Raw genomic sequence first — 72,089 nt, 5'->3', positions numbered from 1 at the left:
TAGCTGCCTCCGTCAACCACTACACATTTCATAACAAAACACCCCTGCAATGACAAGTCACCCACTCTCGAGCACACGCAGCTAAAACAACATGATTTCCTCCACAAAGGAGCAGAAAACAAGCTCCAGAGTGATAGCAGAACATAGCTTACCCCTTTTTGCTTTTCCTGTTGGCAGTACAAAGATGGTGATGTATACCGGTGTTTAGTAAAACATGGTTGGTAAAAAAACATTGGCAGGTTGTGGGTTGGGTCAGATTTGGGTGGTTGATTAATGCATATTTTTGCAGGTTGGGCGTTGCGGATTTGCTCTCACTGACCAGACTGACTGACTGGGAGTGAGAGATGCTTTGCTGAAACACAGTGCAAAACACAACATTAGAGATCTTTTATGTTATTATAAGAAGTGTAAGCGAGGTGAAGACATCACCTGCAATAGTCTTGTGCTGCTGAGCAACAGAATGTTGACTGCAGCTCACTGAACGGCCACCGGTGTCACTAATGAGAAGGAATTTCTGATTTTTACAAATAGAACCTTTAACTGTAAAGTCTGTTCTCAGTTTATGTGCACTGAAGATTTTCAAGTTTCCACATCACACTTGTGTAAGTTTCATACTGGACCACAAAACAGCCTTCTAGTGTCAAACTGCACATACATCATCAAAAATCCAAGTGAAGTAACAAGACAAAAACACATTTCTGAGTGGAGGGGAACATCAAAGTATTCATTGCAAAATACACAATCTAATGGTCTAATCTAACACACTCACAACACACCACCTGAGTCAAATCTCCAGAGTCCAAAAACTCTTACACCACTTAAGGATTACCTATATATCTATTACATTTCTTTGTCAGTATAATGAAGAAGCATTTTTAATGCACATAAATGTACAGTTGCTAAATGTATCAGCTAAATGTTTACTAACATTTATTTTATTACAATATCCACTCATGGTAGTTAAACCATGATTATTGTTATGTTTAGGCAGCTCACACCCAGTTAACGTTAGGAAAAGATCAGGTAAAGTATTGAGTATTAAGTCAATGGAAACACAGATCAGATGAATTTTTGCCTAATCTATTTAACTGAAATCAATCTATGGTAACTGTAGCCTAAATGTAAACCTTCACAGGGGACCGAGGACCCAAACTCAGGTCACATCATGTGTCCACTATACAAACCCAAGTACCTCAGACTATGACCTGTTTGTGGTAAAAATACATAACACCTCCAGGACCGGAAAAAATTACATTTCCTCATATTAGGCAAATGTAACAATTTAATAATGTAAATGTAAAAAATAGAGACTGAGTTCACACGCAGCAATCTACAGCAGCTTAAACAACACCAGGAAGTATGCATTTAAAAAGAAAAAGCACATTAAAAGACAGCTGAAATACACATTAAAATACACAAAATAAACATTGCAACAAATGTTTCAGAAAATATACAATATGAAATAAATGAACTCCTACCTCGCTGGACTGGAACACAGTAGAGGTGACTGGAATATAAATAATAAAGGACGCAGATTAAAATGTTTAATCATGCTTAAACATACCTTGTTTGTTGACTGGTGTGCATAAGCAAGTTCCAGCCCCTCACCACACATAAAATGCTAAAATGTTTTATGTAACATTGCATGTTTATACAAAATGTATTCAAATCATGGTATAAATTAAACGTATTTAAAGGAACCTACCAAATCAAACCATCATCAAAACAACAAGCTTCAGCTGCTCTCAGGTGTGTTTCAATGCAGGAAGAAAGGCCCAGGTGACTCTACAGACTCCGCCCCTTAAATGGGCCCTAGTGCTTCCTCTTCTTCTTCTTGCTCTTCTTCTTTTTCCTCCTCTTATTCTTCTTCTTCTTCCTATTCTTCTTCTTCTTCTTCTTCCTCCTCCTCCTCTTCTTCTTCTTCTTCCTATTCTTCTTCTTCTTCTTCTTCCTCTTCTTCTTCTTCCTATTCTTCTTCTTCTTCTTCTTCTTCTTCAATGTCCTGTTGTTCTATACTTGTTTTATTATATTATATATATATAGTCTTTTCCAGTTGCTCTCAAAAACTAAGCAGCTGTCTTATTCCCTCTTCACTACCTCCATACTCTAAAATACTTTCTAAACTGATCTCTGATCATCCTAATTTCTCTAATTAAATAACCATTTCCAAACTTTCTTCTGTCTATGTTACGTTTTAGCGATCTTGTTCCCTTATATGCAGGTCATCAATCAATCACACCATAGATACTAAATATACAAAACAACATGACTCTCATCTTTTCTCCTTGATGATACAGAAATTTACAAGAGAAAGATAAATTATGATGAATACAAAACAAACAATATTACAACCGACTTTTCAAGATATTCTTTACAAAGATCCTATATTCCATCTCAACCCATCGACGGGTAGAAAGGTTGAATCATTAGTGAATACAAAGAAGCAAATTCTGATTCTTCTCAAATTCTAATTTTTAAAACTACTTTTTTCTTTTGTGTGACAAACTTTAAAAAAACAAACACATCTGATGCATCAACATCTCCATCTAAAGTCTTTATATGTCTATATGTTCAATATGAAACTATCTTTGCTTGAAAACAGTGTTATAGAATTTAGCGTCCTCATGTAGATGTAGTCAAAGATGCTTCAGTTGCAAAATGACCTGAAGTTATTAACATGAGACTTGCACAGAGCCATTTCTTTCCGTCGGACCCCCTCGCAGGTTAAACCAGCCATGAGCAGCACTTTTTGACAGCTTTCTATTTGCAAGAAAACAAATCAGCGAGATGTTGAGAACAGCCACAGTAATTTGAGAGTCACACGGGAAATCTGAGGTGAGTATCGGTGGTTGGGTCCTAATGAGGGGCCCTGCTCTGCTCTGAACCCGCCTGATCTGCATAACCACCTGTAAAGTGACGTTGTTTGGGGAATGGTTTTTGTATGCCTTAGCCAAATGCTGCTGGATTTCCTGAACTCCATATTGATTTACGTCTGGGGTTAGGCAGGTTAATTAAATGTGAACAGCGTGGCAGAAACATTATATCGAACACTGGGTAAAGGCAAGCGGAGTGACTTTTTGAGTTGCTACAACAGCAATCAATGCAGAATAACGAGGGAGTATCTGTCATTGCGCCACAAATGGATGGGATGGAGTGTGATGTGCAGACGAATTGAGCAGCTGCTATAAGGCACTCAGGCTGCGTTTGAGGTTTAGTTGTGCATTAGTAATGAGTTAGTGGATTAACAGACGGAGGATTCTCTGACACTTTCAGGTTACCTGTGGAAAATGTCAAGACAGATCATGATGATTACAAGGAACAGCATGAAGGGAAAAAAAAGAATGTATGAGAGTGTGAAATACGAGAAAACAAAGGATCACACCTGTGCTTCTGTCTTCTTATTAATCTCGAAAAGTTCACAAAAAAAAAGAAAATGGCTTCCAAACCATTCTATCAAATTATATTCTGTATCTGCCTCCTGGACTGATTTTTATTACTGCGTCAACAGCTCACTGAGTTTCCTCAAATCTGCCTCTCAGTGGGTCGCAGACTGTGAAATCTGTGTTCTCGCATTTATGACAAATCATCTGACAGCACAAATGCAAAAAAGAATTAAAGGACTTGTATCAGAGACTCATCCTAACAACCAAAAATGTTTTTATTTATGGATGTGAAGCTGCAGTTCTTCATATGCAGATATTTAAGTGGGCTTGATTGGATTTTTCAGTTCTTTAAAAGCTGGTTTTTACACTTCAGGTTTGGTTTATTTTTCACACAGAGCACTATTGAGCCTGTGAAAACAACCGTGTGATGTTCTCTGTAAGGACCTTTCAAAAGTCTGTCAAAATAACTCAGATGATGTTATCATTTCAGTGTTTTGGTGCTTCGACCTATACTTGAAACTGAAACTCCAGATATCTTGAGCTCTGCTGCTTTGACTTGAAGATTCTTTTTAAACTCTGTCTTTGTGAAGGTGAAATGCTAAATTGCTAAATTGCCCCTTTAAAATCAGCACTGTAACAACAGTTTAGAGGTGCTTACATCAGGAGACCCTCAGTAACATCAACCTAATAGCATTCATTTATAATAACTAATTGTTAAAAAAAAGTGTGGAAACATCAGCACAGTATAGAAAACAGTAACACCAGTAACACACTAGACTCTAAAAATAAACATAGATGTAGCCACCCAGGGGTTTGTTGACTCCTGTTTTGAAGAAGTGATCATATTTGTCTGAGAGGGTGGAGCTGACTCTAATGCTAGCTGCTAGCTTGGTTAGCACGGTGCATTTACAGTCTATGGTTAACTGTGATAATTAAAACAAAATGTACTGGAAAATCTGGACAGCTGACTCCTTAGAGGGTCTTTTACTAGAACTGAACGCTGAACAAGACTTTTTTAGGGGGCCAAAGTATTACAAGTAACTTTGGTGAACTGAAAGCACTGAAATAGCGACAGCTGCGCCTCTACTATTCTAATCTGGGGTTATGATACGCAAACAACATTGTTGCTGTGACGCCAATTTGTCAAGGTAGCCAAGCCCTCAAGCATTCCCTGCTTTATTGTCTGTTTTACTCTAAACGGGACCATAATTTACAAAATGAACATCATGCTGTATTGAAGAACACTCACACATTGGCTTCACTATTCAGACCTGGAGCTTGCTACATGGTAACACATAAAGATGGACATAGTGAGGCATGACGTCACCCGTTAGCTTGCATCAGAGCCCGTTTGAAACCCTGCTGCTTATGGTTGGTGCCATCTTTTCCACTTGGAGCCAGGACCTTCCAGATAAGGAGTGTGGGATGAAACATGCCTGGAGCTAACCCTAGCTTACTGGGATATGGTGACTAAGTTTTCAACATTCATGACCAAGCTGTCCCAGTTTTCACCACAGTTAAAATAATCATAATATTATACTTGTTTTCACCATGCATCTGAATTCAACACTGATTTGTCTGTATGTGTGTCAATCAATCAATGTATCGTTGTCAAGGCTGTTGCTAGTTTATGAGGCTTGCGGCTCTTTCTGACAAAACCTGTCAGTATGCTAACGGTTAGCTTTTCCATAGAGCTCCAGGAGGCTTACTTCTTCTTTCGAAAAAGTACCCAGCAATGAAAATGCTGCTTTCTGCACACACTGCAAGAGTACAATTTTCGGGCACGCACTAAAAATAAGCAGTGGTTTCAGTTGAGAGCTCCTGAAAAGAAACTAAGAAGAAAGACTGCAACACGCAAAGTACCCAGAGATCTTCTTAAAGGTAACTTTCTTTAAAGGCTCGTCCTCGGTTTTTGTTATTAACGAGGTGCAATTGTGATTTATGTTTAGATGTTTTAATCTTTGTAAACTCGCAGCCAGCTCATGTCAAAGCGTTGTGAAGATGAAAATTTAAAGTTATTTTTATGTTATAGCCTGTAAAGTTATTTATAAGCCACAAAGAGATTTGTACCTTGTTTTACTTAAAAAAAAAAAAGAAAAAAAAAAAGCTGACAGAGAATGTGTCACTGTCAGCCATTTAGCCGACAGGCTGCACTTGTGCAGACTGACAAATACCTCGGTGGATTTTGGGAGACAAAACATCATTTTTCATCTGCTGAGGCGCCGTCCATGGTGTTGGAAGGTGTGCTCGGTAGGTGGGCTAAGCACTGAAATTATTTTCCCCCATCCAGATGAAAATGCCTATGGTGCGTGCATAAGTGCATACATGTGTGTGTGCATGAATGTGCAGTTCACTTGATGTTCCAGTTTGGGAGTTTGAAAATATGGTCACCCTATATTGGGAACACCAAGCACTGCACACTTGGGCTAGTGTTAGCTAGCTAAGTTGTGTTAACAGGGCAGTAAGCTGAGGAGCTGAGGAGAGCAGCAGGTGAGGCAACTGTCAATCACAGCTGTCAATCAACACCCACACAGCAGACATCAAAGCTACTATAAGTCTTCAATCTTATTAACGGAGCAATAATTTCCAAAATGACCACCAGCACACTTATTAGAGGGTCTGAATTTAGTGATTGAGACCATAATGACTTTTTGAAAAAAAGTGATTGACTTAGTATTTCTAGAGAGAAGTTGACGCCTTTTGAATGGGAATCAGTTGGAGCATCTGGTGGCCCTCAGTATTGCACTTTAAGCTACTTCTGCATTGGCTTCAGCCTCAAGTCATGGTAGTTGCTGCTGGGTACCTACCTCATATAGTAAAGGGGGTGAATCATGTGATCACCACTCAGCCAATCATATAGTACTCATGTTGCATTACTTTAAAATAAGGGTGTACTGTTATTCTAAATAACTTCATCAAAGATTATCAAATTAAACCTCTAACTGAGTTCAAATAATCAAATTAGTTGGATGAGAATAAACAGCATCATTTCGGCCTGATAATAAGACGTCAACCCGGATTAGTTCAGACATGTTTGAAGAACAGGTCCCTGATCAGTGGGTTCCCTGCTATGTTTACTGCCTGTGTTGATGCATTTCTGGAATTCATAGCAGCAGATAGAAGGAGAACTGGCACCTGCAAAAAGTTCCCACATGCCCTTTACTCACAAGAATGGGTTTTCCCACTTGCAAGTGTGTTTACTGTGAATCCAGCATCACATAAATGTAGCATAAAAGGACGGTGACGTTGCCAAGAGACAAGTCAGCTAATGTAACTCCTGTCTGACCTAGTACAGCTTCCTCGCTAGGTAGGAAGGAACCGGGGAGAGATAACACTGTCATGGCAGATTTTGTATTTTAAATCATCTTAGTAGCAGTGTGCACTCCAGTGCAAAGTCAGTGAGCAGAAACCTCAGGGTGATTTTTAACAGTGACTTGACTTTTGAAGAGCAAGTAAAGAGGCAGGAGTGGAGTTCCGCTTTCTGCAGCCGAGAAGCAAATCAAAAATCAGGTTGTTTGTTTTTTTTATTTATTTATTTTTTTGCTTCACTCTATCTGGCTCCTTTTTTTTTCTCATCTGCTATTTCAGCCTCAGTCAGCCACTTTAAAATGTCTGCCTCCTTCAGCAGCAGCAGATTTGAACTCATGCCTGCTGAACAGATCACATATCTGCAATTAATTCCACTTCCATTTCCACACTAGTTAGCAGATATTGATTTGAAGATTTTACTGTCCAGACTGAAAGGAAATGTCCCGTCTTTAGTCCTCTGCTGCTGTTATATATTATCAGTTTGTGATGTTCAGTTACTTCCAACCCAATCTCTAGAAATTGTATTTATATGCTGATCATAAATATGTGGTAATTCAATGCAGCCCAAAACTCTCACACTAAACAAATCTGCAAAATGTTCAATGGCAACATATTTAATTTGTTTTTACAACAAAGCAACAGAGTGTTGGCTTATATCAGCATGATTCACGTTATTATGCAAATGTTTATAGGCACTCACATCTTTTAGTTAAAGTTAGGAAATGATCATTGTCTTGATTTAACATGAGACAGAATGCATTTACTTTTACATTTACTTTTGCATTATTCCAACTTCAGAGGGATATATAAATGTAGCTTCATTCATTTGAAAAAAATTACCAGGTACCATAAACTTATTCTGAGAGGAAAACTATTTAGTAGTATGTGAATGTAATTTCCAGAGGACAGGTTTGCTTTAGCACACACGTACTGGGAAAAATGACTTGTGTCAAATGTAGTCAACAAAAACGTATAGGGCCCTATTTTAACGATCCAAAGCACATGGTCTGAAGCGCATTAAGGGTGTGTCTAAATTCACGGTTGCAGCGCCAGGCGCATGGTTCAAAGGGGTTTTGGGCGTAACATGCAATAAACCAATCAGAGTGTCATCTCCCATTCCTTTAAAAAGCCAGGTGCGCTTGTACCTTGGTAGATTGCTATTATAATGGTGTATTTGCCGAGTAGTAAGAAGGAAGCTCCTCTGCAGTAGAAACGGATCTGCTCGTTCGCAAAGTGAAAGCAAACGATCCATAACAAGCACACTGCTGCTCCTGGACCCTCCCGTGGCCCCAGACCACCAGTTTAAGGTCCTATTCATTAACTGTTGCATATTTCTTTTCATTTGTTTTATTAAAAGGTTTATTTTTTTTAATTACAGCTTTGGTTTCTTTAAAATCGTTTTGTTCAGTCATGGAGTAACAGGTCAAATCAGCAGGGTTTTAATTGCTGAAAGTATGAAAACCTGATCACTGTACTCTCAAAAATGTCAAAGAATATTTGTAAAATATTGTTCAAACATTAAATCATTAATTTTAGTCATGTAAAACATCATCACACGCAGTTGTCAGGACTTGATGAGCTCTCCAAGGTGCTGATCCTGCTGCTGGCAGCAGCCAGAAGCTGTCCAGATTTATTTCCTTCTTTAGTTTAATCATTGTTTTCACCTCATTTATTTCTCAATGTGTTCCTCATGTCATCATGTTCTGATGCAGCAGGAAAGTCGATCCGTGTCCGTTGTTGACAGACACCCTCAACCTGCGGGTCTGTTTAAATACCTCCGTGTTTTGCCACGATTTGGTCAAATAATTAGACAATTTAATCCGTCATTACTGTGATTAGTTCATTCTGATAAATATTACGACTAAGCATTATGACATGTATTTTTTAAAATATATTAATGTACACAATAATAATCTTTCACATTGTAATCCTTTTATTTGTCATCTCTTGCATGTTTGTGCGCTGCGGCTGCTGTTGTGTAACAAGCAAGTTACGCGTGCCTTAAAATAACAGTGAAACATGGCGCCATCGACTTCAGACTAGGTTTTTGTTGGTCAGTAGTGCAACCGCGCCTGACCACACCTCATTTTAAGACCAACACGCCCATGAGCGCTCTGATGGGCACAAGTGCATTTGACACAACTGTGTCGGTCTTAAACTAACAAAGACACTTGCGTCACACTTGGCGCTGCTTTCGCCGGGCGTAAAATAGGACCCTTAATATTTTAGTCTAGTCTACCTGTTCACAAAAATACTGTGCACTGTCTGAGTTATGGTTAGGGTGAAGAGAAGATCTAGTAATGTTTCATTGCTGACATTAACCCTAGAATTCACTAATTTCTTCTGACAGCAACAGGAAAGATGGCCGACAGTCGATCCACAGCTCTTGATGATGTTACATTAGTTTACCTTTTTATAAATGTTGAGCATGCTAGCTGTTTTGTGGCTGCTTCTTGTCTAATTCTCAATGGATTGTGGATGAATTTGGTCAATAAATCTGTTTCTTCCAAGAACCAGTAACATCAGATAACTTTACTGGCAGGTATAATGTTACTGATGCTTATTAACGGTAGTGCAACAGGTCAAACAGTTAAATCATCTTCTGAACAAGAGATATTTTGGGACAAAAGAGGATAATGTTTCACTAATCAGGAGCTAGACTACAGGCAGTCTTTCATTTAGTTCTAATTTGTTTTGTTTAGTTTTAGTCTGGTTTTCATGGTGACAAAAAAGGTTTATGTTTTTAGTTTTCAGTGATGAAATGAACACTGATTTGGTAAAACAAATTAAAAGTAAATATGTATCATTTCTAGGAGTCGGGGCCGCTACTTCAGTTAGTGATTATATGGTTCTTACAAACAAACTGCTACAATGTGCAATACTGGTGCAATATTATTTTCCTGGTTTTATAAGCTGTAGTGGTTTTTTATCAATGTCATTGGTCTTATTGTGGTGTCGCGTGTGTGTGTGTTTTGTTCTGTTTTTATATGAATGATGTAAGGTATGTATGTATTTATGTAAGATGTATGTTTGGGAGATAAATGTTTTGTGATGCAGTAACGCCAAGCCCAAGAAAAATTTCCCTCCAGGGACAATAAAGTATATCTTATCTTATCTTATCTTAAACCACAAATCCCAGAGAGAGGCCATGAACCTCTACTCATTCAAAACTGGATGTATGAACATAATTTATACATAAACATATATGTCCATATATATAACTACCAAGCTAGTTATAGAATAATGTAGTGTGTAATCAAGTGCAGTGTATGGAGAAACTGAACTTTCTACCCCTTGCTTGAAAGATATATCGCTGTATGACTGTTGGATCCCCTCGCTTTGATTCTGAGGTTTGATACTGAGGGACAAAACAACAAAACATGATGATTACTGCTGAAGTTTTTATACAGCTGAAAATGTTTCACCGCAGCTGCTGGAAATATCTCCATATGACACCATGCCATCTGTTTAGCCAGTTATCTGTGAGAATAAGAAAAATATAGCCCCATGCAACAACACAGACCCAGAAAATGCAAGGTGCATAGCCGCTAGGTGTTTTTAACAGTGCTTAAGTGTTAGAGTGGGATTTTTCCACACAGCTTGCTCTGGCCCCAAGCTGTACTGCAGATCTTTGTCCTCTCAATAAAGTCAAAGAAACTGGAGCAGTTTCTCTGGTTAAACTAAATGATAAGGGTTTGAGGCATGTTGAACATCATACCTGCCGCAGTATTATCATATTATTGTACAGACGTGGCTAAAAATATTGGTACTCTTCCACCTTTTTAAAAAAAACAAAACAAAAAAAACCCTAAATTTTCTCTGTATTAAGTTGAAACTGACAGAAGTATGTGGTATCCATCATTCTTTAATTCACACTGAATATAACTGAAACTTTGCTTTTGATTTACAACTTAACATATTTAATACAATAAAACAAATGAAAATATCATGGCCAAGAATATTGGTACCCTTAACTTAATATTTTGTCGCACAGCCTTTGGAGGCGATAACTGCAGTCAATCACTTTCTATAACTCTGAATAAGATTTCTTCTCTTCTCCACTGGTAACTGCTCCAGTTCTCTCAGGTTTGATGGGTGCCGTCTCCCAACTGCAGAGTTTCCACAGATGTTCAATGGGTTTCAGATCAGGACTCACAGCAGGCCATTTCAGAGCACTTTCCTCTCATCCGCTCTTGGGTGCTTTTTGATGTATGTTTGGGGTCATTATCCTGCTGGAAGACCCATGACCTGCGGCTAAGACACAGCTTTCTGACACTGGGATGTATATTTCGCTCCAACATGCCTTGATAGTCTTCTGATGTCATTGTGCCCTGCACAGATTCAAGTGGGCGGCAGCAAAGCAACCCCAAAACATCACTGAGCTTCCTCCATGTTTCACAGTAGGCATGGTGTTCTTTCCTTTGAAGGTTTCATTTCTTCTTCTGCAAACATCGGGTTGGTGCAATTTACTTTTGTTTCATCTGTCCAAAGCACATTCTCTCAGAAGGACTGTGGCTTGTCAACATGCATTTTGGCAAAGTCCAGTCCGGCTTTTTTGTTTCTCCCTCTTAGATGTAGGGTCTGCCTGGATCCTCTACCATGGAGCCATTTTCATTACGGATGGTGCGACTTGAAACTATTGTACCTTCAACTTGAAGATCAGCTTGGATCTGTATTGAAGTTTTCCTTGGTTCTTTCTCGACCATTCAAGCAATCCTTCTGTTCAGTTTCACGCCAGTTTTCCTCTTGAGACCACGTCCAGAGATGTTAGCTACAGTTCCCTGGACCTTAAACATCTTAATAATCTTGGCAACAGTGGTCACAGGAACATCAAGCTCTTTGGAGATGGTCTTGTAACCTTTACACTTGCTTGACTATTACCTTTTTTCTAATGTCTCTGGACCTTCTCTAGTTTTCTTTCTGTTTTACATGATGCACACAGTGGCAGTGACAGTCCTTTTCTCCTTTTAAACTGGCTGCATGAGTGATTACAAGATTGAAAACACCTGTAATACTAATTAAAACACAATAGTCTGCTTAAAGTATCACTACAAATCAATTATTCCTCACAACTTCTAAAGGGCACCAATAATTTTGTCCAGGCTATTTTAGAATGTCTTTGTAGTATAAAGCATGAATTCAGTTATTTGTTCCACTGCAAACCAAACATAGACGTGCACTGATAATAGAATATCTTTTAATTTCAACACTGTTCAGGGTGAATGGTGCATTATTTTAATGAAATGCAAGGGTACCACGCCTGTAAGTAGTATTAGTTGTCAGTGTGGTGCTTTCACTCAGATATTCAAGATTTAAGATTCAGCTGCAAAATTAAAGCTGCTGGAATCAATATTTTTATATTAACAATGGATCAAATGACTGTGTGTAATGTGAAAGGAGTCTGATAAATCCAGTGTGTGCTACCTGAAGATGGACACAGTTAATGACTAGCTGGTGAACATAGTGGTGCAATTAGTGGTAGATATTCTCCTCAGCTGTGCTCAGAAGACCAAAACATGACTCCAAATAAATGTTTATGTTACTATTTGTCCCAAGTTTCACATATCAACTTAAAAATGTGATAATATTGTATGTCAGTTTGTTTACAGCTTGTTTGCACTCCCTCCAAGTGACCAAAAAATGTCATTTAGAAAATTATAATGTGAACTTTTCTTCTTATCTGCATTGAGTTTCCCACCTGCACATCATTTATTTTTATATATAAAGAAAGTTACAAAGTGCTTCACATAAGCAAATTAAATTCAACTAAGAGAGATATCATAAGATAAAACAGATCAAACCAATTCCAGTTACGTAACATAAAAGAAATAAAATGAAAGTTTAAAAAATGGAGTAATTGAGATCAGGAAATGTATATTTTAAGAATTGATTTAAAAGATCAGCCGACTTGAGCGTTATAGGATCTTAACATCAATCTAAAGCATACTGGGAGTTATTATAAGGAGGCTAAATCAGGTATGATGTGGTCACAGCTCTTGGTTTAGGTTAAAAGCTGAGTTCCATACTGTCTGAACCAATAGATTTATGGTTAAGTAAAAAGTCTCTTGCAGTAATTAAGGCGTGGGAAATTATCAAAGCATGTGAAATGGTCTCTGTGTCTATAAAAGTCAGTGTAAGAGCCATTTACACACATATTTTTGATATTTGTGTCTGTTGTAATCACATATATACTTTATGTTCTAACATTATTTAGGTTCATGCAACAAATTATGTACAGTTTATGTACAGTTCAAGTACAGTATATTTTGGAGAGGATTATGGGTGGACTTTGCTATGGTTATGTAGATACTTGCTATTATTCCATTCTTGTTTTAATGTGCAAAGTGTGCGAAGATAACAGATTTATTTAAGCCGTCTGCAGGTGATGATGAGGACGGTGGTGAAGAGGCAGTGAGCAGGGAGCAGGTGCTTTGTCATGCTAACATACTATATGCTGTGAACTAGCTAAATGAACTAACTAGAGAACAAAATGGTTTTTGTTAACCTTGAGGTTTCAATATTAGAGTCCCACTGCAGGGTTTAACTAGTCAGACTCAGCACAAATGTTTAGAGAAGCTCACACTAAACTTCTCTAGTGTTTTAAAAAATGATGATCTACATCGACTGTAAACGGGTAAAATAAACATGTAAACTTGATGATATTCTTCTAGACTACTCATCAATTCTTTATTACATTATAGCCTATAAGGCATATAATATTTGATTTGTTAAATATTAAACAAACAGGTGAACATGGCTCTGAGCAAGGAAGGGAAAGAATGGAGGAGGAGGAGGGAGCAGGAACCAGCACTCATTCAAGTTATTTACTGTTGCATTACAAGAAATAGAATGAATGGCAAGTTGTATAATACACCACATATGTATTGCCTATGTCAAGGTAGTGAAGCTTAGATATGTTTTGCACTCTTATGTGGTCTTATTGATTGAATATCATTATATTAATTCAACTTTGAATATTTGCTTTCTATAAACATGAAGAGGAAAATCTTGGAAATTTAATTTCATTGTTTTACATATACGTTTTTTTCATTATTATTAATGATTTGAGTTGTGTCAGTTTGAATTTAGTGTATCAAATTGGTGCCGCTTGACAGCAGATATCCCAGGCTGCTTTTTGTTGCCGCTCTGCTAGACTTTGAATACATTTTCATTCAACATTTTCCCTGCCTCGTGTGGACTTGTGAGTACATTGGTTTCACAAGAAAAGTGAATTTAATTCAGTGGAACATGAGTGAAAACTAAGATTCTTTACAGAAGTGGCCTAGGAACTTGGAATGTGGTAAAATGGCCACTGGTCACAAATAAATCATATTTATGAAATATTTCTATGATAAAAACTTGATTGATTTGCTGCTCAAAAGATTTCTTGCAACAGGCTTTTTATGCTCCATTAGGGAACCAGCAGATGGCAGAATTTGTCCTACGATGTGCTGTGAACCAAAGACAAGACTCTGTGTTTACTGGGGTTGAGTTGAAGAACATTTTTTGGCATTCAGTTTTTGACATCACATCAGCGGTTGTTTAGTGGACTCAGCATGCCAGAGTCAGTGGGTCTAACAGGGAGGTACCATGGTACTAATGAGGTGTCCCAGGGGAATCATGTATAGGGAAAATAATGGGCCAACCCAATATCCCAAGCAATTACATCAATATTGGACAGTTTATGTCACATCCCATTGCAGAGAAAAAATTAAAGTCCCCTTCCGCTCAAAAAAGTGTTTTGATTATTGTTACTTCACTTAGATTTTTGAGCCTAATTGTTTTGAGTTTAAATCGTGCATCTACCAGCATGATTGACGAGTGTGATGACATCACAACAAGTTTGGAAGGCAATCATGGTCTAGTATGCAACTTACTAGAGGTGTGCCCAAATACAAATATGTTATTCGGCAAAGCACAAATAGTGGGTTTCTTTACGAATATTTATTTCACACAAATACTTTAAAATTGATTTGTTTTAAGTCAGATACCAGCGCACAGGTCAGTTACATCACTATCTCAGTGTCTCTCCTCTGCTCCCCTGTGACGTCTATCAGCAGGTCTCAACGAGGGGAGTCACATCCACCTGCTACATGACGCACATTTCCTTATTTGGACATCAGTCCTGGAGTTGGGGGTGTTCCCCAGAGATAAAGCTGAACTACTGACACATGCAAACTGCTCCCAAGGGACTCTCCATAACCTGTTGTTCCCCTTTCCACAATGTTAGATTGTAAAAAATAGGCAATAAATGAAAAGCAATAATCACCTTTGAAGTTCTTCTACACGTTACACGCTGTGCTGTCTGTGTGTTATGGGTGTATAAACAGGTAGAGGTCTGTCTGCAGTGAGGTGATGAGTAAAGTTTTATCTCAGTAGTCAGTGCAGTCGTCTATGATCTGGGAGACTCCAGTATGAGACCCGGTGTGGGGACCTCCTTCATAAGGTAGTTTATTCATGAAGACTTATTGTAAGACTTTAATTTTCTAAAATTAAAAGTGTCATAAAAACAAAAACAGGATTTTTAAGCCTCTTTCCATTTTCATTCCAATACAAATACAAATAATTTTGCTGTCTTGACAAATAGAGATACAAATACAAATACTTGGCCCTCTGCACATCCGTACAACTTACACAAGTGTGATGTTTAAACTTGATGCCTCTCATATACTGAGAACACAGTGACACAGGAGACATCTTGTGTCTAGCTGTTAAACTTTTGATATTAACATATTCATTTATTGGGGATTTTTTTAATGAGGAAGAAGTGCTGGATATAATTTTAAGAATTTTTAACCTGGTAATTGAACTTTTTGTGATTTTGACACATTACTATTCCAAGCAGATAAAACATGACTGGAGGGGATCTTAAATGGTTGCTTTTCTTTCTTTTAATCATAACCTCAAATTTTCTCTAATCTTTAACTCACATGTTTTAGTTGCCTTGACCATAGTTAATTATCTTAACCACAATCTTTCTCTAATCTTATCCAAACTATAGTTGCCATGTGCAAATATTGTGAAAAACTCGTTTGAAAAAAAGATTTGGCACTGGCATTTTGCAGAATTGTCCAAAATCAATATTCTGTCTGGCAATAGGGCTGCATAAACGCATTATGCAGGCTGTGACCTCTCTAATCAATCTACTCTCTTTTTAACTTCAACTCACAAAAAAATACAACATGATGTTCACTGTGAGGAGATAAAGCTGTTTTCCAGTTTCTGCAGGTTGATTGTCACTCTGTATTAAAATGAGTGAAAAATGAATACACTTTGAAAATCGGACCTAAAACATCCTGCTGTGGATAATATGGAGCAGTAGATGGACCACAACACCAGTATAATCACACCAAACACAACCGTGGTCCTTAACAGGCTCCATAATGTAATATAAGGATAATTTTAGTATTCCAAACTGCCAAATCAGTCAGCATATACAGTATACTGCATGTCACTGTGCTACTTTTTACGTTAATTCCTTTTGACAGGCCCATGTAAAATCATTTATATACAAGTGGTTTTTTATCATTAGTCTACATCTGTGACTTATTTCTTTGAGTTAAAATAAAAAAGAGCATCTGTGTGCAACCTTGTGTAAAATTCCATAATTTTTCTTCCTCAGTTTACACTCTGCAGAGGTTTTACACTGTAGACTTGTGAGGCTTAATTCTTTCTTAATTTATTTTTCCAGCAAGGAGGGAAATGAAATATGCTTGGAAAGATGGAAGAAGCTAATTTTTAGCTAATTTTTAACCCTCCTGTTGTGTTTGTTTCATGTTAATTAATTCTGTGCTCCCAGTCCAAAATGACCGCAATCCATAATAATACATATATTATCACCTAATGTTGTGTTCTTATGAACATTACATGTTTTGAACTTCTATTTGCTATTTATGGCCTGTAGGCCTCATTGACCTGAACTCGTTTTTGAGTAAAAAAAAAAAAAAGACAGTATGTAATATATGGATTATTTTGACTATAACAAATACTCAGATGAAAGATATTGTGCTATTTATCACAGACTACTTTGTGTCACAGTTTAGCAAGGACAATTGTTTTGAAAACCATTTCAAATTTTTAAATCATGGCACAAAATAACATCTGTTGTGTTCCTGGTCAAAACTGATTTTATTAGTAAAGAAAGAACATAGAACCAAAAAAACTGCACATGAAAACTTTACCATATTACAAAATTAATGTCTGAGCACATCAACAGTTATTAACAGTAACAATAACAGTATTACTTACAATAACAAAAACATTAAAATGTTCAGTTGTGGTTACATTTTGTGTGTTCTCATGCGAATGTGGGGGGGGAGAGTCTATTGGGGAAAGGTTCCCGTGTTGCCATGGAAGCCAAGGAGGGTAGTGAGGTGTGTGGTGTGTGTGTGTGTGTGCATGCTCAAACATACATGCATGTGGTGGTCTGGGAGAGGAAGTGTGTGATGAATGGGCTCAATTTTATACAAACACTACATTGTAGTCTCACCCATTCATTTCTAATGACCATGTCATTTTTGACCAGGAACACCACATGTACTAAAGTTAAATAAAATATAATGAAAATTATCAAAATTTATCTTGTGTGTTCAGATACCCTGTCTGGACAAAGTCATGGAACCTGATGACAATCAGATTAATTGAACTACATTTTTCAGAGAGAAAACTAAATCAGTCAAAGTAGACCAGAACACAACAAGAGGGTTAATACTAAAACTTACTGCTTTTACTGCTTAAGTCACTCCAGTACAATTACAATAACATTATTATTATTATTATTATTATTGTTGTTGTTGTTAATAATAATAATAATAATAATAATAATGATAGTAATAATAATGCTGTCATCATCATCATGGAAGCTGCTGTGCTCACAACATCCAAATATCTGCAGTGTATCAAGCTTGTGGGCTCTGACAGATCAATGGGAATCTGAGTCTGTGAAATTCAAGTGTAGTTTTACCATTGCCCTGAGCAGCCTGTGATAAAAGAGGGCAAGCCAGACAGTGATGGATATAGATTTTGAAAAGGATTTCTATCTCAGAGCCATTTTATGTCTCATTGCATATATGACATGCAAGAGACAAGTGGATGTTTCAATTGAAACCAGATGTGTCTGATCAGGGTAAATGTTGCTCGTAGAGGAAATCTTTAAGATGTTCCATGCTTCAGGTGAGACAAGTGCATGCTTCCTGCCAGGAAATATAGTTATATGTAATTCCAGGCAGACCTGGGAGGATTTTCTGATTCCTCTTTGCCAATTAAAATGCTCTTCTGTGTGTACTGCAGAGGCAGCATGGGTTAGTGTTTATAATTATCATAGAATGGGAGCAACATTATGGCATTAAAATTGAAAAAAGGGCCATATAATCTGTTTAGCATGCATATTGCAGCAACCACAACATACTTGAATTATCTTTACATTTAACCAAACAGTTAATCCACTAACAATTTAAATAATGAGAATGCGCCAAATAAAACACAGCGAGCGTCACAGCCCACTGGAAATGTCAAAGTTTGAGTGTGCTCTCTTCAATTGCTCCATTATATTCCCTTTTCATGAAGGTGCTCTTACTACAGAATGGACACACATGCTATTGGACCAAAAGGCCCACACACATACTTCTCAATCCACTCGCTGTTAAATTGCCTGTTTTCATTGTCAGTTTTACTTTTTTTAGAGTGCAACATTCAGGTCGTTTAGGTAGGAAGTCAGGGACTTTTTGGAGCCGGCATCTAGCGGCCATCAGCAGCACTTTAAGGTACTCCACACTGGCTTCAGCCTCAAGCTGTGGTAGTTGCCGCTTGCTCCAGCCCATGTGCTAACCTAACACATCCAATACCACTGAACACACCAAAAACGGTGACATTGACATCAACGCCCCATCTCATTCCTGGTAAGACGGCGTTTTCACTCAAAACAGCTGCTTGCTGAAGTTGGAAACGGGGGCGGGGAGAGCAGAATGTGGTGGCTGTGGACCTCCAGGCTAAAGGGCCCTGTGGAGCTGAGGAGGAACTGCAGATGTGTTGATAATCCACTGTGGGTTTGTGACTATGAGTGACCTCTTTTACATTACACATTGTTATTTGATTCATTGTTAGTATAAAATAAATAAATATCGTAGCAACAACTAAGTGTAGCTTAGCTGGAATGTAAATAGCCTAAAGACTGCAGGGTAATTATCTGTTACTGCTAAAACCATCACTTTATTCTGACATTGACTTACAATCAACAAAGGCAGTGAGAGCTTACAAAGCAATAAACAGGCTAACTAGCCTCCTCTCTATAGCTAATTAGCTAGCGGTGTGGAACAGTTTGTTACGGTATGGCCCATCAGGAACGACACACTGCTCTTCTATAAATCCCTGTGCTGAGGGTGTCGTTCTCCTTTTGAAAACCAAACCCGCCTGAAACCAACAATATGCAAATTATGATTTTACCCATTTCTGTTCTGAACTGTTCCAGACTTTGGGTTGGGATCTCTTGTTGTTCTTACTTTGAAAACTATGCAGAGAAAGTTCGAGCATCATCTCCAAAGAGTACCTCTGTTTCCCGGGTTCAGCTGCAAACCTTTCTCTGCCATACTTTTTTCATTCCACAGTGAATTTCTAGACTTTGGTAACACTCGCACAGCAGCTCAAAAAAACTGGGCTGACACTTTGACAGGCACACTCCAACCCTTTGTGGCATTGTGAGTGTTCAGATCCAGGGCAGTTACATAGTGCTCCCACTGGAATACAAAACCAATCCCCACATGGCAGCTTGACAAATCACCTATCAATACCCACCCATGTAATTTGCGCCAATGTGGAACATCAAACAGGGAGGGATCAGGACAAGTTTAAATATGGCCCCATGCTGTAGAGAGGGAGGTTGTCGCCTGCACCCCAGGCTGGCCTTTACTTCCAATGTCAGATGACCGAAAAGAGCAGTGGTTGTGTGTCCATCCCGTTCATCAGTGCCACAGATGCCCGTTCTGAGCAAAGTAATACATCCCATAGAGCTGCTGCTGCTGCTGCTGCTGCTGATTCATCGGAGAAGATTCACTGGGTGCTGGTATTGATCTGTGACCAAGGCTTGTGCCCAAGAATATCATTCCCTCCATCAGGCGACAGTTAGACGACACCAGGCTGAGCAGCACCGCAGACGGACTGGATCTTTTCACTACATGTAGGTATTAAAGTCAGGCTGTAGACCAGTGCATGCTGCACAGTTTATTTTTTGGATGTATTTTTCTAGCCGTTGGTTTACACTCATTTTGGTGTCATCAGTCAGCAGACTCTTGAAGGCTGATTGAGTTGTGGGATCCATCACATTGAGCATCAAACATGAATTTCATAAATTATAATTGTGTGGTAATAAAGTGCTTTTTCAAATCAGTGATTGATACCGCTCTCATATCTGTCAAATGAGTTAAATATTAAGCTGGAGCCTGGAGACGGTTAGCTTCCCTTAGCATAGCATAAAGACTTGAAGCAGGCAGAAACAGCTAGCCTGCCTGTCCAAATATTTTAAAAAATCTTATAAATAATATATAATTACATTATGTCATCATCATAGAGTGGGCAGGCAACCAGCAGAAACTTCAGGAAATAATCCAGCCATGAAAGGATCCAGCAAGTAACTCCCCATTAATCCGCAACTTGTTAAGTTTTTGTACGGATGTTAATCATGCATGTTAATTAGTGAGCTATAGTGGTGCTGTTGGTTAGCTGTTTCCTTCTTATTCCAGTTTTGTCCCAAGCTAAGCCAACAGTCTCTTGGCTTTAACCTCATAGCTTGTGAGAGTGGTATTGGCCTTCTCATCGAACCCCCATCAAGAAGGTGAATGAACAATTTTACCAAATTTTTGAGCTGTTTTCATACCTCACAGAACTGAACTGAAGTCAGTGGCTGCCAGTGATACATCACAAAATCTTGTTGTGAAATATAACTGTTTTGTAATAAATGAGTTAAAACATTCAGAAAAAATCATAATGGTTCAGAAAATTAAAACCAATTACCTCAAAACCGCATGACAACCAAAAGAGATAGCAGGCTGCTCAGTGCATGTGTAGTGGAGACAGACGTTAGCTGCGTCTACATGCTGTAAGAGAACATTTTGTAGACACCTGCCATCACTTGAGATGCTTTTGATTATATTCACTGTCAAATCATTAAAATCTGAATTTCCCACACATCGACATCAAGCTGGAGATAACAGAGAAAACTGTTTTTGTTGTTGTGATTGCACTGGCGAGCTGACAGATGAATTATTTTTGACTTTATTGGAGAGAGAGAGCACTTACAAACCAGTGAAAATGATGAGTGTGTCTCTCAGTGTGAGCAGATTTTTTTTTGTCTAAACTTCTCAAAGGAAATCCAGTATGTCTTCCTTCCACCAGAGACGTTCCATCTAAGGGACGGCTAATTGCAGGAATAAGCGGTGTCCGTTCACCAGGCGCCGCTGGCATCATAATTTCCTTGACATTTTCACGAATCTCTTTAAGAAAAACATAGATGAGCAAATACACTTTGCATCTGCTTCCCCTACAGTTGATATCTGATTGTATTCCCTTAGTTCTTGTGCAAGCAGCTGGCTTCAGCCTTAGAATATAAATACAAGGATCACAGAGCAATGAACGGCCAATCAGACACAGGATTCCTAACCTACATATATCTGCCCCCTTGCATGTGATTTTATTTTTATTCTTATACTCTCACAGTTGTTATTCTGCAAACACCTTTATGATTTGTTGAACTTAAACAACAAGTCGTCTCCACCCATATAAATAAGGGTGAAATTATAAGAAATTATTCTTTCATAATGCAAAATAATACATATTACACATATTGCTTCAGATAATGTGTTGTACACTACAGAAGGAGCAGTGCAGACTCTAAACAGGTCACTCTTAACCTATTCAACACTTCCTGAGAAGAAATATGATAAATATCTTTTATTTTTAAAGCTGCACTTATAAGTATGTTGCTCATAGTGACAATCCCACAGAAAAATATCCCCCAATGCAGCACTTCCCCTCAGATCTATGGAACATGTTAGTGTCTTTCAACTCATTGTTTTTTGCTCTTACAGTGCACAACCTTACTGTTTTAGTTCAAACAGGTAATTGAATAGACAAAGTTAGCAACTAGCCAGTGACTGAAGTGAAGCATTTGCTAAATATTTGCTGACTTTCATTTGTTAGGTGGGCAGAAACACAGCTACAAATGAATGATAATGTTGCTCTGTAACTGCTGGATGTGTAAATAAGAAACTGTATAAAAACTTTAAGGTGATAATACATTATGTCAGTGTTGTGTTTATAGCTTGTTGTAATAGATCTTTCTTTTACTTAAATATAAAATTCATTTAGTTTAGAATCAGACATAGTAAGCTCCATCTTTTGAAATAAAAGAGCAGATATAAAGTTGAAGAGAATTATCTGCCGATATCAGTTAATTAAAGGATCTCTAGTCTACAAGCCTTTGTTATTTTTCCATCACATTCAGGAATAGTAAAGTTGCAGAGCAGCAACAAGGGAGTCCGTTTCACAGTGCTGGCAGACATAAACTGAGATGAAAGTTTGTTCCCCTGTCTTCCTCCTTAATTTCTAACATCTAAGGCACTCAAAAGCCTCTTCAGAAGAGCATCAGATTGCCCTTCAGGATAAAACATGTAGCAGTTCATCAGTGCTGTCAGGATCTGCATGCTTTGAGCTCTGGCTTCACTACATGCAACAACACAACAACTCGCAGTTGTCACGGGGAGTTTGGGCTCCTTCATCTTATTCAGAGCAGAGATGTTTCACTGACAGCGCTCTGAACACTCACTGATGATACTCAAAATAAAACAAAGGTATGACAGCAGTTCTCTGCCAGCTTTCCTACATCTCTCAAATACCTGTTTAGCTGATTGAGAGCTTAAAGAAAGTTCAATGCATCAAGGTGCTGGTAAAAGCTGCGTCTGACTTCCACAAGAAAAGTTACTTCTTATGGATGATAATCAGCCTTTCTGCTATAAGACAGTTTATTTCACTTTCTCACCAACATATTTCAGCAGGAATACCTCCATCACTGTTCTGTCATGACTGCTTAGCACCAGGGTGCCTGAATATAAAAGCACAAATAGTGTTTTTTTTTACGAACATTTGTTTCATACAAATATTTTAAAATATTATTTGTTTTTGGGAAGAAAAAAAAAACACACAAAAAACCTACATTACAAACTAAGACATTTGTTATTACCTTCTAAAATGACTCTCATGAGGGTTTTATGATCTGACACCAGTATCAGAAGGACAATGTTGATTGTTAGTGCTTCCAAAACCATTATGAATGACACAAAGAGGATTAATATGAGTATTTCTGATCTATAGTTAAGGTTTGGTTACGCTTAGGTGACAAGTGTTGCCAGACTGGGTTTTTTTTGTTTGTTTGTTTGTTTTTTTGCAGGTTTGGGCAACTTTTTGTAGGGGAGCCTCTCCGATCAAAAGTTCAAGTATTTTTCAATGAATCAAACCCTCCTCTCCTCCAATTACGATTGACATTAAAAGGTCACTGAGTGTAGTCGTCCCAACACACAATGACTGATAACTGATGACTGACAAAACCAAGCGATATTTCAGTTCATCACAACTAAGCTGAAACTTTTTTTCCTGTTCAGACCATTATTTAGTCATGTCTCTGTTGTTAAACCTTGTAAAACAGAAGATCTTAGGACATGGTTGTTAAACTCATATCTCACTCGTTGATTCTCACAGGAAATGGAAGCACCCGGTTTTATATTGCACTCAACTACATAAAAGAACACTGAAACAAATTGATGAAAACCTGAACATGAAGATCAGCAATGATAAACTACCTCCACCTGAGTGAGAAAGAAAAACAATACATGGAAACATATCTCTTGGGAAATGAACTACTTTGTCATGGGCCAGCATAGTATAGTATAACATAGTATAGTATAGCATAGCATAGCATAGTATAGCATAGCATAGCATAGTATAGTATAGCATAGCATAGCATAGCATAGCATAGTACAGCATAGCATAGTATAGTATAGTATAGCATAGTATAGTATAGTATAATATAGTATAGCATAGCATAGCATGGCATAGCATAGCATAGTACAGTATAGCATAGCATAGTATAGTATAGCATAGTATAGCATAGTATAGTATAGCATAGTATAGCATAGCATAGTATAATATAGTATAGTATAGCATAGTATAGTATAGCACAGCATAGCATAGTATAGCATAGCATAGTATAGTATAGCATAGCATAGCACAGTATAGCATAGCATAGTATAGTATAGCGTAGTATAGCATAGCATAGCATAGTATAGCATAGCATAGCATAGCATAGTATAGCATAGCATAGTATAATATAGTATAGTATAGCATAGCATAGCATAGCATAGCATAGTATAGCATAGCATAGTATAGTATAGCATAGTATAGCATAGCATAGCATAGTATAGTATTGTACAGTATAGCATAACATAGCATAGCATAGTATAGCATAGCATAGTAAAGCATAGTATAGTATAGTATAGTATAGTATAGCATAGTATAGCATAGCAAAGCATAGTATAGCATAGCATAGTATAGTATTGTACAGTATAGCATAGCATAGCATAGTATAGTATAGTATAGTATAGTATGTACTACATGTAAATTACAGCGCAAACATGCCTGTGTGAGCCATTTTGAGTTCATATGTGTGAAAAGGAGCTAAGACAAATGTAAACAGAGGTCATTTTAAGTGTTTTTTTTTTTTTGTTTGTTTGCATTTTAAGTTGTATGTAAACACACATTGTTTTCCTGGTTTGTTAGCAGGCTAACCTGTGCATGACTTCAACCTGTGCAATGTTAACTTTTTACATACAGTAGCTCAGGTCTACTCAAGGTTTCCCACCTTCATGTATGTTGCAGACTTCAATCACATGTCTGTTATCTCTGAAACTTAAGAAAGACGGGCTCACAGAGCTACTCATGAGGCATGTACTATTCTTGCAACGTTTTTGATACTACAAAAACACAGGGTTCAACAACTACACTGTGTTGTTTTTCTTTTACAAGAAGTATTAAAGCTCATAAAAACACAAAAATAGGGCATGTCGATGTAAGGGCACACATCTAGCAGTACACAGTGGAATATGTTTTGAGTTTCATGCAGGCTGTGATCATTCTCAGCATCTTGCATTATTCAGCTCCATGAAGAGGTTTCTGCCTTCCTGATACCCTTTGAACAAGCAGCGTTTTGTTTACATCAGACTGAAGTAAATGTTTGAAGTGCCTTATAGTACTGTCAAACCAAGTTGCCTAATCTGTTATTCAGGTCTGTTTGGGCTCTAGTGGTTGAGGTCTTAATAAAAGGGAACAATCTTTGATGAGAGCAATACCATAATAGAGTCAGACTGTGTTTAAGTATGTATGCTGAACTGCTCATAATAAATCCTCCTCACAATACACCAACAAAATAGAATACATTTAAATGCAAATTGGAAGCTGGTGATGCCACGTTGCCAGCAGGTATTAGGAAATAAGCACATCTTAATGAAATACCTTCTGCTTGCTGGCCACAGTATTATATAAAGCTGCTCACTATTCAGCACAAAGAGGGTCAATGCTTGTGTTATTGCTTGCTCACCTTTGACAAATTTGTTTAAAGAAGCAGAGAAAGTCTGCTGTTTTTCCTGCAGCAGCAGGAAGGCAGAAAGGGCAGCAGCAGAGGCTCTGGCAGGATTTGATGTGATGCCAGCAGGGGCACAGAGGAAAGTTTAAACCACAGAAACAACAGCTGAGAACATGATACTCTGCAAACTTCAAAGATGCTGCCACTATGTTACTGCCCAGCCCTACTGTCTGCTAAGAATGACTATCATACTGTATACCTGCCTGGAGCTCTTTAACTTATTATACTTTATAATTACTTAGAATTGTATTTTATGTGCATTATTTGCTTCTTGCTTAGTTCTGTTTCTCTATTTTGTAACTTTTCTACTGCTTCCTCTGTGTGGGCATGATGGCTGCCCCACATATCCTCCATTCTTTTGGCACATAAGTCGTGTTGCATCCTCAGAAATTCACGCTACACGTGAGGCTCCTGAACAGAACATCAGCAGCAGACACTGAACAAAAACGCTGGTGGAAAGAAAAACTAATCAGCGGATGGTGATAATGCGTCTTTTTCTGTCATGATCTTGGAATTTCTAAAGAGAGATAATTCAATGTCAGTCAGGGATGATTCAGCCCTGATCTGCCTGTGGAAGATATATGATTCAAAACTAGCTATTACAGTAAAGTATACAGGACGCTCATGTCACAGCTGCTTGGCTATGCATACGTTTTAATGAAGAGTTTTTTTCTTATCTAAGGGTATCATTCAGAGTTAGAATGTTTTGCCGGCCAGATTATATTTTTCATCAACCTAATAAGAAAACATTTATTGAATGTTCCAAGACTAAAAGTTCATAGTGAACATATCTGCAAAACATTCACTGTCGATATATTTGATTTGTTTTCCAAAAAAAACATCCAATCCTGCCAAATGAAGTGTTATTAATGTTCTCACATGATTAACTAAACTCAAAGCATTTAGTCAAGTCCAGATTGTGGCCTTAGTTGAATATTGAATATTGCAAAATTCAAGAGTGACTGAAAGCACAACGTGAATAAAGCTGCAGTAATCCATATTTTTTTATGTCAACAATGGATTAAATGACTATATAAGGGGTTGGTTGTGGTGACAAAACTACAGAAAATTATCACCCAATTCTGCCAGTTCCCAACATCAATGACAGAAGGAGAAACTTAGAGACTAGCATGTGAACATAGTGGAGTATTTAGCAACTAAAGCACCAGATATTTCCCTCAGGAATTGGTGGAGACCAAAAACAGAGCAAAAAGGAGAGTGAATATCGGACTAACATCCAGAAACATGACTCCAAATAAATGATCATATTTCTCTGTGTCTGCTGGATGTGTTAACATTATAATATGTTTGAGTTGTGTTTTAGTTTGTTTTGCTGCCACCAAGTGGCCAAAATAAATGAATGAATGTTTAGCAGTCACCCACCCCGACCTCATCCTTGTGTCTAATATGCAGTATAAAGATGTCACTCTTCCTGGACAGGGAAAAATTATGCCAACGAATGTAATCCAGCAATTCCATATCCTCCTAAATATATTTGGCAGCAAGTTACTGTTATATAAAGATGTTACAGGGTTGGACAGCAGTATGATGCAATGCACACAGGAACAAAATCATCCTCCACTAACATAATTGATTCATGTCTTAGGCTAAATCTCCTCCCTCTTTTGAATGGTGCCTGCTAGTAAAAATGACTCACCTGTTACTAGACAGGAGGGAGCTGCAGCTCTGACAGTTTGGCTCTCAATTGAGTATATAGAGGAAAGCTCATCTGCAGGTTCCTCAATGCTGAAAGATAAGTGGTGACCATATGAAAGAAATATCAACCGGTGGCAGACAGGGTGCCAAATCCAACACATTTTTTGCTTATCAGGCCAATTAACCTATCTGGAGCTCTATATCACCAGCCATCTGCTGACGTGCTGTCTGTGCCATTGCTGTCTCCTCCACCTACGTCTCAGCAGACATGCCACCCATCAACCACAATCTGTTGCTCGCACCCTCTCTCTCTCTCTCTCTCTCTCTCTCATGATTAAGGCCTTCTGCATCATCACAGGGAAATTATTAATGAGGGGGACATGCGAAAGGATATATGGCCGGACGAAGAGAAGATGCTTATCGGCTGCTTTGTGCTGCATTCAGGATGGAAGGGAAAGATGGTAAATAGAAGTCTCCTGCATGAAAAGAACTGTCATGTCACCATGCAGCTGGTAAAATGTGCAAAAATGCCTTTCATCACAAGTCTCACATGGTAAATATGACTACCATATGCTACTCCTCTCTGCTTTTTCACATGGTAAACATTACATCAGCTTAAAGGTTAAAATTTAGGGTTTATGTTTTTTCTTTAAGCAACTCCCAGGTCAGCCAAACTTCTTGGTGATAGCTGAAACCACACACACATAACTCCAATGCAATCCTTTATTTAAGTTCTCATGATCTGCATTTCATGAGAACTTTAAACTTCTTCAGGATAAAATCCAACAATCACTTGACTTGACATTTATAGTATCTAGAACAGGTGTGTCAAATCAGAGCTCTCAGTGCAATCAACTTGAAGGAGATAAAAATAAGAACCAGTAAGCATAAACTAGAGTGCCAGTAAATGAGAGTGCTTACATTAAAGGGTAAGGTGGGCAATTTTCTATATTTTTCTACGACTCCGACGACTAATAACAACAATCATGTTTTCAGTCTCAGGAGAGTAGTTCCTTGTCCACTGAGCGTGTGCAGGAACGTGGTTTTGTTTACAGAGCTTCACTAGTTTGTTGTGCTGCATAACACAACCTCTTGACTTTGCACTACATTCTACATTGTAAATAACTTTAGTACAAAATAAAGAGATTGTTAGATGTAGGTTGCATTGTGGTCAATGTAGGCTCCAGGTTTTGACATCTACATCTGAGCTGTTGATGTTCAATATTCAGTAAAGTAGCAAGTAAAGAAAGAGCAAAACATCAAAGTAGAAAACCATTTGGGCACATGCAGAGACGATGTCCAGAAGCATATGCAATAATGCATCCCAGTCAATATCAAGTACATGGGTCCCACATGCAAAAATGTAGCATAGCATTAATTCAGGCAGAGCACAGATGTTGTACTTCATTGTGTGACTTAATTTATGCCTCACAATAACTGGCTCATTCACCAGCTGTGTGCTTATCTGCTGACTAGTAAAATCCAATCATGCAAGTGTACAGTATTGCCATCATAACCTGAAACTTATCACTATTGCTATGCTAATGCTAACGCTGTTTGTTGCAGCAGCTCCCTGAACAACCTCCTGCCTCCTCCTTATATCTCAAACGCCTAACATCAAATGTGTGGAGTCAAGTATATACTGTATTAATTCCCTATAAAACAATCTACATTATCTCAACTGAACTGCAAAGTGCTTGATCTTAACTGAATCATACACTCAAACCAAAAATGCTGCTTGATAATGCTACTCGGGGGTGACCAAGGCCTGCAAAACACCTCAGAAATGGTGTTTAGCCAATCATAGCTTCAAATAAACATGAACATGCGTACCCATATGACATAGATGCAACATATGTTACACTTATATGTCTAAGGACTAGTTTCTCATGCACAGATGGGGCTCTTTAAGGTGGATAGCATAAGAAGCCAATGTTCACTAATTAGATTTCAAGCTATTGCACACGTGCAAAGCCTCCACACCTCAAAGACTTAAAAACACCACCTGTAACTGGAAGTGTGATCTGAACCTTTGAAAAACTGTGTCATTTTTTCCTAAATAAGTTGAGGGTTTTGAAGCATGCAAACACCTAAGAACTGTCTTGGAAGCTCAGCTAGCACCCCACTGAGCTCAGCATGTAGTGTTTCTCTCCTTCCACCTTCCCAAACACATGCTGAGAAAGCTGGAGGCAGACACTCAGACGTACATGAATCCTTTGTCTGTACAGCATCTGTTTCTGCGTCATGTGACTCACCGGTCCTTACCTTCATATTTGCCTTTTTATTGCTGATAAACAGCGTGTCAGCTTGCTGGAATCACCCTCTCTGCACCGCCACTGTGGCTTTTCATGTATTACAGTCATGCTGAGGCAGGCTGCATTGTCCTTATGATGTCTCTAAACAAACAAACTATCAAACACCTCCCTCTTGTGTATCTGCACTTTGCATGTGGCAAGGGAAAGGTAACCGGTGGGCTTCACCGACAGAGACCAGTAAAAGTAGAGGAATGAACCATGAAATATTCATGACTGTGTATCCACAGCAAAGCCTTCAGCAGAGCCCCTCACAGCCTGTTATGCTCCTGTGTGAGAAGCATTCCCAGGTCTCTGGGAAACTCGTGACATATGCCGGAGGATCCAGACAACCCTGTAAACTAGCTTGTACCTCTGATTTTAAATGAGTCCATTGTCCCGCTGATTACATTAATCTGCAGGCCTCAGCGTGACGTGTGCAGAGATTCGTCCAGAGTATAGAGGTGCTGTGCAGTTTGGTGCAAGTGCTTCCTAAGATTCCTGGGGTTTATTTGAGTCCACAGATGCACTTCATGACAGATGGTAGTTATCAGACAGATTGTGAGTGCCCTCTCCACGAGGGTCAAGGTAAGAGCAAATAATGCTCATCCGAAAAAATCATGGAAAACATTTGCCAGCAGCTATTTCTCTGGGTTTCTGCAGATGCTCCACTGTGCTTCCACATTCTTACACTTAAGTAAATTTACATATACAAAAGGCATCAAACCCCTTCCAGCTCAGCAGCACAGGTGTTGTTATGAATGCGACTCTGACCTCTGACCTCAAGCAGAATTTTCTTTTATTCAAGGATATGTGTAATATCACAGGATTTATATTAGTAAGTGCCAAATACAGTCTACTAACATCAAAGTAGACTGAAAGTATGAACAAAGCTGTCATCCAAACATAACGTCGTCCCAACATGTCACTTACATTTTGTTGGATGTTTCAAGCATATATTATGTGTTAAAGTGTTTAAGTCCAGGAGCAAAATCATTGCAAACAAGTTATCAAAAGTATGAATTGGTTTTTATTTTTATTTTATGACCTGTAGATTCATAACTTTAAACAATAAAAAAGATGTTGTTGATGTTTAAAATGATGTTTAAAGATGTCCATTATGGATATTTTTTAATAGGAATTAAGAACAACAACATTTCCCAGAAATAACCTGGTGGAGTGAAACTAAACTAAGAATTCATTAAGCCTAAAAATTGCTTTAAACACTAATTTTCTCACTTAGAACTATAGAAATAGAAGAACGCCAGATAGCTTTTTGATTTCAGGTCAAATAATGGGTATTGTGTTTTTTTTAATAAAATATAATTTCTTAACTTATAACTAATAACTGTGCACATAATAATGATACAGCACGACAACTTTATTATATAAGAAATCTAAAGAAGAAATCTCATCTCCCCAGACCAGAGTCAAAAAACTCACATTCCTGGAGAACATTCGTTGAGTCGGTGCCACATCTGAATTTGTGTGAATGAAATGTTTAATCATTATCTAAATCATGTAATGTTGTTTGTCATAGAAATATATAAACAGTGGTATAACTCTGATAGCTGTGCGATGGTCTATTAAAAAGATATTAAGCTTTGATTTTATTACATTTTTATTATGTGACGATACTGTATTGATACATTTAGAACTTCATGTGGAATTCTTAAATATCATAATAAATGTTAATATGGTAACTTTGCATTTTAAAATCATCTAAGTGTTTAACTTTTGCTCTGATAACCGTAACAATCATATTAATAGTTAAATTAGGTAAGTAGTCAAACTGACAGAATGAAGTCACTGAAGGGATGAGATGTGATGATTGTTGAATTTATATTTTAAATTATACTTCTGAAAGTTTAATCTGGTCACATAATTGTTGCTTTAAACTTTTATTTCACTACTAGACGTGTTGATGAAGTTTGTTTAAACATCAGAAGAAGCGTTAATATGAATGTTAATGTTTGGTATGTTGATGGGAAGGATCGACTTGCTGAACTGTTTCTCTGGATGGTTTTACAGATTGGAAGGTTTTTTGGAAAGTATTCAGACAATAGTGACTCTGAAGTTTTACATTTAAAACTCAAAACTTAATTCCCCAGTGCAGGGATGTAGTTTCCCATCTCAAGCCACACCTTATAAGTCAAAGAAAACAAATATTAATCAGAACTTTGGTGTGAAAATGTTTAAAACACACCCAAACTTATAAAAACAATCTCAGAGAATCTTTGAGCCAAGACACAATTCTTCTATTAAGATGTATCTTTTCTTTGTTTCATGTATAGCTGGTCGACTTAAACTTCAAGTCTTGTGCTTCCACATATAGTAGATCACTTTTGCCAACCCGTGTGACGGTTCATCCAATTTCTGAATAAATATTTGAATGTTGTCAGATCAAACTTTATTCGGCATTAAGCTAAGATTACAAGAAGCCAGTGAAAGCCTGAATCCTCAACTCAAACTGGCACGTCGCTCCGAATCAGACACCAGCTTCCTTGCTGAGAGCAGTACGGCCAAACCGGGTGTTAAGCCGACAGAAACACCCTTTCACAGCCTAAACACGGCTTGACTCCTCTTCACTGGTGGGAAAACGCCGCTGCTTCCACAAAAAGACTCATAGCCCTGGATTTGGGCCGCGCACCAACTAAACCTTGCTGGTGGCTCGACGCTGCAGCTCAAATAACGCCAGAACTGCCGAAACAACATCTCTGCAGCGACAAATCCTCTAAACAGTAGGCATAAAATGTCTTCTGTAGTCAAGGGTTGATGTCGAATTTAAAAAGATCATTTCTTTAGAGAAGCTGAGTTAGCTTTCTCTTAGCATTCCCCCGTCGCAACACGTTAACCTCAAGTCACTTTGAGCCACTATTTCTAAACGATTTTGTAAAATTTCATTTCTATTATAATTTAAAGGCCTTTATTCTTTTGTTTATTATTTTCAAGATGTTCAGTTATATATAAATGTCTTCACTTATCCTAAGAAGTCATTGTTTCTTTTGACTGCTGTTTTATAGGTTTAGGTAAGTTTATGAGACTGCAGTTGATCCAGTTGAGAATTAAATGCAGCTTTATTGTTTCCTCTGGACATTAAAGGTTTATTTATAGGAGGTGGTGCCCATCAAATGAGGTTTTATATTAATTAAAGTATATTAATTATCCTACAGAATTGCACTTAAATTCATCAGGTTGCCAGAAACATGACTCCAAATGAATGCTAATGTCTCTTTGCTAATGTCTTCTGGGCTACTGTTTGCTAATGATGTCATATCAACTATAAGGTGATAATAAGTCAATGTGGTGCCCCCGAGTGGCAAAAAATCCATTAAGACAGCCTGAACAGATAACAACCCTTAAAATACTACATTTCTTTGACTGACAAAAGTCAAAAACTTTTGAAAAAAGTGAACTAATGTTAGCAACTGCTGCTGAACTGTATCGATTGAAAACAATGTCAGCTGGATGTATATGATCAGTAAAATAACCCCTCCCCTCCCAAACAGAAAACAGCTGACATCAATGTCAGGCTGAATAATTAAGGGACATGAAACGGCAAGTCAGATGGATTTCTTTCAAACTTGGTTTCCATTGTACAAAAGGTAGAGGTCGGGCTCCAGTATGGCACAAACATGTGAGCAGAAAGACACATTTTATACCTGCAAGAACCTTGAGATGGAATTTAAAAAGAAACTTTGTAATCATTAGTTTTACTGCAACATTTTAGCATCAAAGTATTGATTCTTCTTGATGCCACAGATTAGATAAGGTGTCCGGAGGGCCAGACTCTTAAAAAGTTGGAGAGGTCCTTTAAGTCTCTGGAGAAGTTGGTATGAAAGCATAAATAACAACTAATTCAGCTGCACTTTGATGGGCGCTTCCCTCTGCATCTGCCTGACATTCACCATGTCCGCACTGAAACACACACTCTTGTCCTTTCCCAGCTGTCACTGCTGCCCGCTCCCGAGGGGTAATTGCACCGCCAAATCATTACCGCTCTCTCTTATCAAATGGCCACCAAACTCTTGCAAGCCAACAGTTCAGAACCCTTTCACATAAAACAAAGTGAAATCCAATAAGAAACAGAACAACAAAGATGAATCTTCTCTCAGACTTGTCTGTTCAAAATGATTTCGGATATAAATTCTCTGTAAAGGGCCTCACTATTTTTCTTGTAAATTTCCAAAGGCAAGCTGCAAGTTACAAGGCCAGTATTTCTTAAATGGCCCTGTCTCAGTCAAGCCGGCAGAAATTAAAGTACCCATACACCCTGGTTGCCTCTGGGAGAAAAAATATTTAACATACATTTGCTTCTGGAGCTCCAGTAATAGAGAGCTGAATTCCCGGTGTTACCTTCAGGCTAGCTGCTCTTCTACTAGCTTCTATAGCTCAGTGCAGAGCATAGAGCATTTCTTTCACAAGTCAAATTGAAAAAAATAATATACGTGTTCCTGAGTTTTCCTATCCATATAAGACAAATAAACATCTACTATAGCCCCTTGCTAATACAAGGTGAAACCTGTGTGATTTTAGCAAAGTTAAACAGTGTTTAATTTGTTAGCATACAAATAAATTCCACTGAAAAGTTAATAGCATGGCAGCGTGCAAACTTATGTCATTGTAACTTTTTTCCATATCCATGCTCTCTAAAATGCCTAAATATTCTTTCATACTATGCTAAATTACCTAAATGAATATGACCTGGTTTACATATGGTAAAGGTGGTGATGTTAGCTCGTTAGCGAAGCTAACAGAGAACATTTATACCACATGAAACGGATTCAGTTTTACTATTCAAGAGAATATATTACATCAATACACACATTTTACTCTGTATTGATAACTGTAACATATCCTCTGGAATAAAACTTTTTTATTAATATCAGTATTTGATTTTAATGAATTGCACATGCAGACAGTCATATTTCCTTCAAAACCTTTACATAAAACACAAATAACACAAACAGTACAGTAACTTCCTAAACAGCACATTAGCTGAACAACATTCACTATTAGCATTAAAGGACGGGTTCACAATTTTTCAAGTGTGTCTTAGAACAACAGTCATGTGTCCATATAAACAGTGAAAGAGGTTTTCCTCGCTGTAATCATTCCTCCTGTTCATACTGACTATTAAAAGATCCTTCAAATGTGCTTTTGATGTAAGTGATGGGGACCAAAATCCACAGTGTGTCCACACGGTTATTTTATGCATTTAAAAGTCTGTGTGAAGCTTCTATTCAGCTTCAGCAGCCTGAGTTAGTCATATCAAGTGGATATCTGACACATTTACAGTCTTTTTAGCATCAAATTCCCTCTTTGTGTTTCCCTGTTGAGCTGCAGGTGGAAGTATAGTAACAAAAAGAGGGACTTTGGCACTAAAAAGACTGTAACGTTGAAAGATATCTACTTGAAGCTTCATATTAGCTTCAGATAAACGTTTAAATACATTTTTGCACAGAAGGAGGACTGTGGATTTTGTCCCCCATCACTTCCATTGTAAGGTCATTATGAAGGGATCTTCTAATGGTCAGTATGAACAGGAGTGACTGATGATGTTTTAAGACAGACTTGAAAATTTGTGAACATGTCCTTTAAGTGGGATCCTTCTCGATTTCTTTCACACCATGCTAATGTTAAAATGTTTGTTTTAAATGTCTGCATGAAACACTGAAGATAATGTATTATTTGCCAAGTAATACATTTCACTTTGTATGTGTCTTACTTACATGATGGATTTTTAATTCAATTACAGCATATTTTTTACACAGTTACAGGAATGTTATCTTCTCATTCTGTGAGCAAAAGGAGTTAAATCAACCATGAGAATGAGTCTGTTTGCTTTATTGTACTTTTGTAACAGAAAATGACTCTTAAGTTACTCATTTAGTTAAACTTAATTTCTTCAGATAATCTCACTGAGACCTCAAGGTCTCTTTTGTCGTTTAGCAATTTGCATTATAACAAACGTCAAAGTGATTTGATTGATTCAAGGTCAGATTCATTCAGTCTCTCTGTACTGAGGGCTGAGGTAATAAAATATCTGTTTTTTTCCATGTTGATATCTCCATGTTTTCCAGTGTCAAGAGGTTTTTTGAAACATCTATGCATGAACATAGACTGTATATAGCATCTAAGCAGCTTTCGTAGCTAATGAGTTTTCCCAGATCACCACTGAAGTTGCCCTCACCTCTTGTTCCTGCAGTTTTAGAGCTGAATTTCCTGACATTAAGAAAGCTAATTCTCAGACACTTCTGCCCTCAATTTCAAACTAGCCCAAATCCTCTTAATAGATTACGCGCCATCAATCAGCACACACAAAAGTGAGTGAGGGAGTAAACTCAATATCCATGACTAAGCTTATTTGCCCTAGTGGTGATCTGACAGCTACCACCGGAGAGGGGATGTTGAGATGCACTTTGCCACCACATTACATCTCATCCACAACAGCAGACAAGGCTAATGAAATAGGATATGGAGAGTTCCCCTCAAACAGCCCTGGCTCTGACAATTGCCATATGGGACCTTTAAAAAGCTGCATCTCAGATAGTCCAGAGGGGCTGTCATTTCACTTCAGTTTCATTTTCAGTGTCGCAGAGGCAACCCATAGCCAATTAGTCCAGCGGTCATCAGTGGAAGAGGAGAGGGGCTGCGGTCAGTGCTGGTCCTCAGATGGCTGACCTTGGGAGCAGCAGACCTTCCCTGCATGCATCTGGGTCTATAGAGGCGGTGGAGCTTAAAGGCATTCTCCCTGCTGCACCTCCTGCCTCAAATTAGATAGGAGGCCTTAGATTGCACAGAGTATGGATTATGGATCTCTTCTGCCCCCTACTGGCGACAAGAGAATATTCCAACGAACAGCAGGAGCATAAGGTGATGATCAAATGGTGCTCTCGTGGTACAAGACAGGACTCTGGAGAAGGCCGAGTCCCACAAAGGCCCGGCTCATAGCAGCGGTGTGACACGTCATGGCTATACGGAGGGCACAGGAAACCCTGAGAACAAGCGTTTAGTGTGATGTGAACTTTCCATTACATGAGGACAAACCCGAGTTCTTTCAAAGTCACTGCAAGAATCTGTAGAAGTTGGAAGAATAAACGCTTTTGAAACTGTTCTTGACTTTCAGAAGTAGGCCACTCCTGATCAGGAAATTGCACAAAGGACGCGCACAGCCTCTTTAATTCACACCCTCCGTAATGAGCTTATGAATTATGAGTTTTCCAGGGGAAATAATGGATTTGTATGCTGAAGGAGCAGCCAGAATGACAGCCGCTATAAATGAAAAAAACGACTTGCACAGTTACAGTCAGCCATTATGGAAATGTCAGGTCGTTTCTTTTGCCTCTGATGTAAGGGTTCTTAACTGCACTATGTTAAATGTAATCCATTTACCATGTGGACATACTGTAATTATAATCATAACAAAATAATCACGAAATTGAATTCCACCACAGACTGCCATTATTGTGTCTCACTTTGGCCATTATCCAGTCAGCTCGAGGAGAAATGTGGTGTGGGCCATGCTTTGAAAGGTCCGTGTCAATTGTCACAGTCCTCACCATGAAATCACGCATTATGCTTAAGTGCTGCAGAAGCTAAATGTACAAAACATTATGTATTAAAGTGGTATATATCTCACAAATTGAATTTGCACCAACCATTCACACAACATTTAAATGAGTGATTGTTTCATATCTGTATTTTTAAATTATACACAAGGTTGAATATTTCTCTTTCAAAGATGGTGATGTATGTTTCGCTGTGTCAGGCAGAGTGAACCCTGGCAGATGCGACTCTTTGGTTCATCTGCTCTCCATCACCATATAATGGAGCCTGGAAGGCAGTCAACACATCATATAACGCCATGTAATTGAACTCTAGCCAAAGGGTGAAGCATTTGTGATGCCACTATCATTATTTTTACCCAAACTGTTAGCATTATCATCAGGACCTCATTAAAAGCAACGCTTCTCCATATGTTTTAATCAGCCCATTCCAATTACCAGCACAAAGTCATCCCCCTGAGGTGCATCTAAGATAGATGGTCCAAGCGAGCTGACATTAGACAAATACAAATTGCTATGATATATGACTTGATGTGTGTCAAGGCTGGAACAATGAAAACATACAAACATAAATACAGTGACACCATTGAAATATTATCAATACCGTACTGATAGACAGGCATATTTCATGTCCAAATAATCTTCCCATAATGTAAACAACATCGTAGTGCAACATAATCATGCAGTTTTCCCCCATTAGCACATCTGATATATGGCTTTATGAACATACATTAAATAATGGACTATATATGCTTATATATATATATACAGTCATATTATGATCAAATATTGTTATTTTAACTATATGTGCTAATATGTAACAGAAATAGTGGTTTGTGTATATTTTGTAATATATTGCAATATGTATGTAATTTTGAATTTCCGTTCAAGGATCAAAAAAGTAATATCTATCTATCTATCTATCTATCTATCTATCTATCTATCTATCTATCTATCTATTTATCTATGTTTTTCTATATGTTGTTTAATACACACTGTAAAATATACCAACATATACAACTTTGAGTGTGCAGTTGTGCACAGTCAACCAACAGAAACACTGTACTATCAACCTGTTTAGTACAATATCACACTACAAGACTATAAACCACAGTATTAATTCATTACCTACACTGGGAAAGTCAGATCACATCCTGGATGAGCTCGGTGCAGGTTTGTTGAACTAGTGTGATTGTACCTTCAGGCTGGATGTTGGGTGATACGGCCTGGCTGGTAGTCGGTGTTCCAGAGGTCAGGGATCTGTGCAGGCCAGTCAAGCTGTTCCTTGCGTGGTGGCAGTGTCATGTGATACTTGTTTCCTTTAGAATAAGGCAAAGATAAGTGATGATGCAGTATGATAAAAAAGACTTTTTTTTAAAGGGCTCTGTACTTTGTATGACTTCTCCCTGCAAGGACATAATACATAGGTGAATAAGGCTACGTTACTATTAGTGTATTATGGTAGAAGCACAGTATTATCATTAGGTTTGCTTTGGGTTTCATAAGCAATCATAAGTTTTATGCTACTGCTGAAGAGATTTTTAAAAAACAAACAAACAAAAAAAAAAATTGCATTCAAGACAATTCAATTACTTTTAACCCCTGATATGTATCTACTGTAGTAGCTGTTGTAGTAGCAGTGTTGATAGTATTTTAATCATTACTCATTGTGTATTTGTTGTACCTTACTTACATTTAAGTACCCACTCACAACTTCTTTTGTTCTTGACTGAAGTAAACCATTAGACAAATATATAATAATAATATTAAAATAAATAAATATTTCACTGAATGTGTCGTGGAAAGGTTCACACTGCTACGGAGAATATTGAGTATTATCAAGATCTCTCTTACCAAGCAGAAAGAGTGGATTCAAACTGCGTGCAATCACAGTGTCGCTGACCGCAGTGATGAGAAAATAAGGACACAGATGGACAATCTATGTTTTTTCCAATCAACACAAAATAGAGTCATCTAAAAACTATTGAGCGGCCAATCTGCCACACTGAATCATATCTTCACCGTCGCAAAAGTGAGGATAATGTCAAGAGTTTAAAAAGTTGACTTAACCTTTACAAGAGGTGAAAAGTATTAAATATAATTTCAGCAGCCACTAGCTTTCAAGATGCTACAGACAGCCAAACACTTCCCAAATGATTATCTGTAATAGCGAAGATTCATCTCCCCGTAATGATGTATACGCTGGAAAAATGTAGTGTTTATTTTTTATACAAAGACAGACAGCAGGCAGACATCACTTTAGGATGTATGCTATATTTTGCAGTTTGATGTATCTTGAATAATAATTTTAGAGCATGACTAATACTAACACAGGTTATTCAATGACTGAACCATCTCCATGACAACTGAGAAAACTCTGTCTGCCCATGAAGACCATGAGATGCAGTTGCAGTAGTAATGGGGACTTGAGTCAAGATTATTTTGTCAAACTTGTTCTTTGAGATAAGTGCTAGCTGGACAGGCAGAAGGAAGTGCCGTTTTGTTTCACTTCTATTATTCAGTCTGACATTGTGCTCATGTAAGCCAAAAAGCCTTATCTCTTCAGGCCCCTCGGGGCCATGGAACAAGCTAGAAACAGAACAATGACACACTAAGTATAGAGTTGTTGTGTACCAACATCCAGCAGACACACAGCAACATTAGAGTTCTTGTTGTAGTAATGTTTCTGGCCCCCTCATGAATATTCATTCTTCTTTTTAGCTTCTTTTTAGTCCTCACGTCATTGGAAAACATATAGCACGTTAGCAGATTAGCTGGGCGCTAACTAGTTACTTATAGATGCTGGGCAGGGACGTATGTGTACAGTGGGTTTATAAGAGATGTGAGACTTCTCTGTGGGTTCATTACTACACCTTTCATATTACACATAGCCCTTGGATAAACTGTTCATATCAATATTATTGATGAAAGAGTTATTTCTATTATTCGACGTACAATAACCTGTACAGCTACTGTATATAGATCTTATCCCCTCTTGTAGGGGCCGTTCTCCTGACACTATTTTTCATGTATGTAGTAATTTTTCTGTGTTTGGCACAGGAAGATGATGATGTCATCCTTATTCCCATCTACAACGCTCTGATTAGTCGTTTGTTTTCTCGACCGGAGAAATATCTGAGCACAGGACCGGACATATTAGAATTGCTGTGCAGCGATTCAGACGTCTGGAACCAGGCTGCTAGGCTGGTGCTAATGCTGGTAATGTCATTTTTGGCCAGAAACAACTGTCTGTAGGCTCGATTAAACTTTGTAGTTGGTTAGATTTGATCATTCTCAGGCCATAAAACTTCCAAAAAGTTATAACTACTTCCAAAAGTCTTATTTTTTGGTCTGTAGGCTTGTCAGACTGGGAGACACATTTTAGACTAAAGCACACTGGTAGAGTGGCAGCAGCATAATAACGACATAATGAACCTAATCACACATACTTATGAGATATTGATAATCACGGTGCAACTTCCTGTATATGACCAGCATATTGATCAGTTATGCAATCAACATGTAATTAATCAAACTGCATCATAACCCCCATATGTTTACCTCTAGCTTGTGTTGTCGAATATATAATAAGACTGTTGTAAAGTGTGGATCCATTTTACACACTGGTTTAAAAAAACTCTTTACTTGGCATCTCTTATTCAGTTCTCATGGCCAAAAAACCCTGCTGTCTATGACAGCCTTAGTTTATAAATTAGATTTCAGTAGATTTCAATGTCCGTCTATGTTACCAAGCGGCAGGATGTGATCAAAGGTTGTTTCGGACCTTCTCTCAGAGAAGCCCCTTGAAGATGACGTGGATGAGTCACACAGAGTTAGTATTTAACAGCTCTCAAGAAATAGCATCAAGTGAGTTCCATCTGTGGGTCAAACAAAGGCAGGAGAGATGCTGGTGTCTGATCGATAGATAGCCATTCTCTCAGTCATAATCAGAGCGGACAATTAATTATCACGTCTAAAAGCCCAAACAAAGAAGATCAGGAGCCGAGTGATGTAGAATGAAACCTGCAACTTCTGAAGAACCCGTCCTGGATCTGAGGTTCATGTAAAGTACAGAACAGGATTGAAAGTGTGACTGAAAAAGGGTTATAGTAGTTTCAAAGGAAAATCAACTGACTAATATAATTAATCATTTCTATTCTATAAAAATCCTTAAAAAGTCGTAAAGTCTCACAGGTTCTGTCTTCAGAACTAAACAGAGATTCTGTCTTGGATCTCAAGTAAACACAAAGTATAAAAAAATGAGAGTTTAACTGAAAAAGTGATTATAAAACTATGTTAAGCTCATGTAATACATCATCATAACTGCCACAATGATCAATTATAAATATGTGTTATGACATAAAGTCTCATGTGCTGGTGATATAATTATCAGTGGGACATTATGTTAAAAACAGGGAACCTAAAATTCTTTTCCTGTTGTTTATCTGAGCTCCAAAAATAATTGCTGAAAAATACATTTTTTGACTCAAACATGTCAGTTATGTCACAGTTATGAGGTTTCATTCTGTCCAATTCATGGCCAGCTGTCACCTCCTCTTTGAATAACTAAATAAGGTACCAAAACATTTTTCCACAACCTGGCTTTACTACTGCTGGTAGATAATAATAAATAATAAATGACAAACAAACAAAAAAACATGATTTCAATTATCAATTATCAAATAAGCTTTTTTCTCAGATTGTCTTATGTTATTTACACGTTTATCTCAGGATAGTGGTTCAACTGTGATGGTTCAAGGAATAATGTGAATTGTTACAATAAAATAAAGAAGATAATAAATCATACTGGACATTTCATACATTCCAAATTTTGTAGGTAGCGAATTAAATCTCCTATGTGTGGGATTAAATTGTCATTGTTTTGGTTTTCTGACCCACAATTTTCACTTCCACATACCTCTTCAGCATATTTCCAGCAGCAGCTGTTGTCAGCAAAAAGCTCACTGGAACCAATCTTCCCAGCACCAATCAGTCCACAGACAAAATTAGCAACTAGCTGGTGACGACAGCAGAGAAATTAGCTGCTACAGATCTAAAAACAGAGTCGATATTGGACTTAGATTCATTGGAGTGACCAGAAACATGACACCAAATGAATGTTAATGTTGCTCTTTGTCTCCTGGATGTGTAAATAGGCATCTGCTTGCTAACATGTTCAACATAACAACTTTAAAAGGTGATAATATGTTTATGTCGTGTTTCCACCTTGTTGTATTTCCCCAAGTAATCATAACACATAAATTAATACTGCTTTAAATGGTAGAGAGCCTGTCATTTCAGACCAGAGGGTAACCTGAAGGTAACCGGCAGTATAAATGAATGCAGAGCTCAATACTGTTGACACAAGCATGTTCTTTACCCAGCTTCCCGCTGTCATCCATTATAGTTGTCGAGGAGCAATAATATTAGCAGCAGCATATGTTCTCAGGCTGTTGTGGCTCTGACCCTTCACCACCCCCTTCTGTTAGCTGCTTGAGCAGTAATCTTAGTAATAAGGCACACTGTATGATCGACACCTAATGACCAAAACTCAGGACTGTGAACCTGCTGTCACCCTAAAATTCTCAGCTATTATTGTTTTGTGATACTGGTAAAGGTCAGCAGTGTTTGTTATACACCTTTCAAACTGATCTCAGCTGATACAAGCACAAATATTACTGGTTGGGCCTTTAAAGGTGCATCAGGAAATCATCAGCCCACTAAATAAGAGTCCTTAGTGCAATTAAAATAAATCAAAAGATAAATAGCCTCCACAATGTGCTTTACATAATCAGTCACCGGGTCCAATTTAGAGGAAAATCTGCCAAATAGAATGTGGCAGCATGTTGTCCGAAAACCAGGCAGAAAATACTGTAATGTCTGTAGTTACGTATGTCTTTCTGCTTAACCCTGCATTAATTGATTGTTCTGATCATCTTATAGCTTGGTTATGACAAAAATGTTAACAAACAGATGCCTATTTACACAACCGGCAGAAATGGTGCAACGTTAGCATGTTTCTGGCTAGCTTTCAGCTCTGGTTTGGTTGCTAACATTGTCTGGCTGCTGTTTGATACGGGGCAGGTAGTACACAGTGGGTTTATCAGAGCTTTTTGCCTGCTGAGCTGAAAGTGGCAAAAACTATCTGTAGATTGAGATAATTTGTAAGTTCATCTCTACAAACAACCGCTTTTACATTACACAGAATCATTTGATCCATTTTTATTTTAAAAATATTGATTAGTGGAGCTTTAAAGCATCTTCACACTGTTTAATACAGTTTTTAATTACCTGTGTATGGTTCAAATTTGGCAAAAATGTGTCCATATCAGCTTGTAAGAGTTTTATAATACATTCTTGAATTCATTATTATAAGTAATATTTTCTCTTTTCATAGTTTGTCCTGTTATTTCTCTCTTTTTTCTGCCTCTCTATAATTATTTTTCTTATCTTTCCATCTGTTAATTGGCTTTTTGTATATTTCTGTCTGTAATTTTGGGTCTATGGTAATGTGATACATATATAATGATAAAGTCATTTAAGGTCATGTGCCATGCCAACTCCAAAAAACACACTGAAGTGTTTTGTTTATGAAGAATATAATAATGATATGCACTATGTAGAACATACTGTAAATGTCAATTATAATTGGCCCCCTGGTTCACAGCAGCTTTAAATGCCAGCGTTAAACCGCCAGATTATAAAGAAAACCTTTTGCTCCACTTATCACTTGCAATTTTGTGTGAGTGGGAGGCAGAGACTACATCGCCTTTGGGTCTCCACATAAAAAAAAAACACACAGCCTACCATCAAACCTGAAGCATCTGGATTCCGTGCTAGTGACATAATGACACAGCACACATGATGAGTCTAGTATCAGCATGCTGATACTGGAAGATCACTGGCCTTTAGCCAATCCTCTGGGCCATACAGAACAGCGCTGACATTATCTTGATGGTGTAAACTGAACTTTTATCGGTGAGGACATAAGCACCGGGGCTAGACATACTTCCACCCACTAGAAGAGGAAGACTTTTGTGAGTTCAGGATGAATTTTGTGGCTTATTTCAGCCTCCTCTCCTCCGCAGTTCACGCAGGCCTGCTGAGAAAAAGACAAACGTGCCCGCAGGTTTGTGATGCTGCTCAGTGTCCCGTCCTGCCTCAGACTTGTTACTACGGCCAGGTAAGGGACGGATGCGGCTGTTGCGTGGTGTGCGCGGCTGGGGAGGGTGAAGTGTGCGGGGAGCGGGGCGGCAGCGGCGGCGGCCTCTCCTGCGGGGACGGGCTGCGGTGCGACTCTGTCCCGGGGAAGCTCCGGAGACTCCAGGGCACGTGCATATGCGCCTCATCCGGTCCGGTTTGCGGCAGCGACGGCAGGACCTACCCCAGCATCTGCCGCCTGAGAGCCGAGAACATGAGGGCCGCGCTCGGAGAGACCGCCCGGGTCATTCTGATCCAGAGAGGTCGATGTGAGTCAGGTGAGTTTTGGAGGTTCTTCTGCAGATGACATGAGGTACATGGAAAGATTGTGGAATAGATACCTAATTGGTTAAAAAGAAGTATATTTATGGTTAGGTAGAAATCATTAGGACGGCTGCACAGGACACGTCTCACACCAACCTGAATCACCTGAACACCACCTGCTGCTGCTCAGAAGTAGTTATGAAGTAAGCAGAGAGATTGAAATAGTTTGCTAAAAGTACTGAATAAATGGGTGAAATATCCAGCTTCTGCAAACTTGACTGAAACTGACGAAACAAATGACCAAAGAGAAACTCCTGCACAAGACTCATCATCACCTGTACTCTTTAATTTGACTTGAGAAGCTAGTAGGACATTCTGGAGACTGTGTGAGACTGTTATATCGGATGAAAATGATATATATCTAGAATATGTATCTCTGCGGAAAGCTTGATATAGTGTGCCTCCAGTGCTCTGCATGTTCATACTCAGAAGAGCAACAAGACGAAATGCAGTCAGTGATGGTGTTTAATTCTCCTGAGGGAATTCCTGCACCACACTGCTGTGCAAATATATCTTCTTCATTTTTCTACCCTGTCCAATCCATTTTCATAATGTGCAGTTTCTTATCATAGTCACCCATAGAGGAGAAAGAATTCATCATGCGTTAGGCCTCCTACTGTCTTTCTTTATGAGCAGGTATGCAAAAACTTGCAGAGATGCTACAGAGTTGTTTTAATGAAGCCTGGTTACCAGTCATAGTAGTTACAGGAAAACAATGTGACTGTTGTGATGATGTAATTATGTAATAACTTTCCTTTCTCTTCGTTTTTAAATCATAAAATAGAGCCGAAAAAAAGTATAGCAACCCAGCTAATTAGATGTGCCCCGTTTGTTCATTTAAGGTTCTGGTGTCTCTGCTCACTGAGCGTTACATGATTTCTGTCAAGAACACTAGAGTTGGATTGCAAATGGAGACAGTAGTACAAATTGACTCTGCAGTAAGGTACCACTCCAATTACCCGAGCAGGACTGCTCCCTGCTGCAACTATATGACATATACGCAATGCATAGCCATGAAAATGAAAAATAATATGAGTGAGCGAGTGGTTAGGAAGACTGGTGTACTGTCTTGTTTTAATCATCTAGTTGCTGCTTAATAAAAGTTTTTTTTTCTACCACAACAAAGCAGAGTGGCTTGATGTTGTAGGAATCTCTTCAGCTTTTTTGGAAAAACTAAAGTATGCATTCAGAATCCCCAAATCCAAACCAGTAATTAGTAACTAGTAATTCTGATAAACCGACCTTTCAAACCAACACAATAGTTATCTTCAAATGAGAAAATGCAAACTTCTGTATCGCATGCTACCGATGCAGAGCAGGTAAAATCAGGACAATGTGGTCATGTGACTGGCAGAGAGCAGTGTGTATGTCTAGAGGCCTGTCAGTTCATTTCATCACCTTCTATTGCTGCTCAGTTACCAGGGTGATCAGGAAACAGACAAGCCAAAAAATAGTGACATATCTACAGCTTGTCTGTCTGCTTAATGCAAGATAAGTGTGTGTCTGAGTGTGTGAGAGAGAGAAAGAGCATCATTATCCTGCATTTACCATAATACTGAACAGAGACAGCTCGTACTTTGAACCGCTGATTGTGTTCTCTATTGGCTGTTTTGTTTATTTCTGTTAGTTGAGATATTGTCATTGCATAGAGGGTCATGTGTTCACTTTCAATCCTCTGAAAACCTCATAAACAGTATGTTTGATGTCTGCACTCACTATTTAATTATCTTGAAAGCCTCGACTGGTTTAACTGTTTTGTTAAAGCCTTGGGAAACAATATTTATGTTGCAATTCAGTATGTTCTAGTTTTATGTAGGTGCTCGTCCTCTTCATAGCTTCAAGTCTGGGGTCAAAGCAAAATAGCTCTTATATCTAAAATGCTTTTTGCAAAATGATTGAATTGGCGATGACTCTGATCTAACAAAAAGGTTTTGTAACAAAAAACTAAACCTTCTAACTAACTTTTCTGACTAAACTAACATTTTTCACTCTGTCTGGGGCTGCGATGAAACCATCATGTTTCCAGTCATTTTTTCTTCAATTGACCACACAGTTTTTTTTTTTTTTAAATGAGCATCAGTTTACAGTAAAAGTGTCCTTTCACTACTCTGCATACATTTTAAAAGATGAACGTATTCAAAAACCAGCTCAGCTTTTTGGGCAGTTGATCCTCATCTTGCTGTAACTCTGCACAGCTTTGCGTATTTAAACACAAGAGTATTTCTTATACACTTCAATGTGTGAGTGGGGGCAGAGCAGTATCACCATGGAGTTACCTGATGAGTCACTGCATCTTCATTGAAAACTTCTACAAAATATGCCAAATAATCATACTGATATAATTCAACAAGTTTATCATCAACACTACTTTATAATGAGCAGGCTGTCATAGCAGGCTGTAAACAACACTCGTTAGCTTCACTATGTGAACAAACTGAACAAGTTGCACAAATGACAATGATGATATCTTGGTTTCCATCTCCTGAATCATCACTTTCAGCTCCTGCCTTCAGGGAGACGGTGTCCCTGTGCAAAGAAAAATGTCTATAAAAAATCATTCATCCCACATATCGTACATCAGTTAAACACAGTAATTAATGGACATGCCAGTATTGTTTTGAATGCCATGTACCCGGCACTTTACTTCTTAAATTGGTCTTAAATTATTTCTAGCAATTTATTCCTTCTGTCCTTCTTTTTTACAAAGTTGCATCTAATATAGTTTAAAATGTTTTTGTAACATACAACGTGAATGATGTGATGTTGATATTGATTGCCATACGAACCGCCATGAAGTTGATTTTGATTGATAAATGCTATCGCTATCATGGCAATGTGCTCACAGTGACAACGCAAACTTGCCGATGTTTAGCAGGTCACGATCTTAATTTAGAGCATTAGCATGCTAACATTTGAGACAAACCTGTCTCCTAGAAATTACATTGATAAACTATTAATTTGCAACACAACATACATAGAAAACATAATGCTGCCCAGATAACGCTGAACATAATTACATTATAACATCAAAACACCAATCTAGTGCTATAGAAAAACAATTTCACAATTTCCAGGAGACAAGGTTTGATGGGAATTAGTTATGCAGGTTTTTAAAAATTTTTTTTGACCATTTCCTGCATTGAAAATGGAAAGCTGAGGGATCCCCAGAGTTAATAGAATTCACCTTGAGGAGGACATGTGCGTACCAAATTTTATGGCAGTCCATCTAATATTTGACAGAACATTTCACCACAAATGTAACACCGCTTGTGGCACTAACGGAAAAGTCAGGGGATCACCAAAGTAATCAAGATTCATCCTCTGGGCACCATAAATGTCTGTACAACATTTAATGGCAATCCAACAGATGTTAATATGAGATATTTCAGTCTGGAGCAAAGTCACGTTTTAAATCTTCTGGCATTAAACAGATATGATTAGTCCACCATAAATGGTGACCATATTCACCACTAGTTGGTAGAGATGGCTTAACTGTGTTGAAGATCAGTAAAAGGTCAAAACATGGTACCCTTTTTTTAAAATAATGCACATCTGTAATGGAAACCAATGTGAATCTAGTGTGGGATTTGTGTGGCACTCTATAAGGAGATTTACATTTGTTTTACAATTTGAAGACTCAATAACAGATTAGATGACATGGCGAGTATAAGTGGTATTCATCTGATGGGTTATACACAATTGTACAAGCTGGCATGGCTATACAGTGTAATTGAGATAATAGAGAAAGCTACACGATCTCCTGCCAATGGAGAGCATATTGTTGATTTGTTAGTGGAGCTCTCTGACAGGCAAAAATAGTTGGTGTTCTGCCAAAGTAGTTCTTGGCAATAGGCACCATGTCATTTGCATTTAAGGCTGTTTCTGCAGAGACAAGTTTATTCATGCAATTTTGTAAACACAACATCAGTCAGTGAATGCAGGGGCTTCAGGACAGAGATTACACAAGATATTATTGGGGAGGAGATTGTACTGCCCCGAGGTGGCACAACGCAGGTGTCTACAGCAGGTTGCAGTTTAAATGAAACCCTACCTGTACAATCCAACTGTTGAGAATTGATCCTCCAGTTCCTCTTTAAGACAAACAGCTAGTATAGAAATAGTGTGTTGGCAGGGCAACAGAGACAAATATGTGGCTTTAACATGTATTGTTCTATAATCTGATCTGTGTGTTTATGAGGAGGTGTGTTTGTGCTTGCAAATTAGTCCATGATTTCAGTGTAATTATCACCCACTAAAGCGCAGAAGAAGAGCAATGAAGTGCCACTACTTGCCTGAGAGGTAAGACATAGTGTAATCTACACTGAGAAAGCATGAAGTATTTACTCATATGATAAGAAGTTAATGGAAAATTATCTGTCTCACCTCTCACTATTTTCTATTGCATCACTGCCAAATGCACATCTCACTAATATGTTTTAGATTTTATGTGGACAAGGCAGGAACGATATATTAAAAAAGTTTATCCACACTGAGTTAATTGAGTTAATCAGTCTAAAAGCCAAGCTAGCTACTCTGTAAGCGCAAAAGCTCGGTCTTGCAGGTAATGGACTGCAATGACTCAAAGACAGGCAGGTTAAATTAAAGCAAAGTTAGCTGTATTTGTAGTTTGTCAGGTAAGAAAAAAAAAAACCGCCATAACAAGCAGGCAGAAACAAGTGACAAGAAGGCCAGAAGAATACATAATAGACATTTGTGGGAGCTGAGGGTTTATATGCTGGGGAGCTGATTAGGGGACTGGTGATATGTGCTCAGGTGGGAGTCAGGTAACGGCTGAAGGTGGGAGAGACTGAGGACTACTGTAGGGCAGGGAGGGAATAGCAGGCTGTGAAATGAGTTAATGACAAACAGCAAACTGACAAATAAAAATGTTGCAAGTAATGTTAGGAACTGGTTGTAGCTTAAGCCAGCTGAGCTTTAAAATAAATGCTCTGATCCAAAAATGTTAACCTCAAGGTGACACTAGATTAAAAGTCAGGAGATCCCCAAAGTCATGAAGATACATCATCTGGGAACCATTGATGTCTGTACCAAATTTCATGCCAATTCATCCAACTATATTCTAAATAAATGAATGAAGGAAGTTTTTATGATTGTGTCATGCGTGCAATTAAAACCAGCTCACATGGGCTTACATGATACCACAAAATCATCCAGAATGCTGCATTCTTCATGTCCCCCTCAGGATAAATTGCAACGACTTTAGTGAACCCATAACTTTTTATCTAGCCCGTCAAAATGTCAGTTTGTCTTATAGTTTCGTTTATGACCAAATACCTGCAAAATTAATGACATTCTCTTCAGCCTCAGCTGTGCTTTGTGTTTACTGCCATTTAGCAAATGTTAGCATGATACATGCTAAACTAAGATGGTGAACATGGTGAACATTACACCTGCTGTTAGCATTATCTTTGTGAACATGTTAGCATGTTGGTGTTAGCATGTTACCATCTCTCAGGTTGTAGACTCAGTCTTCCTAAAAGGCCAAAGTTGTAGATATTTTACTCAAAACCAAAAATGTCAATCTCCTGGTGGTACTATGAGGAAAATAAACAAAGTCACTAGCATTCATCCACAGGGCACAATTAATATCTTTACAAAATTTCATAGTGATCCATTATAGATGTTTGGACCAACAGTCCATCAACACTGTCATCCCTACAGTCACACTGCTAGTGTGACCAATAATAGTTCTTCTTTTAATTTTTGTCTTTATTTGTCTTCATGTGTCCTCAAAGGAATGCAACATCCAGAGAGCATGCGTTACAAATTCAACTTCATTGCAGATGTGGTGGACAAGATTGTTCCAGCTGTGGTTCATCTTGAGCTTTTCCAAAGGTAAAAACTAAGTGAAGCAAGAAGAAGACAGAAAATTAAAAGTGTGGCCCTCAGTGTGTCTTTGATAATATAAAACAATCTTTTCATTTTGCGATTCTCTTGCCAGACTGCCGTATTCCAGCGAGGAAGTCTCTGTGTCGAGCGGCTCTGGGTTTGTTGTGTCAGAAGACGGCTGGATCGTAACCAATGCGCATGTACTCACCAACAAGCAGCGGATAAAAGTAGAGCTGAAAAGTGGTTTTCAGTACGACGCTACAGTCAAGGACGTGGACCAGAAGATGGACATCGCACTCATCAAAATCGAGACAGATGTGAGTGCCCAGTGTTTTCACTCACCTCCCCAGGGGCCTTAGTCTAAATTCTGCCTTGTGTTTTCCTCTGGCCTGGCAGCTTGTCATCAGCGGCTAACATCAAAGTCTCATAATCCTGCACAGAAAGTGGGGCAGATATTCCATGGAGAAAGTCATCAAGGGCCACCAGAATTAGACTATTCCTTAGCATGGTCAATCTGTCATCTGAAAGTCCCGGGGGGGGGTATTTGGTCATGTCTAGTAAATTCAAAGCTTCAGCTATTTTTTGTGTATTTGCAAGAGCCCCTCTGAATAAAACATGTCACTGCTCAGACATGCTCTTACACAACCAACTGCTTTGTATGGTAGAATGGGCCCTACTCCTGACCACTTCAGTCAGACTTCACTCAGCATGAAGCAGATGATTAGCATTTTTAGTACTGATCTGAATACAAGAATATGTCACGATCACAAGGCACAAACCAGAGTCACTGTCTTTGACTGCTATAAAGGTGAGGGAATGTATCTTACCTGGGAGTGGTGACAGCTGCACAATGTTATAGCTCTGTTACATTCCTAGTAGAGGGTCTTTTTAAGCTTGCCTAAAAGGCAAATTTGTCTTGACATAAGGCTCCATGCCCCAGGAGATGTGGCCATAAATTTAGCTGAGCATTACTGTATAATCCACCCCACAGATAAACGGCTTCAGCCTAGTATACGAGGAGAGAGGCAGAGACAAGCAAAGGCTTAGTTTAGTTTGGTTTATTGAACAAATCCCATGATAAAATCATATAGATTGGAGCTTATAAAAGAAACAAACACTCATTTCCAATGCAGAGCACCTGTTTTGTACCAGGAGAATACACTGGGCTTGAGAAGGAAATTGTTGAAATTGTTACTAACCAGAGATTGTTTTATTTTTACACCAAATGTTTAGTAGGTATACCTGTCCTGATGACTCGTTAGAAAATGATATAATATTCAGGATAATATTGGGTAGGGTTACAAGTTAGCTTCACTTCTTGTTCTAATTTGAGTGTCACAATCATTTCTAGAGCTGCCAACAGAAATGTCACTGATGGAAGTAAACCTTTTTAATGGACGGGGCAAAATATACATAGTCATAAAACCTTAAAGTACTTACTAAAGATTCTTGAAGACATTTCTGCAGAGGCTGTCGAAACCTCTTCAACAATCGTCTTTGAATCATACTTTTAGATAAACCATGATCTGGATGAAAAGTATTCACTAAAGGTTACATAAAGAATCTGCTTCATACAAAAACATAAAGTATTTTACAAAAAGAGTCCACATACCTACTTATGTCTCAGCCAGGTTGTTTTTCACCTCCATACAAAACGATCCATACTGAATAATTTACAAAAACAATTGTAAGAGACGTTTTCAGATCTTCAGGCAAAACTGTTTGATAAAGGTTGAGAAGCTGACCTCCTTCCTAAAGATATCAATGCAATGTGATACAACTTCCTGTCTTAGAGGGGACAGTCATTATTCTTCAGTCTACATTTCTATTAACATTAAATGTATTTATTCTCTTGCATATCTTGTATTATGAGTCTCCGTAGTGCATGTTTTAAGGATGTCCTGAATGATGTATTTATTAATATTAATATGTTCATCTTATTATTTGTTCTGCATGTTTATAAATGATCTCAGTAACTTTGTAGGGAGACTCTGTAACATCTGTCCAGGGACTACAGATGAAAAATAGCCTCTTGGCTAATTCTGGCGCATTTACAGCAATGTTTATTAATGTGCACTGTTCCTGTTAAATAAACAAACAAACAAACAAATAAATAAATAAATTGGTACCACAAGAGATTGCTTGTCAGGTAAACATAGGTATTTTGACAAAACAATCCCAAGTCAAGGTCGCTGCATTGCTTTCAACTGGATCACATGGTCAGTTTGCTCAGTTGTCATGGCGATGAATCTGCAAGCTCAGTAGCTGTCGTGGTTTCAGAGCATTTCAAGGACCTGTCGTGTATGCTGGTTTAAAAGAATCACTCTTGACCTTGATATTTGCAGTTTGAAAAAAAAAAAAACAAACCCAACTCAGAGACAAATAACTTACTTTTCCAGATCTTACAGCCTTATCACATGGCCTTCATCATCAAAATGAAAACAAGTCGTTTTAAGCATTTTAACAATCAACCAACGTGACTTTTGTTTTAAATGTTGGCTTTCTCACTAAGCAGAGGCTCAGCCGTATGTAGCCTTGCTGACCTTGTATGACATCTATCAAGGTGAGCTAGTTAACCTTCAATCATCCCACAATGAAACACTTGATGTCCTCATGTCTTCTGGCTGCAGAGTCCCCTGCCTGTGCTACGTCTTGGCCAGTCCTCAGACCTGCGTCCCGGTGAGTTTGTGGTCGCTGTGGGAAGCCCCTTCTCTCTGCAGAACACAGTCACCACCGGCATTATCAGCACCACCCAGCGCAACAGCCTGGAGCTCGGCTTCAAGGACTCTGACATGGACTACATCCAAACTGACGCCATCATCAATGTCAGTGAGACCAATGATAATTTCCTTCTCTCAGTTCTGCATGTCATGTGATCTATCTGGATAGTTTCTGTTTTTATTAAACAATTCTTCTGTTGCTCTGTTGATTCACAGTATGGCAACTCTGGTGGTCCGCTTGTCAATTTGGTAAGAGGATTTATTGTGTTATATCTTGTGTAAAAGGTTAACAATAATACAATAATATATTTCATTTGTACCACACTTTAATTATCATTCATAGTGCTGCAGTATTAATAACATAGAACACACAACAAAGAAGACAATAGCAATAAGAGTTAAGATGAATAGAAAAGTTCTCAGGCCTTGTTATAACAGAGTCTGGGGTCTGTGCTGCTCTCAGATGGTTAGGAAGGTTGTTCCACAAGAGTGCTGCAGCAGAGCTTGTCATTTGCATATTTGCTATGCTCTCTGCTACGTAGGTGATCGTTCTTGTTTTATTTATGACAGTGAGGACTAAGGTCATGATTTTGTTTTATTTAATACCCACAGCCTCCAGTCTGCTCCCTCAGGTTGAAGATTAAGCCTCCCTCGCAGTATTTTAGCACAAGACCTGATTATGGAGGTCTTTGCATTGTTACTGCAGAATAGAATCATACAGATGGTACATTCATTTATCAAGGTTGCTGCCTCCAGCTTCCGCTCCCTAAAAATGCAGTTCTTTCATAAGGAGAACAGTTGCCATACCGACGGTACATTTTATAAACTGTGCTTCACTGTTAAAACACAGATAGGTTACTACAATAACCAAGACTGATGTTTTTTGGTGGGTGAAAATAACACTTAATAGACTAAGAGTGGTGTTATGTGCACTGGAAGAAAAAGAGGGAAATTACTTTCACTGCTCTTTCCTTTCTCCATGTAGCAAAGCTATGAAGTCTATGAAACACTTGAGACCACAATCTCACGGCTCTCCTTCCACTCCCTGTTTAACAGGATGGAGATGTAATCGGCATAAATACTCTGAAAGTGGCAGCTGGGATTTCTTTTGCGATTCCTGCAGACAGAATACGGCAGTTCCTCGCTGAATCCTACAACAGACAAATCAACGGTGAGGAGGATATCATGTTTAATCACTGCTTCTGATTTTATCACAGGAGCTAGATATATGATGATCTTATTCATTCATGTGGTCATTTGTTTTTAGGAAATTCAGGGCAAAAGAAGAAATACATAGGCGTCCGGATGCTGCAGCTTTCATCACTGTAAGTAAATAACAGAAGAGCTCAATTTAATTTTAGCGAGACATACATACATTTTACTTTTACAACTATAAGAAAATTACATTTAAATTAAAGCAATAGTTCAACATTTTGGGAAATTCGCTTCATCGCTGTCAGGATGTAGCAGGGATGAGTGGACCCAAATGAAACGCTTTAATTTGACGCGAGCATACAAACAAAAGCTGACGGGACAGGCGTACCTCCAACAGAAACATCTGAAAACCAGACCTTAAATACAAAATAAACTAATCAGGGGATAATGGGGAACAGGTGACTAGACACAAGGGTAGGCTGGGAGTGATTGGCTGAGGGAAACACGGGGAGCAGGGCGGGAAAACCAAACCAGGAAACCAAAAAACACAATACTCGAAGCCACCGGAAAACCCAAAAGAACCAAACAAAGTCAGGTTAGATGAGAGGATCAATACCACAGTAGACCAGCAGAGTGGTATCCATCTTCTCGTAAAACTCTTGGAAAGAAAGCAAAGACAGCATATTTCCTAAAATGTTTAACCATTGCTTTAATATTGTCAGTCATAATTACAGACTTCAACAGCGATATTTCAACCTTGAATTGATTATTTTCCATCATTCAAACTTGCTAAACATTTCATTATTTGCTTTCAAGTAGTTGTTTTAATTGGCAGATATGTATTTTACATGGTGAGTTATGGTGAGTAAGATGAGTTCAAATATGAAGTTGTCCTCTCTGGGATTCACAGTTTCTACATGTCTGTAATCTGTTTTCCTTCATGTGTGTCCAGTTTGATCAGAGATCTGAGAGAGCGACAGAGTGAATTTCCAGATGTGAGCTCAGGCGTTTATATCTATGAGGTCATACCTGGAACAGCTGCATCCAGGTAAGAGTCAAGCTACAATCTCTACTACACTATGTTACTGATATATACTTCCACCTCTCATATGATGGAGTGAAGAACCTTAACTGATTGTAATAACATTTAAAGCCCCACCGATCAATATTTTTTATATATTACCAGCAGATCAAATGACTACATGTAATGTGAAAGGAGTCAAGAATAATTGAAACTTTACTGTTTAGGTTCACTCTCACTGCTTTCATGAACCTCATTTGCAATAGTAGCGAGCAGCTGTTCACCACAAATGTGGCTGCAGCACCACTCGTAGCGCCCCTGTCGACTCTGTACAGGACATAAGTTTAATTTCATTGTTAGATATTTTGTTAGTGAGCCGAGTTTCTAATAAAGTAATAACATCGGGTTCATACTGATCAAGCCACGCTCGAAAGAAATCAGGCTCCTGATATTCAAATTAATTATGTTCAGTCCTGTAACACCATCCAGTTTGACACTAAAAGTTTAAAAGGATTCTCTCACTGATCAAACATCGCAAAGCAGCAGCACCGCAGTCATGACACGCGTCAAGTGCTGCGTGTCAAGTGTCGACCCAACAGGAAGTGTCGTGCTGCAAAGCGTCAGTATATTAGTTACCTGGATTTAACTCCAGTTGTGAGCACAGCGCAGGACAACGAAATGCCAGGGGTGAGATGCCTATTGTAGTTGTCTATTTTTGATTAATAACTTGAAAAAATAATAATCTGAGATCCAATCAAGCAACAATTAATTTATTTTTGCCTTGTTGACACAGTTGAAACTACAGTGAAAAGCACGTAACAAACTAGTGAATAACAGCTGTATTGAAGAACAAAACAGCTTCTTATCTGGAAAATGCTGGAAATAGGACAGTGGCGTGAAGTATCGCAGCGTGGCACGTCAACGCGAGGCGCCTCGCTGCTGTACATAGAGAATAATAATAGGGGCGTGTGCTGTTCAGCGGCAGTGTGTTTTAACCTTTACTCAGTTTGACCCAGTGTTGGCAGTAAGAGGACGGTCAGCTGACATCTGTGGAGGACAGAAACTGCCAAAATCAAAAAAAAAATTCAAAAAGAAATAAATCAGTAATTAAACTAATATGTCATTAAATTCACCAAAAATAATATTAAAAATAAAATAAAATGTGACATAAATTGATATTTCCTTTTTAATTTACTTCTATTTATTTACATTTGTATTAATGTCCCTATTTATTTACTTTTTATTTATTTATTTATTATTTAATTTTCCATTTATTTATTTATTAAATGTATTTATTTATGTATTTATTTCTGTATGTTTCTTTGTATTTTCATCCCATTTATTTACCCAAAGTATTTATTTCTGTATTTTCTTTTATATTTCATTTTGCATTTCTGCTTCATCATGTAATGTCTATAACCGTGTCAAAGTGACGGATTTACACGGATCTTTTTCCTGTCAGCTGACCTCGGGGGGGGTGGGCTCCAGACCTTGTTGTTAAATGTGCCTCACAAATAAACCTGCCTTGTCTTGCGTCGCCTTCAGGGAGAAGGAACCTGACGCAGGAGAGGACTCGTCTAAAGCTTGATGATCTTTTCCTCAAGGTGTGAGATGTACCCAGCAGGGTTGGGACTGTTTAATTAAGACTTTATGTGGTGTTTTCTCCGCAGCGCCGGCATGATCGACCACGACATAATCATCGGCATCAACGGGCGGCCCGTCCACACCATGCAGGAAGTGAGCGAGGCCGTCCAGAGCGGCGCCACGCTCTCTGTGGTGGTGAGACGAAAGGATAGCGACATAACGCTAACTGTCATTCCTGAAGAGGCAAACTAAACCTACAGGCTGTAAATCTCACCCATTAAAGGAAAAATGTACTTTGATATATTGTACCACCTGTAGAAGCAGCTGTTGGTGATGTTTCCATCGTTACTCGATGTTGTGTGGTGCACTTTTACTGGATCTTTGGATACATGCCCAAACATCATACCAGGATACGATGAGTACACCTGGCACCAGAAAACCTGTCAGTGATCTAAAACGTCAAAAACATTTTCTCAGTTCCTCTGAAAAACATAAAGAAATAATTAGAACTGCTACGATTAGTCGATTAATCAGTTAGTCAGAATGAATCGCCAACTATCCAGTCTATTCTATTATCTGGTCTCTTCAGTCTTTATGATAATAAACTGAATATCTTCGGACTGTCGGGACAAAACGAGACATTTAAGTGATTTTTCAGAAATTTTATAGACCAAACAACTAATTAATCAATCAAGAAGATAATCAACAAATGAATCAATAAGGAAAATAATCTTTAGTTGCAGCCATAGAAATAATGAAAGGTGTAACGGGATCATATTTCCTACGAGCAGGCGGCTGTTGATTATTTACTCAGGTGAAGCTACAGATGCTACACGCTAGCAATGTCGTCGTCTAGCTTGGTGAACTATGTGTTGACTCCAGTTATAGAAGACGGCGACATTTACTAGACAATTAAATCAGAAAAGCAAACGCAATTCAACAACAGCTCAGCTTGTCTACTTACCTAATATGTCTCTAAACAAACCTTTGACTTGAAAAAAACAAGTTAATTTAAATTTAACATTAATTTTGAATGAACATATATACCTGCCCTGGTTAAGTTGTGAGAATATACAATATATCCCTGAGACATAGGCCTACTTCTTATTTTCTAATCTATTTCTGGCAAGCAACATATTTGGTTTTCTGTAAACTCTCACAAATGCTTAATACAAAATAATATACAAATAACTGTGCATAATATATTTTTACATATTTGTGACATAAAACGGCTGTTGTACCGGCGCAGTTGCTCTCAGGTTGCATTCAGTTACCAGATGACAGAACTTTACTCTGCAGTTTACTCCAAATGTTACATAAACACTCTCTTGACATTCTAAATATGTTTATTACGACCACTGTAACAGTGTAAAATACTGACAACATACATACATATACTGAGAAACAGACAAGAGAGTTAAATACCACCATAAAATGGGTACTTAAAATCTCACAAGCTGATTGGTCGATAGTATAATGAGCTTACAGTTCTATTTTTAATTATCACTCCGCAGCAACCGTTAAAACCATAAGCTATTCCTAAAAATGTAACTTTATATGTCATAAAATAGATGAATTAACATCAGCTTTGATCTTTGTGGACTGTGGAGCAGCGGATGCAGCAGTTCTTGGGTTGTGGAAGAAGGGACTTGACAAAACTGTTCACCACGCCTCTATTAGTGAAACCAACTTTAACACTACTAAAGCAGCCCTGGATCCCAACACAGGCAGACTGGTGAAGAAAGTGTGATTTGATGTACAACTGCACTTTGGGTGTTGGAGAAACAAGGGGAATTGGCAGCTGAAACCAAGCTCATCCGTCATCAAAACCGATGAAAACAGCTTGAAGCAGGATGGGAACTACAGCAGAGCCGGAGAGGGGGGGGGGGGGGGTTGAAAACATGATTAGTCAAATATTGGAATATTGGGGGGTCTCTAAAATATTGACAATATGGTGTTTTTGCTTTGCATTTCTATTTTTTCTGTATCTTCATCATCATGGATCATGTGTAAAACTGGGCTATTATTGATGTATGATTCATGCATGAGGGTGATTCATCACTCATTCACTTTAATAAAGATACCAGCATACATGGCGGCACAGTAAACTTAACTCACTTTAACTCAAAGATGAGAAAAAAACAAACTTTCCTGGTCCCGCTCAGTCTGAGCGTTACTCCGCATTTCTCCAAATCACCATTACTTACGTCTGTAGTCAGTGTACAGATGTGTCAAAAAGAAAACTTACTTGCAAATTTCCCCTCTTCTAAAAGCCATGGCAGTTTGTTGTTTAACGAGCACACAGAAATATCACAGTGACGTACGGCAAAGACGTCAAGAAAGCTGCAGAGGGTTCATGTATGGACAGCAAATTAAAAATTAATGTGAATAAATGAACCTCGTTTGGATCGCAGACTAGCTTGAACATTATTTTGGTAGTTTACTAATGTTGCATAGCAACCGCAGGCAGCCTGGAACTTCTTTCTTGTAAATAATTCTTGTTCTGTAATTGTTATTTAATAAATAAATAAATGTTATTGGATTGTGTCTATAAGTTCTATATAATATATATATATTATATATATATATTATATATATTATTATACAATTTGGTAGTTAGAGTAGGTAGAGTAGTTAGCAGATCACTGATAATAGTGTAATAGCATGGCTACACAAAACAAGAAATAATTAAATGAACAATTTCATTTTTGTGACTTAATGAGGCTCCTTTTTACATTTGAACCCTTTAAACATTTTGTGAATTTTTACTGTTTTGAAACACATTATTATTATTATTTGTTTTAACAAATCTGTATGAAATGTTACTCATGAATGTATGATGTTTTTAACTTTATTACAGACAATGAATTTACAATATTTTAAAACCTGTAACCTGTAATGAAATGTATTATCTGTCTGTCGATATTTTCTGACTTCCTCTTCCACATCTGTGAAGGTTCAGTCATTTCTTAACAGCTGGAAACAAACATTACTACAAAATGACGTATGGGAGTAAATAGTGTATTTGTTTTCAGAGGTGGATCGGTGCTCTATGGGATATATCTGCATTATAAAAAACATATAACATGTCTCCAGTCCTTCAAGTGTATTTCTCAATGTTTTTCTGTTCACCTCTATTGTACTGAGGAAGTCCAGAATGTATATCTCAAACACTGCATCTGTAAAACGATCAACATGGCGAAATACTAATATATGTCAGTGAAATGATGATTTGTAATTTGGGTCAAACAATCATTTAAGTAAACTGTGTAGTTAAGTGTGTGTGTGTGTGTGTGTGTCTGTGTGTGTGTGTGTTTGTGGTTAAATGCTGCAAAACTTTCATATGTTGAAATCTGTTTTTTACAATCATTTGAAATGTTCACGGTGAGTTGAAATGCAGTGTGGAGCCAGTCTGAAGCTCTGGTTGCTCTTATGTAACTGCAGGCTACATGAAAGCTGGTCGTGTTCAGACATATTCACTATTACATTAAAAAAAAAGTATATAGAAAATGTATTCAGTATATAGAAGACATGTTTAACCAGCAGTACTGTGATCCAGATGCAAAAAGTTCATGCAAGTTGTGCAAACAAGTTCAAACACTCTGTAAATACAGTAAACTCTAATAAAAAAATGACTTATTGCCAGTAAACATAACAATCCTCTGTGTATATAATGATATGGATGACACATACTTTGATATTGGTGCATGCCAAGTGTGTAAATAAACATAATAAATGTGAGATAAATATAGATGGGTTACAAATTAAAGGATAAAATAAACACATCTCTCTCTGTCTCTCTTATTATTCATATTATTATTAATAATAATAAAATAAAAGATAAATCAAGTGCTTTATAAATGGTGTATCGTTTCTGACCATGAAAAACTATTTACATTTTTTTTCACATTGGTGCCACCGGGTGCTTGTCCAACACCATATATGGATCATCTAGCCCAGGGAAGAACATATACATATATATATATATATATATATATATATATATATATATATATATATATATCAGGCTTTACACACAAAATTGTTGGTTTTGTAACATTTCATCTGGCCACAGCTGCCATCGTAGTACGTTATAGTTGTTTAGTCTGTTGGACACATAAGCCATCTGATTGTTTTCATAGTTTGTGTTATTTTCAGTTAGTCATGCCAGAGAGTCATGCTGTGATGAGAGACTCATCACAGCAGGAAAAGCACAGGTGTCACTAATAACATTAAAAATGGCTCAGTTCCATCAAGTGTCCCAGGAAGATACATGTGAGCCATAATGCACAATGAAACTGCTTCACCTTAATGAGATGCAGTCATTATTAATGTCATTAGTAACATCTGTGCTTTTACTGTGATAAATCGTATGTATCATGCAGTGTGGAGGCGTCTGCTTTAGTTGTATTTTTCCACTCAGTCTGCCTGATTTCCACCGGTGTTCAAATATCTGGTCATACGGAGGAACTGAAGTGAAGTTGCTCAATAAATCCAATAACTTGAGTCGAGATCCTGAAGTACCGAGAAAAGACAACAAGCTCTTTCATTAAGATTCTACTGAGCACAAACCAGAACCCGGGCGATCTAATCAGAGAATTAAGAGAACACGCCGTTCCAGATACTTTTTATTGACTCATGATGATGGTGAACAGTGATAAATACAACACAAGACACCTTGGATTGGGAGTTTTTGCAGGAGCACATATGCAGCTTTAAAAGAGCCCAGAAAGATCGACAGTAGAACAATCTGGAATAAACACTTTTATACATTTTTAATTTTTTAATTAACAGCATTCATTGACAGATTGCTAATCATTGTCCAATCAACATAAAACTCAAGGAAGTGTACGACAACACATTCACAGACGAGGCAAATAAATAAATAGTACAGTTAAAGAATATAAAAGCTTCAGTATTATATACAGTATCTTACAAAGCCAAGAGACTCCAGAAGATTCTCAAAACAAGTATTAACACAGTACGTCTTTCTACTTATACTCTGGGGCAATTCTGCACAACTGGATTCAGATTTAAGTGTGAAATGAAGATGTACATTCAGATTTAAGGTGTGTAAGACAGCAAATGAACCACCATATTGTGAATTAAGTGGACTATGTAAAGCAGTGTTTTAATGCTTCCCTCTACAAAAGATGTTTAGCCAGCTGAAAATATACTGCCTCCTGAAAGCATACTGCTGCTGCTGCTGCTGGATGAGAACAGTCGACACGTTCACGATCGTGTCTTCTTCAACTTTTTATGACGACACCTAAAAAGGGTTTTATGGATCCTTAGGTAATGAAAGCTGCTCCGTCTATGGAGGAGTACATAAACCTTCCGTTCTGATAAAGACCAGAAATTTAACAAAGTGGAAGATGGTGGATTTGAATGTTTAATGTGAGACCTGAGTCGCGCAGGAAAAAAAGTCAATGAAGATCAAAATTTGTTTTAGTTTGAGACATTTGAACACCTGAGTGCAAAGGCGGGAAATGTTCCCACACAGCACAGACGCATCTCTTGAGCCCTGTTTTAAAACCTTCCTCAACAGAAAAAAAAACACTAAATCATCACCGAACCAGTGTGATCTGTGTGAACTCTATCCGTCTTCAGTTGTGTTCATACATGCCTGAGGCTGTAATGTTAATCAATCTAAGTACTGTTGAAAGCCATTAAAGAAGCAGATAAAATACAGGATTCAGACCACCTCCAGAGGAAGAGGACAGCGGAGGGTCAAAGCTGAGGTTTTAAGTAATCTGAAGAGGCAAAGCTCTGATAATAACTCGGTGTAGGATGTTGCCCGCAGGACACGGCCATACAGTTCTACTATCACTGCTCGGTTTTCTACTGGAACGAAGGATTCTTGGTCAGCATGCAATATCATGTTCACCACTACGGTGTGTGAAGGACACGTGAAATGAAATTGAGTCTGAAAGTTAATTTCCTGCAAGACATTCCTCAAATCCTTGAACTTTCCAGCATGTGAAAGCTCTGACGCTTGTGGGGGAATCAGGATCAGTTGTTTCCTTTCAGCTCTGCTTCAGTCTTCTGGTCTTGAGGTCTCGATGGACTGACAGGTAACTCCTTCATCCTGCATCATCAGCATCACACAGACACTTCAGTGACCAATAGCAGCAACCTTATGTTGTTTATTTATGTTACTAGTATGTCCATTACTGCTCCTGGGCTTCCCATGTCAGTGATAACAGTGTTGTTATGTATGGGGGGGGGGATGGTTACTGTGTAGTCTCTCTGTTTCACTCTTCTCACTCACTTTGGCACAAGAACACAAGCTCAACACAACTGTTTTAACTTCCTTTCACTTTCTGATGAATCAGGAAAAACTCTCGCTCTCATCACAGTTACTAAATTATCTGGTGCTGCTTACACAGCACGGTTATATAATGGGTCCTTGACAGCTGGCCATCAGCAGATCAGCCTTTGAATGTGTGCTAAAATCACGTATCCATCATCACTAAATCTTGCAGTTGGTCTGCTTCGCTTTCACACCGTAAACAAAAGGCACCAGACTCAGTTTGGAACTGGATCAAAAGCCTCCTTTTCTTATTTAGTCCGCACCAGAGTTTGATTGACAGATTTCATACCGGCCTAAATGAACCAAATGATGTTCAGGTTCAAAAGGACACTGTGACTGTGAACACTGATAAACACAACATGAGACACTTTGGATTTCTTCTCTCCATCACAACAGGGGAAACTGGGTTTTTCAGAGGCACATGTGCACCTTTAATTAAAAAGTTGAGGAGCAGGTATGACTTGGTGATGTGCAAGTAAAGTGAGCAAGTAGAGGATTGATCGTCCACTGTCATGGAGGCAATCTGTACAGGAGATGCATACATCTATGCAAATCATTCGGTAACCACAGTAACACATATGTGTGTCACCATGTGAGTGTGAGAATTTTCACCAGATTTTGATTTTGTCCATGTAATGCTAATGATGCAGGATGACATCACCAGAACTGTCCAATCAATGTGTTTGTCAGTCTCCATGTTTACTCCTCTTGGTTCATTTGTGGTGAGTCGGTATGAATATGACGCACATCACAAATAAAAGGCAACATTTTGAGCATTTTGAACTGAACTACACGTGTGAAAGTGACCTTAGCTGACAATTTAGCACTAAAAAGCACAACACGGTCTTCACTGTCGCTCTGGTGAAAGCTCTGAGTATAACAGTTATTCTCATACATTCTCAGAGTGGAAAATTCCAAGTCAATTAAATTAGAATGAAATCAAATTATTCCTCGTTTTACTTAGGAGCCCCTGGGAAGCTTGTTGGAGTCCTGAAGAGCTCACTGGACTCCACTTTGCACAGCACAGCTATAAATCCCCTCAGAACAAGCCAGCCCACAGATTCATTACCACGGCAGGCTGAGGCAAGATCCTACAGTTCTCAATATGCAACTGATAACGTCTGTGCTCAGACTCTGCTATTCCTTGTCAGTAATAAGTGCACCAGTTGCTGTTATCGCTGGGCATCAGGCCGCCAGTGATGAGCAGGATCAAGTCCACGAACCACCAGATTCCCAGTCCTCCCAGGGTGAGCAGCTTCCCCACAGCGGTGCCGGTGTGGCCCAGGCAGAAACGATCAACCCCGAAACAACCCAGGAAGAAGGAGTACAGCAGAGTGGTGATGAAATAGTGTCCGGTGTACCTGTGAAAACAGCAACAAGAGGACGTTTACTGCAACTTATGAACATTTGTGCAATTAAAATAAATCATGAATGTGATGTTAGTTTTCATTTTAGTTGGATTTCATATATTCAATACCTCAAACCTTCATCATCTGTATAATTTCTAAATGTGCAGATGTTGTTACAAAATAAATATAGAAAAAGAAATAAAGGAAATACTGACATGATAATATAATAATGATGAAACAAACCACAAGCTTTTAGGAGGATAGAGCCTCCGGTTCTCATCTGCAAGGAGTGGACACAATAAAAGCAACAGCTGCTCTGTACAATATAACGGGTGGACAAACACAGTCTCAACAACAACAGAACATTAGAAGATTCACAAAGGCAGCATTTATCCGAGTGCTGGATTTCAGTACTGTCTTTGTACAGGTGCTGCTTTGATTGTGTCCAGCCTCTGCACGCCTCTGATCTCTATGCAGTTACTATAGAGATTAACCCCATGTGCTGATGAATGCAGAGCGATGCTGAGTGAACATGGTGTGCCATGAAAACATGGCCCAAAAAAATAAAAAGATAAAGTGATGGTTCCATGCATTTGTAAACATTGCCCTCTAGTGGTGCAGTCGTGATACTACAGAGTTTCTGCAAGTGACCAGACTAGTTTCTGGAACTGTAGAGTGATTAAAACTAGATCAGCTGTGTATATTCATGCACACAAGTTTTTTGTTCTATTTGTTTTGTGTGAAAGTTTCAGACTATATTTCAATTAAAAACTTGGTCTCCTCTCCACATGTGCTTCCAAGGCTCATTATTCCTTTTTCCGGTTCTCACAACAACCTGATGGAACTTCCTATAATTGGTCCGTAAGTCCGAACCATCCAAAAAATGTTTTCACACTAACGAAGTGAGCCATGGTTGAGTTTGATCCAGACAGGGACCACCTCTTTTCGTCGGTCCAAGGTTCAGCTGTTTGGTCTGGACCGAGGTCCGGGGGAAGTTTCACACCTGTAATTTTGGTTTGGATCAAACTGAAAAGTCTGAAAGTCTGCAGAAACTAGTTCTGAATGTTCTCAGGACACAATCTACTTGCCATATTTCTGACCAACATTGCAGTAAATTCCAATTACTTTCTATAAATTAAACTACAGGTCTGTACTTCTGGTCTACATAATATTAAACCAGGTAAAACTGTACCAAGCATGATGACAACATGTATCTGGTGTCTATATTACAAGAATCAGATAAAATAATGCAATTACTTGATGAGATCCTGGTGAGATTCTATTTTTATTAATCAGGCAGTTGTCTATGAAACTATTGACCTATTTATTAAGGTGTACATTAGTGTATAATTGACATTACTGAATAATATTCAAATGTAATTGCGACATTATATTTATTGCAAACAGCTGTAGCCGGGGTTAGGCTTAGACAAACTGCTGGTACAGGAAGTTATGTCGAAACTGTGTCAGAGGCTTTCATGGAAAAGTTGCAGTGATGTAAACTGGTCCGTCTCAGCTCAACTGAAGCCAGCTGGTGGCATCATCTGTGGCTGGTTTTAGAACGTAAAGCACGTCACCTGTTTCAACAGCCAATCAGCTCGTAGCAAAGTCAGCCAGTCAAGTCAGTTACAAACTGTCGGCTGGTTGAAATGGCTGTTTTGGACGGAGGAAAGAGAGGATTGCCTCATCAATTTGTTTGAGGAACAGCCATGTCTATATGACACAGGCCTTCTCACTTTTTTATGTTTTTGCTGTTTCATCAATGCTAGAACTGCAAGTGTAGCAAGTAACTCACTATCACTATCCTTATTCATATTTTAAGACACTACAAATCATCCAACTACAAAAAAAACATGAAAAGTCAGCAGTTAGAAGGGAAATACAGAGCGTCATTGCTATGGAAATGATACACCATCTCATCTAGTTGCGTTGGTGTAAACTGGCAGGTTTGAGAACGTTGCAGACTGGCGCAAGTTTCAACTCATCAAAAATCTGGGGGTGGGGAGTTAGGAAGAGGTGACGTTACCAGACCGCCGTAGCCTGCTCCTCATCTCACACCCACAACTATACAGTGGATTGAATTGAGTCAAGTTGCATCGTGGGTAATGTTGGCAGCAGATTTTAACCAAACCTCCAGGAACAGCGCCAGGCTGTGAAGCCAAACTGACACAGTGGTTAAACCATGTAATTACAACTTCCAGGTCCATCATGTGACTGGACGCAATCATTGGAAAAGGACCAACCGTAAAACAGTGAACACATTTCTCTGCTCCCAAACCCTCATCGTATCACCATTCAAGTGAACGAGGAACTGGAAGTCAGCAGACTCGGCCAGCGGAAGTCTCAGGTGAACTGGAGAAGGACTCCTGTGTACATGGTGGAAACATGGCGGACTTTTTGGCTTCATGTGCCACTGAGCAATTTTCATATCTGGTATCCAATTCTCCTCAATACAATCAGGCTTTGAACAAGGAAGGAGAATGTGTGGAATAAAAAACATGATATATCTGGTTCTGTGGTATTGGTCCATCAGGAGTCCAACAATGCTTTTAATGGTTCAAACCTAAGTGCATCTATCATTCTAGAAACCATGTGACCCTCATTCTCAATAAGTTTCTCAAGATATTTCCATTGATGGACAACAAGTGCAACAGATGGCAACCATGAAACCAAGTGAGAACATTTCTCTCTGTTGCAATCTCAATAAATACTGACTTAGTAAAAGGTTCAGGTCAGGCCTTCTGACATAATCATCACCACAAAAGGTGCAGCAGTTGTGCAATTCCTTGTCTGTTCATGTGTTGTTTATCTGTGACCAAACCAAACTAATGGCAAGACTGTCATGAAACTTGTTATACATCCAAAAGAAAGAAAGATTATTGATTTTATTGCTCTTACGATCTCTCCTCTAGTGCCAACAACAGTTTCAACTTTCCTGTTTCTAATGAGCAAACCTGCTGGCCTGTTTCTGCTCATCACCTCTCCTCCACCACCTCCATCTGGCCTTTCTTTCATCCACCCGCTACAATGTTGACTGTGAAGGCAATTGTTAAATGGGGAGGTTATTAGGCTCCAGCAGAGCCTCTGTACTGCACTCTGTGGACTTATTTCTTGTTATTGGTATGTCACACCATTCCCAGACACATATACACCCAGGGCTCAACATTAAGGCTAGTCCGCTTGTCCGGGACAAGTGGAAGAGAAATTTACTTGCCCCATAGGACAAGCTAAAAGTCATTAAAAAATAAATACATAAAAAATACTGTGTCTTCACATTATGTACCACTCATTACTCAGTAGTAGTTAAATGAATACTGATTTGAAACAAATGCATTGTCCAACTCAGTGTGTGTGTGTGGCGGAGTGTCAGTATGTTAGCGTAACCCTGCTGTGTGTGTGTGTGTGTGTGTGTTTGTGTGAGTGTGTTCAGCCCGGCCATGAACGACTAACATTACAACGACATCATACCAGTCAAAGAGAGAACGAAAATTAATCTACAGCTGGAGAGATGAATTTGACTGGGTGCGTTAAGGCCCTTTCAGACACAACATGACGATGGCACCACTGCATTCTGAAACCCATTTCCAATGGCTTGCGGCACGCCACGACGGGCGCAAAGCGTGGGCGCAGCGCAATGCTCGGACAAGTGAAAGATAAATTTACTTGTCAAAAAGTTGCATCCTGCACAGCTACTGATGGCCAGTCTTTTTATTAACATCAATAAAAGTCTGGACTGAGAGCAACTTTCCCCTCTCATCTCTCTGCTCTCTGTCCGTCTGGATTTGTGAAAGTTACCATGTCACAGACTAGGCTAATAATCAGGAACAATAAATAGCCTGCTGTCTGTCACAGCAAACTTTTTCATAAGCAGGCATGCTGCAGTATCTTTAACAGATCAATCTGCCACTGTGCTGTCATTCTGCCTCTCCATTATTTAACATGTGGGAAAAGGGAGGACAGCAGATTTTTATGTGGACACAACTCATTATTTGAACGATTTATCTGTGACGGCCCCTCAGCTTTGCTTACTGCTGGGCTCCGTTTGCAGGGGCGGGAACCTGAGGGCAGGATGGGACACACCTGGGCCTGGTGTGCCTCGTATATAAAGCTCTCCCCCCACACACTCCTGCCACCCATCTCACCTACTCCCTACATTAATGATCTTACAGACTCACCTACCAGTTTGTTCATTTGGTTTGTTTTGAGTACTTTTATGGAATAGCCATCTGACTTTTTTTTGCCACAGTCTGGAGCCAGGCTGTGACAAATCTGTCAATTACTGGATTGATCTGTTAATGAATGCTCAAAAAAATAAAGTGAAATGCTCCTCAGGATTTTACCTGATGACTCCAAATTGCTTGTTTTGTCCAACAAAACTTACTTATTTACAATATCAAATCACAATGCAATATAAAACCAGACAAAAAGGCTGTTTGGGTCACATTGAGAGCAGTAAAATGATGTCTCTTACTTGATGCAGGGTACGTCCCCTCTGAGGAAGTCTCTGGGCCCGGCACACTCGATATCATCCAGTGCAGTGCACATAACTTCTGTGTGGTTCACCTCCCTCTCAGTCTGGCCACCCCACTAAAGATATGAACCATAAATTAAAGCGCTGCTTAATTAACAACATCATTTGCTTAGAAAACAAACACTTACCACAACACAACCATGGCCCATCTCCTGATAGGCGCTGTAGTTGCCTGCATGATCTACAGGGTCTTGACAGTAGATGAACTCCTCCGGTCTTCATCACATATAAAAGAGTGGATGAAAAAAGTCAGGGAGTGCATAATGTAGTGTGGCAATACTCTAGGGAATGACTTTTAAATCACAACACACTGTAACATTTGCTTCCATTATGACAAGCACCCATCCATCCCTGAGAGAACAGTAACGCTGAAGTTATCTTCCCATTCACAGCTTCCGATTTGGGGTTAATTTAAAAGTTAAGGAAACATAAATAATGATATTTAACAGCTGATTCTCCATTTCTTTCACCACTTACTCTTATGAAAGAGTGTTAGACATCGTAGTAAAAGCCTTTGCACTGTTTAAACCCACTTTCACATTTGTGAAAGACCAGGTCCAAATCAAAAAACCCTAGAATTGGACTTGTCAAATCTGGACTTCATTGACAAGGAGACTCCAGAGACTCATTAAAACACAGTTTCACATTTGTGAACAATGAAAAAAAGGGCGATTTCACTCTTTCTTCCCATCCAGACCACATTACACAGATTAGAAAATTGACTCTATAAAGAAATTTTTTGATTGTATTTCAGAAGGTAAAAATAACTTTTCTACCTCTTTGTTTTTAAGTGAGAAAGAGGAGCTCTACATGGCCATAACCAATGAAGTGGAGAGACGTGAAATCATGCTGTGAAATCACCTTTTATTCATTGACTATTAAAAGTGTCACAAATCTGAAGGAGGGTTTAAACAGCATTAAGGCTTCTGCTACCATGTCTAACATTCTTTCATAAGTGATGAAAAAACAGTGAATCTGCCACTAAATATTATTGTTCAGGTTTGAGCTTCACTGTGCAGAAAGATGTTTGTTTCCACATTCATCTGCTGGAAGTGGAAAGTTTCTCTGAGCTCATTGAAAAAACTATTTTAAGTGGCGGACCTACAAACAGGATCTGTGAGATCACAAACAGTCTGGACGCAGTTGTGGTCCAATATTCAACTTATTCAAGTGTGATGTGCACACTTAAAAACTCCAGTGCACAAACACTGAGAATGAACTTTACCGTGAAGTAGGAGACATCTTGTTTCCAGCAATTAAATATTTTTATAAGAGATTCTTGAATCATTAACAGGGATGAAGGAGGAGATGGTTTTGACGTGGTAATTATGCTTTTTGTGGAAAAACCATGTCAGACACACGTCATTGTTCCAAGCAGAGTATTTTTAGATGTCTATATACATGTTTGGAGGAGATCTTTAACTTCAGAGTCGTGAGAAAGCATAAAGTCTTTATGTTTGACATTAGGACATTAAGTTAAATTCGGCATACAAGATATCACCAACACGGGACCTTATTTTAGTAAAATGTATGTTAATTATGAGACTGGTTCAGTAATTCTCACTGCTGCTAAACACGAAGGAATGTTGAAGATATTGAGTCTCGTTTTGAGTAATAACGTTGTTTCCTGAATGTAAATTAAGTCGCTGTCAGATGTCTGAGAGCAGTTTGTTGTTTCACTATCAGATGTTACTTACAGATAGCTGCAGAGGACGACGGGTGATGGGGGTCTGTACTCGTAGGCCTCTGTATTATTCGCACTCTCCGCCGATATGTCATCTTTCACGACTCCGGGCGGCTGCTTGGTGGTCGGGAGCGTTGTGGCTCCCTCACCGGGGACAGTGGCGGGTGTCTCCGCTGTCGTCGAGTTCTGGGAGTGAATTCCTTCCAGACATTGTAACAGTATCACCGTCAGTAGCAGGAGAAGCTGCCCGCACAACAGAATATAGCTCACTGAAATCATTGTCACCCTCAAAATACCACAGTAACCTTTACAGAGCCGCTACTCATATTTAACGGGAACATGTAGCTAGCTGACTGCGACGGTTTATTTCTATTTGCGTCCGGATCCGTCTCGCGTGTATGACGTCATCAGAAAAGCGTCCGGAGCAGCGGTAAAGATTTTTTTTTTCCTAACTTTATTAACACAGTAACATTACAGGACAAAAAACAATACCGGGAGTACTGGGAAGAAAAACACAAGAGCAAATGAAAATGTACAATGTAAAAGATATATAATACAGATATGTATATATATATATATATGTATATGTATATGTATATGTATATGTATGTATGTATATATGTATATGTATGTGTATATATATATATAGCCTATATATATATATATATATAGGGGAGAGCGGGGTAAAATGAGCCACCCCCTTTATCTAGGTAACCATAAGCAAAAGTAATCATGTGACCACAAATTAAGGAAGTATAGTTCACATTTCACATTACTCAATCCACGCACATGGAGAGATTGGTAAGCAAAACAGAGCAAATAAAATGATATTTGTCATGCCAAGTGCATTCATCATGCCACTTAAGTTATTAGTCTAATTAAAATAGATACATTTTGAACATTATTACATGTTAATTTAAGTCAGCATAAGCTACAAAACAAGGTCATAAACTTAGCATAACTGTGAAGCAGTGACCCTTCCCTCTAAGGGGACAAGTGGACCCAAACCATGCCAGAAAAATGCCCCCCACAGCGTAACAGAGCCATCGGATCCCCTCACTGTAGGGGTCAAGCATGCAGGCCTGGACCAGTTTTTCCTTTAATTTGTCATCTGTCTGTTTACACAAAAGCACATTGACACACTCATTCTTTCTGTATCTAACACACAAAGATCACACTTTAATCTATACTGAAAATGTCGAGGTAACATGTTGAACAACAGCACAAAAACATATCATTTTACTTAAAAGTATGAGTTTTTGCCTTTGTTAAATTGATGGCATTAATAAAGTTCAAAATTATCACATATTTGTTTGATTTTGTGTAATTTTTATATCAGTATTTAATGGTAACACTATTTACCCCTAATTTTATAGAATCACAGTACGTGTAATTATAGGTACTGACTAACAGAAGTGAAGTGAAATGTTAAAGTGAAAACATGTCTGTTGTCTGATCTAAATTCACTA

At 38.4% G+C, this 72,089-nt stretch overlaps 2 protein-coding genes across 2 annotated transcripts; one reads left to right on the top strand and one right to left on the bottom strand.

Moving 5' to 3' along the window:
• Positions 1-43,323: 43,323 nt before the first annotated feature.
• On the top strand, positions 43,324-57,042 carry htra4 (HtrA serine peptidase 4). The gene is made up of 9 exons (XM_067601594.1): positions 43,324-44,367; positions 50,170-50,269; positions 50,376-50,580; positions 52,894-53,088; positions 53,200-53,232; positions 54,040-54,154; positions 54,251-54,308; positions 55,091-55,186; positions 56,830-57,042. Exons 1-9 carry the CDS (start codon positions 43,938-43,940, stop codon positions 56,993-56,995), a joined length of 1,398 nt encoding a protein of 465 aa, XP_067457695.1. The 5' UTR covers positions 43,324-43,937; the 3' UTR covers positions 56,996-57,042.
• Positions 57,043-61,358: 4,316 nt separating this feature from the next.
• tm2d2 (TM2 domain containing 2) lies at positions 61,359-71,030 on the bottom strand. Its single transcript, XM_067601581.1, has 4 exons — positions 70,634-71,030; positions 69,065-69,152; positions 68,877-68,992; positions 61,359-64,417 (listed from the first exon to the last, which is right to left on the bottom strand). The coding sequence occupies exons 1-4, from the start codon at positions 70,897-70,899 to the stop codon at positions 64,204-64,206; spliced, it is 684 nt and encodes a 227-aa protein (XP_067457682.1). The 5' UTR covers positions 70,900-71,030; the 3' UTR covers positions 61,359-64,203.
• Positions 71,031-72,089: the final 1,059 nt, after the last annotated feature.

This window comes from Thunnus thynnus, chromosome 2, assembly GCF_963924715.1.
Source record: "Thunnus thynnus chromosome 2, fThuThy2.1, whole genome shotgun sequence".
In the NCBI taxonomy this organism is placed as follows: domain Eukaryota; kingdom Metazoa; phylum Chordata; class Actinopteri; order Scombriformes; family Scombridae; genus Thunnus; species Thunnus thynnus.
Note: the sequence above shows the minus strand (reverse complement) of the source record. Positions and strands in the feature narration are given on the sequence as shown.

Bases quoted from the DNA above. Each gene is read 5' to 3' on its own strand.
- htra4 (XM_067601594.1), top strand. From the start codon at position 43,938: ATGAATTTTGTGGCTTATTTCAGCCTCCTCTCCTCCGCAGTTCACGCA. The intron at 53,089-53,199 runs GTCAGTGAGACC...GTTGATTCACAG, and splicing joins AAACTGACGCCATCATCAAT to TATGGCAACTCTGGTGGTCC. The intron at 54,309-55,090 runs GTAAGTAAATAA...ATGTGTGTCCAG, and splicing joins ATGCTGCAGCTTTCATCACT to TTTGATCAGAGATCTGAGAG.
- tm2d2 (XM_067601581.1), bottom strand. From the start codon at position 70,899: ATGATTTCAGTGAGCTATATTCTGTTGTGCGGGCAGCTTCTCCTGCTA. The intron at 68,993-69,064 runs GTAAGTGTTTGT...TCATATCTTTAG, and splicing joins TGGGCCATGGTTGTGTTGTG to TGGGGTGGCCAGACTGAGAG. The intron at 64,418-68,876 runs GTAAGAGACATC...CTGTTTTCACAG, and splicing joins GGGGACGTACCCTGCATCAA to GTACACCGGACACTATTTCA.